General features: G+C 49.1%; 1 protein-coding gene across 1 annotated transcript; it reads right to left on the bottom strand.

Moving 5' to 3' along the window:
- Nucleotides 1–33,147: 33,147 nt before the first annotated feature.
- Nucleotides 33,148–48,773, bottom strand: LOC143768678 (C3a anaphylatoxin chemotactic receptor-like). The gene is made up of 3 exons (XM_077257320.1): nt 48,571–48,773; nt 46,282–46,357; nt 33,148–34,103 (listed from the first exon to the last, which is right to left on the bottom strand). Exons 2-3 carry the CDS (start codon nt 46,335–46,337, stop codon nt 33,155–33,157), a joined length of 1,005 nt encoding a protein of 334 aa, XP_077113435.1. The 5' UTR covers nt 46,338–46,357; nt 48,571–48,773; the 3' UTR covers nt 33,148–33,154.
- Between the last annotated feature and the right edge of the window lie 23,011 nt (nt 48,774–71,784).

Here is a 71,784-nt window from a genome sequence, read left to right as displayed (position 1 = left end):
TCTTGAGTATATCACTCAATGGTGCTCATAAACGTGTCAAATTTGATCTATAATATACTTTAATATACGTTACTTTAATCTTTATTATACTTAAGAACAGGGCCCCAGACATCACACAGGGGGTCTGAAACACCGCACAGTGGTCCAAAATATCGCTGTGCTCTGCCTGGGGCCCCATATGCTGCCTGGGGCCCCTGTGCTCTGCCTGGGGCCCCTGTGCTCTGCCTGGGGCCCCATGTTCTGCCTGGGGCCCCTGTGCTCTGCCTGGGGCCACTGTGCTCTGCCTGGGGCCCCATATGCTGCCTGGGGCCCCTGTGCTCTGCCTGGGGCCCCATATGCTGCCTGGGGCCCCTGTGCTCTGCCTGGGGCCCCATAGGCTGCCTGGGGCCCATGTGCTCTACCTGGGACCACTGTGCTCTGCCTGGGGCCCCATATGCTGCCTGGGGCCCCTGTGCTCTGCCTGGGGCCCCTGTGCTCTGCCTGGGGCCCCATATGCTGTCTGGGGCCTCTGTGCTCTGCCTGGGGCCCCTGTGCTCTGCCTGGGGCCCCATATGCTGCCTGGGGCCCCTGTGCTCTGCCTGGGACCACTGTGCTCTGCCTGGGGCCCCATAGGCTGCCTGGGGCCCCTGTGCTCTGCCTGGGACCACTGTGCTCTGCCTGGGGCCCCATATGCTGCCTGGGGCCCCTGTGCTCTGCCTGGGGCCACTGTGCTCTGCCTGGGGCCCCATATGCTGTCTGGGGCATCTGTGCTCTGCCTGGGGCCCCTGTGCTCTGCCTGGGGCCCCATATGCTGCCTGGGGCCCCTGTGCTCTGCCTGGGGCCACTGTGCTCTGCCTGGGGCCCCATAGGCTGCCTGGGGCCCCTGTGCTCTGCCTGGCACCACTGTGCTCTGCCTGGGGCCCCATATGCTGCCTGGGGCCCCTGTGCTCTGCCTGGGGCCACTGTGCTCTGCCTGGGGCCCCATATGCTGCCTGGGGCCCCTGTGCTCTGCCTGGGGCCCCATATGCTGCCTGGGGCCCCTGTGCTCTGCCTGGGGCCACTGTGCTCTGCCTGGGGCCCCATATGCTGCCTGGGGCCCCTGTGCTCTGCCTGGGGCCCCATATGCAGCCTGGGGCCCCTGTGCTCTGCCTGGGGCCCCTGTGCTCTGCCTGGGGCCCCATGTTCTGCCTGGGGCCCCTGTGCTCTGCCTGGGGCCCCATATGCTGCCTGGGGCCCCTGTGCTCTGCCTGGGGCCCCATATGCTGCCTGGGGCCCCTGTGCTCTGCCTGGGGCCCCTGTGCTCTGCCTGGGGCCCCATGTTCTGCCTGGGGCCACTGTGCTCTGCCTGGGGCCCCATAGGCTGCCTGGGGCCCCTGTGCTCTGCCTGGGACCACTGTGCTCTGCCTGGGGCCCCATATGCTGCCTGGGGCCCCTGTGCTCTGCCTGGGGCCCCATATGCTGCCTGGGGCCCCTGTGCTCTGCCTGGGGCCACTGTGCTCTGCCTGGGGCCCCATATGCTGCCTGGGGCCCCTGTGCTCTGCCTGGGGCCACTGTGCTCTGCCTGGGGCCCCATATGCTGCCTGGGGCCCCTGTGCTCTGCCTGGGGCCCCTGTGCTCTGCCTGGGGCCTCATGTTCTGCCTGGGGCCACTGTGCTCTGCCTGGGGCCCCATAGGCTGCCTGGGGCCCCTGTGCTCTGCCTGGGACCACTGTGCTCTGCCTGGAGCCCCATATGCTGCCTGGGGCCCCTATGCTCTGCCTGGGGCCCCTGTGCTCTGCCTGGGGCCCCGTATGCTGCCTGGGGCCCCTGTGCTCTGCCTGGGGCCCCATATGCTGCCTGGGGCCCCTGTGCTCTGCCTGGGGCCCCATGTTCTGCATGGGGCCCCTGTGCTCTGCCTGGGGCCACTGTGCTCTGCCTGGGGCCCCATATGCTGCCTGGGGCCCCTGTGCTCTGCCTGGGGCCCCATATGCTGCCTGGGGCCCCTGTGCTCTGCCTGGTGCCCCTGTGCTCTGCCTGGGGCCCCATGTTCTGCCTGGGGCCACTGTGCTCTGCCTGGGGCCCCATAGGCTGCCTGGGGCCCCTGTGCTCTGCCTGGGACCATTGTGCTCTGCCTGGGGCCCCATATGCTGCCTGGGGCCCCTGTGCTCTGCCTGGGGCCACTGTGCTCTGCCTGGGGCCCCATATGCTGCCTGGGGCCCCTGTGCTCTGCCTGGGGCCACTGTGCTCTGCCTGGGGCCCCTGTGCTCTGCCTGGGGCCACTGTGCTCTGCCTGGGGCCTATAGGCTGCCTGGGGCCCCTGTGCTCTGCCTGGGACCACTGTGCTCTGCCTGGGGCCCCATATGCTGCCTGGGGCCCCTGTGCTCTGCCTGGGGCCACTGTGCTCTGCCTGGGGCCCCATATGCTGCCTGGGGCCCCTGTGCTCTGCCTGGGGCCCCATATGCTGCCTGGGGCCCCTGTGCTCTGCCTGGGGCCCCATAGGCTGCCTGGGGCCCCTGTGCTCTACCTGGAACCACTGTGCTCTGCCTGGGGCCCCATATGCTGCCTGGGGCCCCTGTGCTCTGCCTGGGGCCACTGTGCTCTGCCTGGGGCCCCATATGCTGCCTGGGGCCCCTGTGCTCTGCCTGGGTGTAGGACACTGGTGACGTCACTTATCTCCGGACATTAGCTCCGGACATTAGCTCCGGACATTAGCTCCGGACATTATCTCCGGACATTAGCTCCGGACAAAGCCACGGAAGTTGGCACAAATTGCAGGAAGTAGTATTCTAGGCAATTAATCTTCGGACATTAGCTCCGGACATTAGCTCCGAACATTATCTCCGGACATTAGCTCCGAACATTGTCTCCGGACATTAGCTCCGGACAAAGCCACGGAAGTTGGCACAAATTGCAGGAAGTAGTATTCTAGGCAATTATATATTAGATCTATCTATCTATCTATCTATCTATCTATCTATCTATCTATCTATCTATCCATCTATCTATCTACTTAACTATTATCTATCTATTATCTACCTATTATCTATCTATAATCTATCTATTATCTATTTTCTGTGCTCTGCCTGGGGCCACTGTGCTCTGCCTGGGGCCCCATAGGCTGCCTGGGGCCCCTGTGCTCTGTCTGGGACCACTGTGCTCTGCCTGGGGCCCCATATGCTACCTGGGGCCCCTGCCTGGGGCCCCATATGCTGCCTGGGGCCCCTGTGCTCTGCCTGGGGCCCCATATGCTGCCTGGGGCCCCTGTGCTCTGCCTGGGGCCCCTGTGCTCTGCATGGGGCCCCATGTTCTGCCTGGGGCCCCTGTGCTCTGCCTGGGGCCACTGTGCTCTGCCTGGGGCCCCATATGCTGCCTGGGGCCCCTGTGCACTGCCTGGGGCCCCATATGCTGCCTGGGGCCCCTGTGCTCTGCCTGGGGCCCCTGTGCTCTGCCTGGGGCCCCATGTTCTGCATGGGGCCACTGTGCTCTGCCTGGGGCCCCATAGGCTGCCTGGGGCCCCTGTGCTCTTCCTGGGACCACTGTGCTCTGCCTGGGGCCCCATATGCTGCCTGGGGCTTCTGTGCTCTGCCTGGGGCCACTGTGCTCTGCCTGGGGCCCCATATGCTGCCTGGGGCCTCTGTTCTCTGCCTGGGGCCCCATATGCTGCCTGGGGCCCCTGTGCTCTGCCTGGGACCACTGTGCTCTGCCTGGGGCCCCATATGCTGCCTGGGGCCCCTGTGCTCCGCCTGGGGCCACTGTGCTCTGCCTGGGGCCCCATATGCTGCCTGGGGCCCCTGTGCTCCGCCTGGGGCCCCTGTGCTCTGCCTGGGGCCCCATGTTCTGCCTGGGGCCCCTGTGCTTTGCCTGGGGCCACTGTGCTCTGCCTGGGGCCCCATATGCTGCCTGGGGCCCCTGTGCTCTGCCTGGGGCCCCATAGGCTGCCTGGGGCCCCTGTGCTCTGCCTGGGACCACTGTGCTCTGCCTGGGGCCCCATATGCTGCCTGGGGCCCCTGTGCTCTGCCTGGGGCCACTGTGCTCTGCCTGGGGCCCCATATGCTGCCTGGGGCCCCTGTGCTCTGCCTGGGGCCCCTGTGCTCTGCCTGGGGCCCCATGTTCTGCCTGGGGCCACTGTGCTCTGCCTGGGGCCCCCATATGCTGCCTGGGGCCCCTGTGCTCTGCCTGGGGCCCCATGTTCTGCCTGGGGCCACTGTGCTCTGCCTGGGGCCCCATAGGCTGCCTGGGGCCCCTGTGCTCTGCCTGGGACCACTGTGCTCTGCCTGGGGCCCCATATGCTGCCTGGGGCTCCTGTGCTCTGCCTGGGGCCGCTGTGCTCTGCCTGGGGCCCCATATGCTGCCTGGGGCCCCTGTGCTCTGCCTGGGGCCCCTGTGCTCTGCCTGGGGCCCCATGTTCTGCCTGGGGCCACTGTGCTCTGCCTGGGGCCCAATAGGCTGCCTTGGGCCCCTGTGCTCTGCCTGGGACCACTGTGCTCTGCCTGGGGCCCCATATGCTGCCTGGGGTCCCTGTGCTCTGCCTGGGGCCCCTGTGCTCTGCCTGGGGCCCCTGTGCTCTGCCTGGGGCCCCGTATGCTGCCTGGGGCCTCTGTGCTCTGCCTGGGGCCCCATATGCTGCCTGGGGCCCCTGTGCTCTGCCTGGGGCCCCTGTGCTCTGCCTGGGGCCCCATGTTCTGCCTGGGGCCCCTGTGCTCTGCCTGGGGCCACTGTGCTCTGCCTGGGGCCCCATATGCTGCCTGGGGCCCCTGTGCTCTGCCTGGGGCCCCTGTGCTCTGCCTGGGGCCCCATGTTCTGCCTGGGGCCACTGTGCTCTGCCTGGGGCCCCATAGGCTGCCTGGGGCCCCTGTGCTCTGCCTGGGACCACTGTGCTCTGCCTGGGGCCCCATATGCTGCCTGGGGCCCCTGTGCTCTGCCTGGGGCCACTGTGCTCTGCTTGGGGCCCCATATGCTGCCTGGGGCCCCTGTGCTCTGCCTGGGGCCCCTGTGGTCTGCCTGGGGCCCCTGTGCTCTGCCTGGGGCCACTGTGCTCTGCCTGGGGCCCCATAGGCTGCCTGGGGCCCCTGTGCTCTGCCTGGGACCACTGTGCTCTTCCTGGGGCCCCATATGCTACCTGGGGCCCCTGTGCTCTGCCTGGGGCCACTGTGCTCTGCCTGGGGCCCCATATGCTGCCTGGGGCCCCTGTGCTCTGCCTGGGGCCCCATATGCTGCCTGGGGCCCCTGTGCTCTGCCTGGGGCCCCATAGGCTGCCTGGGGCCCCTGTGCTCTACCTGGGACCACTGTGCTCTGCCTGGGGCCCCATATGCTGCCTGGGGCCCCTGTGCTCTGCCTGGGGCCACTGTGCTCTGCCTGGGGCCCCATATGCTGCCTGGGGCCCCTGTGCTCTGCCTGGGTGTAGGACACTGGTGACGTCACTTATCTCCGGACATTAGCTCCGGACATTAGCTCCGGACATTAGCTCCGGACATTAGCTCCGGACATTAGCTCCGGACATTAGCTCCGGACAAAGCCACGGAAGTTGGCACAAATTGCAGGAAGTAGTATTCTAGGCAATTAATCTCCGGACATTAGCTCCGGACATTAGCTCCGGACATTAGCTCCGAACATTATCTCCGGACATTAGCTCCGGACAAAGCCACGGAAGTTGGCACAAATTGCAGGAAGTAGTATTCTAGGCAATTATATATTAGATCTATCTATCTATCTATCTATCTATCTATCTATCTATCTATCTATCTATCTATCTATCTATCCATCTATCTATCTACTTAACTATTATCTATCTATTATCTACCTATTATCTATCTATAATCTATCTATTATCTATTTTCTATTTATTTTATGTTCATATATTACCTATTATCTATTTATCTATTTTCTATATACTATCTGTATATTATCCATTTATCTATTGTCTATCTTTCGATTATTTATTATCTTATTATCTATTATCTATTTTCTGTTATCTATTATTTTTTAACTATTATCTATCATCTATCTTATATCTAACTGCCTATTAGCTATATATATATACTAGCTATTGAACCCGTTCTACGCCCGGGTGGCGAGCATTTATATTGGTATACGGTCTACATCCTGGTATGTGCTGCTCCCATCTTGCTCTCCCATCCTGTCATGTGCTGCTCCATCCTGCGCCCCCATCCTGTCATGTGCTGCTCCATCCCGCGTCCCCATCCTGTCATGTGCTCCCATCCTGCGCCCCCATCCTGTCATGTGCTGCTCCATCCTACACCCCCATCATGTCATGTGTGTGCCCCCATTCTGTCATGTGCTGCTCCCATCCTGTCATGTGCTCCCATCCTGCGCCCCATCCTGTCATGTGCTCCCATCCTGCACCCCCATCCTGCCATGTGTGCGCCCCCATTCTGTCATGTGCTGCTCCCATCGTGCGCAATCATTCTGTCATGTGCTGCTCCCATCCCGCGCCCCCATTCTGTCATGTGCTGCTCCCATCCCGTGCCCCCATTCTATCATGTGCTGCTCCCATCCTGCGCCCCCATTCTGTTGTAATGTGCTGCACCCATTCTGCCTGTTCCTGTTTCCATTCTGCCATATGTTGCTCCCATCTTTCTCTCTCCGGCTCTACTGCCCGAGTGTGGCTGTGCTGACTGCGGGTGGCTGTGCTGAGTGTGGGCGGCTGTGCTGAGTGCGGGTGGCTCTGCTGAGTGCGGGCGGCTGTGCTGAGTGCGGGAGGCTGTGCGGAGTGTGGGCAGCTGTGCGTGGCTTTGCTGAGTGCGGGTGGCTGTGCGTGGCGGTGCTGACTGCGGGCGGCTGTGCGTGTCGGTGCTGAGTGGGGGCGGCTGTGTGTGGCGGTGCTGAGTGCGGGCGGCTGTGGTGAGAGCGGGCGGCTGTGCGTGGCGGTGCTGAGTGCGGGAGGCTGTGCTGAGTGCGGGCGGCTGTGCGTGGCGGTGCTGAGTGTGGGTGGCTGTGCATGGTGGTGCTGAGTGCGGGCGGCTGTGGTGAGAGCGGGCGGCTGTGCGTGGCGGTGCTGAGTGTGGGCGGCTGTGGTGAGTGCGGGCGGCTGTGCGTGGCGGTGCTGAGTGCGGGCGGCTGTGCTGAGTGCGGGTGGCAGTGCGTGGCTAAGCTGAGTGCGGGCGGCTGTGCGTGGCTAAGCTGAGTGCGGGCGGCTGTGCTGAGTGGTGGCGGCTGTGCGTGGCTGTGGTGAGTGCGGGCAGCTGTGCGTGGCGGTGCTGAGTGCCGGCGGCTGTGCGTGGCTGTGCTGAGTGCCGGCGGCTGTGCGTAGCTGTGCTGAGTGCCGGAGGCTGTGTGTGGCTGTGCTGAGTGCGGGCGGCTGTGCGTGGTTGTGCTGAGTGCGGGCGGCTGTGCGTGGCTGTGCTGAGTGCGGGCGGCTGTGCGTGGCTGTGCTGAGTGCGGGTGGCTGTGTGCGTGGCTGTGCTGAGTGCGGGTGGCTGTGTGCGTGGCTGTGCTGAGTGCGGGCGGCTGTGTGCGTGGCTGTGCTGAGTGCGGGCGGCTGTGTGCGTGGCTGTGCTGAGTGCCGGCGGCTGTGCGTGGCTGTGCTGAGTGCGGGCGGCTGTGCGTGGCGGTGCTGAGTGCGGGCGGCTGTGCGTGGCGGTGCTGAGTGTGGGCGGCTGTGCTGAGTGCGGGTGGCAGTGCGTGGCTAAGCTGAGTGCGGGCGGCTGTGCGTGGCTAAGCTGAGTGCGGGCGGCTGTGCTGAGTGCCGGCGGCTGTGCGTGGCTGTGGTGAGTGCGGGCACCTGTGCGTGGCGGTGCTGAGTGCCGGCGGCTGTGCGTGGCTGTGCTGAGTGCCGGCGGCTGTGCGTGGCTGTGCTGATTGCGGGCGGCTGTGCATGGCTGTGCTGAGTGCGGGTGGCTGTGCGTGGCTGTGCTGAGTGCGGGCGGCTGTGCATGGCTGTGCTGAGTGCGGGCGGCTGTGCGTGGCTGTGCTGAGTGCGGGTGGCTGTGTGCGTGGCTGTGCTGAGTGCGGGTGGCTGTGTGCATGGCTGTGCTGAGTGCGGGCGGCTGTGTGCGTGGCTGTGCTGAGTGCCGGCGGCTGTGCGTGGCTGTGCTGAGTGCGGGCGGCTGTGCGTGGCTGTGCTGAGTGCCGGCAGATGTGCTTGGCTGTTCTGAGTGCTGGTGGCTGTGAGTGGCTGTGCTGAGTGCGGGAGGCTGTGCTGAGTGCGGGCGGCTGTGCTGTTGTGAATTTGCTTTTTGCTCCCTCTAGTGGTTACTAGTTTTTTGACTCTGGTTTTTCTGTCATTCCTTTTATCCGCACCTGGGTCGTTAGTTAGGGGTGTTGCTATATAAGCTCCCTGGACCTTCAGTTCAATGCCTGGCAACGTAGTTATCAGAGCTAGTCTGCTGTGCTCTTGTCTACTGATCCTGGTTCCAGTTATATCAGCTAAGTCTGCCTTTTGCTTTTTGCTATTTGTTTTGGTTTTGTATTTTTGTCCAGCTTGTTCCAAATCTATATCCTGACCTTTGCTGGAAGCTCTAGGGGGCTGGTGTTCTCCCCCCGGACCGTTAGACGGTTCGGGGGTTCTTGAATTTCCAGTGTGGATTTTGATAGGGTTTTTGTTGACCATATAAGTTACCTTTCTTTATTCTGCTATTAGTAAGCGGGCCTCTCTGTGCTAAACCTGGTTCATTTCTGTGTTTGTCATTTCCTCTTACCTCACCGTCATTATTTGTGGGGGGCTTCTATCCAGCTTTGGGGTCCCCTTCTCTGGAGGCAAGAAAGGTCTTTGTTTTCCTCTACTAGGGGTAGCTAGATTCTCCGGCTGGCGCGTGTCATCTAGAATCAACGTAGGAATGATCCCCGGCTACTTCTAGTGTTGGCGTTAGGAGTAGATATATGGTCAACCCAGTTACCACTGCCCTATGAGCTGGATTTTTGTATTCTGCAGACTTCCACGTTCCTCTGAGACCCTCGCCATTGGGGTCACAACAGTTTGCCAGGCCAGTATTAAATGTTTAATGCATTGCAGAAGAGGGATTATAAGAAAGAAGATTCTGAGTTTTTTTTTTTTTTTTTTTCTTCTTCCCCTTTACCTCAGAGTGGCTATGCTTGCTGCAGACATGAATGTCCAGACCTTGATTACAAGTGTGGACCAGCTGGCTACTCGTGTGCAGGGCATACAAGACTATGTTATCAGAAATCCTAGGTCAGAACCTAAAATACCGATTCCTGAACTGTTTTCCGGAGACAGGTTTAAGTTTAGGAATTTCGTGAATAATTGTAAATTGTTTTTGTCCCTGAGACCCTGTTCATCTGGAGATTCTGCTCAGCAAGTAAAAATTGTTATTTCGTTCTTACGGGGCGACCCTCAGGATTGGGCTTTTTCGCTGGCGCCAGGAGATCCGGCATTGGCTGATCTTGATGCGTTTTTTCTGGCGCTCGGTTTACTTTATGAGGAACCCAATCTTGAGATTCAGGCAGAAAAGGCCTTGCTGGCTATGTCTCAGGGGCAGGACGAGGCTGAAGTGTATTGCCAAAAATTTCGGAAATGGTCCGTGCTGACACATTGGAACGAGTGTGCACTGGCCGCTAATTTTAGAAATGGCCTTTCTGAAGCCATTAAGAATGTTATGGTGGGTTTTCCCATTCCCACAGGTCTGAATGATACTATGGCACTGGCTATTCAAATTGACCGGCGGTTGCGGGAGCGCAAAACCGCAAATTCCCTCATGGTGTTGTCTGAACAGACACCTAATTCGGTGCAATGTGATAGAAAAACCGCAAATTCCCTCATGGTGTTGTCTGAACAGACACCTGATTTAATGCAATGTGATAGAATCCTGACTAGAAATGAGCGGAAAATTCATAGACGCCGGAATGGCTTGTGCTACTACTGTGGTGATTCTACACATGTTATCTCAGCATGCTCTAAACGTATAGCTAAGGTTGTTAGTCCTGTCACCGTTGGTAATTTGCAACCTAAATTTATTCTGTCTGTAACTTTGATTTGCTCACTGTCATCTTATCCTGTCATGGCGTTTGTAGATTCAGGTGCTGCCCTGAGTCTCATGGATCTCTCATTTGCTAAGCGCTGTGGTTTTACTCTTGAACCATTAGCAAATCCTATTCCTCTTAGGGGTATTGATGCTACACCATTGGCAGCAAATAAACCGCAGTATTGGACACAGGTTACCATGTGCATGACTCCTGAACACCGCGAGGTGATACGTTTCCTGGTTTTACATAAAATGCATGATTTGGTTGTTTTAGGGCTGCCATGGTTACAGACCCATAATCCAGTCCTGGACTGGAAGGCTATGTCAGTCTCAAGTTGGGGCTGTCGTGGTATTCATGGGGATTCCCTGCCTGTGTCTATTGCTTCTTCTACGCCTTCGGAAGTTCCGGAGTATTTGTCTGATTATCAGGATGTCTTCAGTGAGTCTGAGTCCAGTGCACTGCCTCCTCATAGGGACTGTGACTGTGCTATAGATTTGATCCCAGGCAGTAAATTTCCTAAGGGAAGACTGTTTAATCTGTCGGTACCTGAACATACCGCTATGCGTTCATATATCAAGGAGTCTCTGGAGAAAGGACATATTCGTCCGTCTTCTTCCCCTCTTGGTGCGGGATTCTTTTTTGTGGCAAAAAAGGACGGATCTTTGAGACCTTGTATTGATTATCGGCTTTTAAATAAGATCACTGTCAAATTTCAGTATCCTTTACCGCTGTTGTCTGACTTGTTTGCCCGGATTAAGGGTGCCAAGTGGTTTACCAAGATAGACCTTCGTGGTGCGTACAACCTTGTGCGCATTAAGCAAGGTGATGAATGGAAAACCGCATTCAATACGCCCGAAGGTCATTTTGAGTACTTGGTGATGCCTTTTGGGCTCTCCAATGCGCCTTCAGTTTTTCAGTCCTTTATGCATGACATTTTCCGGAAGTATCTGGATAAATTTTTGATTGTTTATCTGGATGATATTTTGGTTTTTTCTGATAATTGGGATTCGCATGTGGAGCAGGTCAGGTTGGTCTTTAAAATTTTGCGTGAAAATTCTTTGTTTGTCAAGGGCTCAAAGTGTCTCTTTGGTGTACAGAAGGTTCCCTTTTTGGGGTTCAGTTTTTCCCCTTCTGCTGTGGAGATGGACCCAGTCAAGGTCCGAGCTATTCTTGATTGGACTCAGCCCTCGTCAGTTAAGAGTCTTCAGAAGTTCTTGGGCTTCGCTAACTTCTACCGTCGTTTTATCGCTAATTTTTCTAGCATTGTGAAACCTTTGACGGATATGACCAAGAAGGGCTCCGATGTAGCTAACTGGGCTCCTGCTGCCGTGGAGGCTTTCCAGGAGTTGAAACGCCGGTTTACTTCGGCGCCTGTTTTGTGCCAGCCTGACGTCTCACTTCCCTTTCAGGTTGAGGTGGATGCTTCGGAGATTGGGGCAGGGGCCGTTTTGTCGCAGAGAGGCTCTGGTTGCTCTGTTATGAAACCTTGTGCCTTTTTCTCTAGGAAGTTTTCGCCTGCCGAGCGAAATTATGATGTGGGCAATCGGGAGTTGTTGGCCATGAAATGGGCATTTGAGGAGTGTCGTCATTGGCTCGAGGGTGCTAAGCATCGTGTGGTGGTCTTGACTGATCACAAAAATCTGATGTATCTCGAGTCTGCTAAACGCCTTAATCCGAGACAGGCCCGCTGGTCATTGTTTTTCTCCCGCTTTGATTTTGTTGTCTCGTATTTACCAGGTTCAAAGAATGTGAAGGCCGATGCTCTTTCTAGGAGCTTTGTGCCTGATGCTCCTGGAGTCGCTGATCCTGTTGGTATTCTTAAAGATGGAGTTATCTTGTCAGCTATTTCTCCGGATCTGCGACGTGTGTTGCAGAGATTTCAGGCTGATAGGCCTGAGTCTTGTCCACCTGACAGACTGTTTGTCCCGGATAAGTGGACCAGCAGAGTCATTTCCGAGGTTCATTCCTCGGTGTTGGCAGGTCACCCGGGAATTTTTGGCACCAGAGATCTGGTGGCCAGGTCCTTTTGGTGGCCTTCCTTGTCAAGGGATGTGCGGTCATTTGTGCAGTCCTGTGGGACTTGTGCTCGAGCTAAGCCTTGCTGTTCTCGTGCCAGCGGTTTGCTCTTGCCCTTGCCTGTCCCGAAGAGACCTTGGACACATATCTCCATGGATTTCATTTCTGATCTTCCGCTATCTCAGGGCATGTCCGTTATCTGGGTGATATGTGATCGCTTCTCCAAGATGGTCCATTTGGTTCCTTTGCCTAAGCTGCCTTCCTCTTCCGATCTGGTTCCTGTGTTTTTCCAGAACGTGGTTCGTTTGCACGGCATCCCTGAGAATATTGTGTCAGACAGAGGATCCCAGTTCGTTTCCAGGTTCTGGCGATCCTTTTGTAGTAGGATGGGCATTGATTTGTCGTTTTCGTCTGCTTTCCATCCTCAGACTAATGGACAGACGGAGCGAACCAATCAGACTTTGGAGGCTTATTTGAGGTGTTTTGTCTCTGCTGATCAGGACGATTGGGTGACATTCTTGCCGTTGGCTGAGTTTGCCCTTAATAATCGGGCTAGTTCCGCCACCTTGGTTTCGCCTTTTTTCTGCAACTCTGGTTTCCATCCTCGCTTTTCTTCGGGTCATGTGGAGCCTTCTGACTGTCCTGGGGTGGATTCTGTGGTGGATAGGTTGCAGCAGATCTGGAATCATGTGGTGGACAACTTGAAGTTGTCACAGGAGAAGGCTCAGCGCTTTGCCAACCGCCGCCGCGGTGTGGGTCCCCGACTACGCGTTGGGGATTTGGTATGGCTTTCTTCCCGCTTTGTTCCTATGAAGGTCTCCTCTCCCAAATTTAAACCTCGTTTTATTGGGCCTTACAAGATATTGGAAATCCTTAATCCTGTATCTTTTCGTCTGGATCTTCCTGTGTCGTTTGCTATTCACAATGTATTTCATAGGTCCTTGTTGCGGCGGTACATTGTGCCTGTAGTTCCTTCTGCTGAGCCTCCTGCTCCGGTGTTGGTTGAGGGCGAGTTGGAGTACGTGGTGGAGAAGATCTTGGATTCTCGCCTCTCCAGGCGGAGGCTTCAGTACCTGGTCAAGTGGAAGGGCTATGGTCAGGAGGATAATTCCTGGGTGGTCGCCTCTGATGTTCATGCGGCCGATTTAGTTCGTGCCTTTCATGCCGCTCATCCTGATCGTCCTGGTGGTCGTGGTGAGGGTTCGGTGACCCCTCACTAAGGGGGGGGTACTGTTGTGAATTTGCTTTTTGCTCCCTCTAGTGGTTACTAGTTTTTTGACTCTGGTTTTTCTGTCATTCCTTTTATCCGCACCTGGGTCGTTAGTTAGGGGTGTTGCTATATAAGCTCCCTGGACCTTCAGTTCAATGCCTGGCACCGTAGTTATCAGAGCTAGTCTGCTGTGCTCTTGTCTACTGATCCTGGTTCCAGTTATATCAGCTAAGTCTGCCTTTTGCTTTTTGCTATTTGTTTTGGTTTTGTATTTTTGTCCAGCTTGTTCCAAATCTATATCCTGACCTTTGCTGGAAGCTCTAGGGGGCTGGTGTTCTCCCCCCGGACCGTTAGACGGTTCGGGGGTTCTTGAATTTCCAGTGTGGATTTTGATAGGGTTTTTGTTGACCATATAAGTTACCTTTCTTTATTCTGCTATTAGTAAGCGGGCCTCTCTGTGCTAAACCTGGTTCATTTCTGTGTTTGTCATTTTCTCTTACCTCACCGTCATTATTTGTGGGGGGCTTCTATCCAGCTTTGGGGTCCCCTTCTCTGGAGGCAAGAAAGGTCTTTGTTTTCCTCTACTAGGGGTAGCTAGATTCTCCGGCTGGCGCGTGTCATCTAGAATCAACGTAGGAATGATCCCCGGCTACTTCTAGTGTTGGCGTTAGGAGTAGATATATGGTCAACCCAGTTACCACTGCCCTAGGAGCTGGATTTTTGTATTCTGCAGACTTCCACGTTCCTCTGAGACCCTCGCCATTGGGGTCATAACACTGTGCATGGCGGGCGGCTGTGCTGAGTGGCGGCGGCTGTGCGTGGCTGTGGTGAGTGCGGGCAGCTGTGCGTGGCGGTGCTGAGTGCCGGCGGCTGTGTGTGGCTGTGCTGAGTGCCGGCGGCTGTGCGCAGCTGTGCTGAGTGCCGGAGGCTGTGTGTGGCTGTGCTGAGTTCGGGCGGCTGTGCGTGGCTGTGCTGAGTGCGGGCGGCTGTGCGTGGCTGTGCTGAGTGCGGGCGGCTGTGCGTGGCTGTGCTGAGTGCGGGTGGCTGTGTGCGTGGCTGTGCTGAGCGCGGGTGGCTGTGTGCGTGGCTGTGCTGAGTGCGGGCGGCTGTGTGCGTGGCTGTGCTGAGTGCGGGCGGTTGTGTGCGTGGCTGTGCTGAGTGCCGGCGGCTGTGCGTGGCTGTGCTGAGTGCGGGAGGCTGTGCTGAGTGCCGGCGGCTGTGCGTGGCGGTGCTGAGTGTGCGTGGCTGTGCATGGTGGTGCTGAGTGCGGGCGGCTGTGGTGAGAGCGGGCGGCTGTGCGTGGCGGTGCTGAGTGTGGGCGGCTGTGGTGAGTGCGGGCGGCTGTGCGTGGCGGTGCTGAGTGCGGGTGGCTGTGCTGAGTGCGGGTGGCAGTGCGTGGCTAAGCTGAGTGCGGGCGGCTGTGCGTGGCTAAGCTGAGTGCGGGCGGCTGTGCTGAGTGGCGGCGGCTGTGCGTGGCTGTGGTGAGTGCGGGCAGCTGTGCGTGGCGGTGCTGAGTGCCGGCGGCTGTGCGTGGCTGTGCTGAGTGCTGGAGGCTGTGTGTGGCTGTGCTGAGTGCGGGCGGCTGTGCGTGGCTGTGCTGAGTGCGGGCGGTTGTGTGCGTGGCTGTGCTGAGTGCCGGCGGCTGTGCGTGGCTGTGCTGAGTGCGGGAGGCTGTGCTGAGTGCCGGCGGCTGTGCGTGGCGGTGCTGAGTGTGCGTGGCTGTGCATGGTGGTGCTGAGTGCGGGCGGCTGTGGTGAGAGCGGGCGGCTGTGCGTGGCGGTGCTGAGTGTGGGCGGCTGTGGTGAGTGCGGGCGGCTGTGCGTGGCGGTGCTGAGTGCGGGTGGCTGTGCTGAGTGCGGGTGGCAGTGCGTGGCTAAGCTGAGTGCGGGCGGCTGTGCGTGGCTAAGCTGAGTGCGGGCGGCTGTGCTGAGTGGCGGCGGCTGTGCGTGGCTGTGGTGAGTGCGGGCAGCTGTGCGTGGCGGTGCTGAGTGCCGGCGGCTGTGCGTGGCTGTGCTGAGTGCCGGCGGCTGTGCGTAGCTGTGCTGAGTGCTGGAGGCTGTGTGTGGCTGTGCTGAGTGCGGGCGGCTGTGCGTGGCTGTGCTGAGTGCGGGCGGCTGTGCGTGGCTGTGCTGAGTGCGGGCGGCTGTGCGTGGCTGTGCTGAGTGCGGGTGGCTGTGTGCGTGGCTGTGCTGAGTGCGGGTGGCTGTGTGCGTGGCTGTGCTGAGTGCGGGCGGCTGTGTGCGTGGCTGTGCTGAGTGCGGGCGGCTGTGTGCGTGGCTGTGCTGAGTGCCGGCGGCTGTGCGTGGCTGTGCTGAGTGTGGGCGGCTGTGCTGAGTGCGGGTGGCAGTGCGTGGCTAAGCTGAGTGCGGGCAGCTGTGCGTGGCTAAGCTGAGTGCGGGCGGCTGTGCTGAGTGCCGGCGGCTGTGCGTGGCTGTGGTGAGTGCGGGCACCTGTGCGTGGCGGTGCTGAGTGCCGGCGGCTGTGCGTGGCTGTGCTGAGTGCCGGCGGCTGTGCGTGGCTGTGCTGATTGCGGGCGGCTGTGCATGGCTGTGCTGAGTGCGGGTGGCTGTGCGTGGCTGTGCTGAGTGCGGTCGGCTGTGCATGGCTGTGCTGAGTGCGGGCGGCTGTGCGTGGCTGTGCTGAGTGCGGGTGGCTGTGTGCATGGCTGTGCTGAGTGCGGGCGGCTGTGTGCGTGGCTGTGCTGAGTGCCGGCGGCTGTGCGTGGCTGTGCTGAGTGCGGGCGGCTGTGCGTGGCTGTGCTGAGTGCCGGCAGATGTGCTTGGCTGTTCTGAGTGCTGGTGGCTGTGAGTGGCTGTGCTGAGTGCCGGAGGCTGTGCTGTGTGGCAGCGGCTGTGCTGAGTGCCGGCGGCTGTGGTGAGTGCCGGCGGCTGTGCGTGGCTCTTGGTGAGTGCCGGCGGCTGTGCATGGCTGTGCTGACTGCCGGCGGCTGTGCGTGGCTGTGCTGAGTGCTGGTGGCTGTGCATGTGTAGCGCCCCCACTGCCGCAGGGCCGAGGGGTACCCGGTACCGGGCCTCTGAGTCTCTGCTCTGGGGTTGTCACGGTGGCTAGGCCCCGGTCCGTGACCCTGCCGAGGGGCGCACAGTGAATGATATATGTAGATGATGGTAGTGGTGGAGGCCTGGTTGCGGTGCCCCTCCGGGTGGCTGGGGGAGTCCTCTGCTCCGACCTCACGCTCCGGCTCCGGGCGGCTCGCCATGGCGTCCTCCATGTCGCTCACTCCTTCTTCCTGGTCCTTTTCCCGCTCTCTCCTTCGTGGGCGGTTTCGTTTTCTCTGTCTCTGCCCACCATTGAGGATCAGGAGGCGGATCTCGGCTGCTGACGGACACGTCCTCAAGGGGCCGAGATATTTAGACTGGGCGGCCATTGTCTTTCGCGCTCTTCAGCTTGTTCACGCCCACTTCCACGCCCTTCTTCTTCTCCTGCGCTCTCCTCAGCGCTGTAATGGCGGCGGTTTTGGCGCGAACTTTTGGTGGCAAGTGACAATCCACAGTCTTTGCAATAAAGTACAGTCCAAGCACAGTAAATCACAGTTCCAAGGCACACATGACCTGATTCTTCAGGCTTAAGTAGATCCTGTTCGTGACGCCAAGTTTGTAGCGCCCCCACCGCCGCAGGGCCGAGGGGTACCCGGTACCGGGCCTCTGAGTCTCTGCTCTGGGGTTGTCACGGTGGCTAGGCCCAGTCCGTGACCCTGCCGAGGGGCGCACAGTGAAAGATATGACAGATGATGGTGATGAGGCTGTAGTGGTGCGGTGCAGTAAATAACGAGGACACCAGGTTGCAGTCTCTTTACCTCTTTACTGAAGATCTCTGGGTCCTCAGTCCGGAATACGGTTCACCAGGCGGCGCAAGTCCGGCCGGTCCAATGGCACCTCCAGAGTTCCCTTTGCAGGTGGAAATCTGTGCCTTCCTGCTAGCGCTATGTGTTGTGGTCCTCCCCTGCTGTGCTTACGGGATAGTACCCCACAACTGTTGTGTCTGTTTCTGATGTTCCCTCACAACTCGTTCGGATGATGTTCTTCTCCTCCGTCCCTCCCTGATGTTCTGGTTAGGACGGCACCCGTATGACGAGTAGGCTCGGAGCTCTTCCGGGACCCTAGAGTCGCCCCTCTCCTAGTGCGCCCCCCATGTCTTCATAGGTGATGTATGTGAGACAGCCCGCCTGAGACTGACTGTCCTGCCGTTGGTTTGAAGTATTGCTTGGAGCTAGATATATAAATACTTCCTCGGCGTTCCGGCCGCCGGTTGTGCGCCTCAGTAGGATGTTGCCTCGGTCATACAGCACGACTCCTACTGGTATTTCTCCTCTTGCTTTGATCTCGTTTCTCACTCAGCACAATATATCTCGCTTCTAATCCTTTCTTAGGGCACCGCCGCTATGCTGAGCAGGCACGGTCCCGTGACGTTCTTCCTTGTTGCCAGGCCTCTGTCAGGGTCCCAAACCTGACAGGGACCCTACCGAATCTTCCCCCACAACACCCTCTGCCACAAGGTGTTGCCTGGTCCAACCCAGTCAGCTTTCTGAACTAACTTCCTGCCTGACCCCCAGTTTTACCCACAGTGGTGAGGAGTGGCCTAATAAATAGCACCCTTAGCTCCCCCTGGAGGCCCGACTGTGAAATGTATTGGTGTATGTGATACCTGGTCAGATGAACTCCTTCAGTGCCATCAGATGTACCATAGCCCCCCTTAGCGGCTGTTATGACCCCAATGGCGAGGGTCTCAGAGGAACAAGTAAGTCTGCGAAGTACAAAAATCCAGCTCATAGGGCAGTGGTAACTGGGTTGACCATATATCTACTCCTAACGCCAACACTAGAAGTAGCCGGGGAACATGCCTACGTTGGTCGCTAGATGTCTCGCGCTAGCCGGAGGACTAACTACCCCTAGAAGAGGAAAACAAAGACCTCTCTTGCCTCCAGAGAATAGACCCCAAAAGTTGGATACAAGCCCCCCACAAATAATAACGGTGAGGTAAGAGGAAATGACAAACACAGAGATGAACTAGGTTTAGCAAAGAGAGGCCCACTTACTAATAGCAGAATGTAGTAAGATAACTTATATGGTCAACAAAAACCCTATCAAAAATCCACACTGGAAATTCAAGAACCCCCGAACCGTCTAACGGCCCGGGGGGAGAACTCCAGCCTCCCTAGAGCTTCCAGCAAGGTTAGGATACAGATTATGTACAAGCTGGACAAAAATGCAAACAAAAACAAATAGCAAAAAGCAAGAAAGCAGACTTAGCTTAATCTAGCAGGAACCAGGATCAGTAGACAAGAGCACAACAGATTAGCTCTGATTACAACTTTGCCAGGCATAGAACTGAAGGTCCAGGGAGCTTATATAGCAACACCCCTGACCTAACGACCCAGGTGAGCATACAAGGGATGGCAGACATTCCCAGAGTCAAATCACTAGTAACCACTAGAGGGAGCCAAAAAGGTAAATTCACAACAGTACCCCCCCCCTTAGTGAGGGGTCACCGAACCCTCACCAAGACCACCAGGGCGATCAGGATGAGCGGTGTGAAAGGCACGAACCAAATCGGCCGCATGCACATCAGAGGCGACCACCCAGGAATTATCCTCCTGACCATAGCCCTTCCACTTGACCAGGTACTGAAGCCTCCGCCTGGAGAGACGAGAATCTAAGATCTTCTCCACCACGTACTCCAACTCGCCCTCAACCAACACCGGAGCAGGAGGCTCAGCAGAAGGGACCACAGGCACAACGTACCGCCGCAACAAGGACCTATGAAATACGTTGTGAATGGCAAACGACACCGGAAGATCCAGGCGAAAGGATACAGGATTAAGGATTTCCAATATCTTGTAAGGACCAATGAAGCGAGGCTTAAATTTGGGAGAGGAGACCTTCATAGGAACAAATCGAGAAGACAGCCATACCAAATCCCCAACGCGAAGTCGGGGACCCACACCGCGGCGGCGGTTGGCAAAACGCTGAGCCTTCTCCTGTGACAACTTCAAGTTGTCCACCACATGACTCCAGATCCGCTGCAACCTATCCACCACAGAATCCACCCCAGGACAGTCAGAAGGCTCCACATGTCCCGAGGAAAAACGAGGATGGAAACCAGAGTTGCAGAAAAATGGCGAAACCAAGGTGGCGGAACTAGCCCGATTATTAAGGGCAAATTCAGCCAACGGCAAGAAGTTCACCCAATCATCCTGATCAGAAGAGACAAAACACCTCAAATAAGCCTCCAGAGTCTGATTAGTTCGCTCCGTTTGTCCGTTAGTCTGGGGATGAAAAGCGGACGAAAATGACAAATCAATGCCCATCCTACCACAAAAGGATCGCCAGAACCTGGAAACAAACTGGGATCCTCTGTCCGACACAATATTCTCAGGAATGCCGTGCAAACGAACCACGTTCTGGAAGAAAACAGGAACCAGATCAGAAGAGGAGGGCAGCTTAGGCAAAGGAACCAAATGGACCATCTTGGAGAAACGATCACATATCACCCAGATGACAGACATGCCCTGAGACACCGGAAGATCAGAAATGAAATCCATAGAGATGTGTGTCCAAGGTCTCTTCGGGACAGGCAAGGGCAAGAGCAACCCGCTGGCACGAGAACAGCAAGGCTTAGCTCGAGCACAAGTTCCACAGGACTGCACAAATGACCGCACATCCCTTGACAAGGAAGGCCACCAAAAGGACCTGGCCACCAGATCTCTGGTGCCAAAAATTCCCGGGTGCCCTGCCAACACTGAGGAATGAACCTCGGAAATGACTCTGCTGGTCCATTTAGCAGGCACAAACAATCTGTCAGATGGACAAGAGTCAGGCCTACCAGCCTGAAATCTCTGCAACACACGCCGCAGATCAGGAGAAATAGCTGACAAGATAACTCCTTCCTTAAGAATACCCACAGGTTCAGCGACTCCAGGAGCATCAGGCACAAAGCTCCTAGACAGAGCATCGGCCTTCACATTCTTAGAACCTGGTAAATACGAGACCACAAAGTCAAAACGGGAGAAAAACAATGACCAGCGGGCCTGTCTAGGATTCAGGCATTTAGCAGACTCGAGATACATCAGATTTTTGTGATCAGTCAAGACCACCACACGATGCTTAGCACCCTCGAGCCAATGCCCACTTCATGGCCAACAACTCCCGATTGCCCACATCATAATTTCGCTCTGCCGGCGAAAACTTCCTGGAGAAAAAGGCACAAGGTCTCATAGTAGAGCAACCAGGGCCTCTCTGCGACAAAACGGCCCCTGCCCCAATCTCCGAAGCATCCACCTCCACCTGAAAGGGAAGTGAGGTGTCAGGTTGGCACAAAACAGGCGCCGAAGTAAACCGGCGTTTCAACTCCTGGAAAGCCTCCACGGCAGCAGGAGCCCAGTTAGCTACAGCAGAGCCTTTCTTGGTCATATCCGTCAATGGTTTAACAACGCTAGAAAAATTTGCGATAAAACGACGGTAGAAGTTGGCAAAACCCAAGAACTTCTGAAGACTCTTAACTGACGAGGGTTGAGTCCAATCATGAATAGCTCGGACCTTGACTGGGTCCATCTCCACAGCAGAAGGGGAAAAAATGAACCCCAAAAAGGGAACCCTCTGTACACCAAAGAGACACTTTGAGCCTTTAACAAACAAAGAATTTTCACGCAAAATCTTAAAAACCATCCTGACCTGCTCCACATGTGAGTCCCAATCATCAGAAAAAACCAGAATATCATCCAGATAAACAATCAAAAATTTATCCAGATACTTCCGGAAAATGTCATGCATGAAGGACTGAAAAACTGAAGGTGCATTAGAGAGCCCAAATGGCATCACCAAGTACTCAAAATGACCTTCGGGCGTATTGAATGCGGTTTTCCATTCATCGCCTTGCTTAATGCGCACAAGGTTGTACGCACCACGAAGGTCTATCTTGGTGAACCACTTGGCACCTTTAATCCGGGCAAACAAATCTGACAACAGCGGCAAAGGATACTGAAATTTGACAGTGATCTTGTTTAAAAGCCGATAGTCAATACAAGGCCTCAAAGATCCGTCCTTTTTGGCCACAAAAAAGAATCCCGCACCAAGAGGGGAAGAAGAAGGACGGATATGCCCCTTCTCAAGAGACTCCTTGATATATGAACGCATCGCGGTATGTTCAGGTACCGACAAATTAAACAGTCTCCCCTTAGGAAACTTACTGCCAGGAATCAAATCTATTGCACAGTCACATTCCCTATGAGGAGGCAGTGCACTGGACTTAGACTCGCTGAAGACATCCTGATAATCAGACAAATACGCCGGAACTTCCGAAGGCGTAGAAGAAGCAATAGACAAGGGCAGGGAATCTCCATGAATTCCATGGCAGCCCCAACTTGACACCGACATTGCCTTCCAGTCCAAGACTGGATTATGGGTCTGTAACCATGGCAAACCCAAAACAACCAAATCATGCATCTTATGCAGAACAAGAAAACGTATCACCTCCCGATGTTCGGGAGTCATGCACATGGTAACCTGTGTCCAAAACTGCGGTTTATTTTTTGCCAAAGGCGTAGCATCAATACCCCTAAGAGGGATAGGATTTTCTAATGGCTCCAGAACAAAACCGCAGCGCTTGGCAAATGACAGATCCATCAGACTCAGGGCAGCACCTGAGTCTACAAACGCCATGACAGGATACGATGACAGTGAGCAAATCAAAGTTACAGATAGAATAAATTTAGGTTGCAAATTACCAATGGCGACAGGACTAACAACCCTAGTAAGACGTTTAGAGCATGCTGAGATAACATGTGTAGAATCACCACAGTAGTAACACAAGCCATTCTGGCGTCTATGAATTTTCCGCTCATTTCTAGTCAGGATTCTATCACATTGCATTAAATCAGGTGCCTGTTCAGACAACACCATGAGGGAATTTGCGGTTTTGCGCTCCCGCAACCGCCGGTCGATTTGAATTGCCAGGGCCATGGAATCATTCAGACCTGTGGGAATGGGAACACCCACCATCACATTCTTAATGGCTTCAGAAAGGCCATTTCTGAAATTTGCAGCCAATGCACACTCGTTCCACTGGGTCAGCACGGACCATTTCCGAAATTTTTGGCAATACACTTCAGCCTCGTCCTGGCCCTGAGACATAGCCAGCAAGGCTTTTTCTGCCTGAATCTCAAGATTGGGTTCCTCATAAAGCAAACCGAGCGCCAGAAAAAACGCATCAATATCAGCCAATGCCGGATCTCCTGGCGCCAGCGAGAAGGCCCAATCCTGAGGGTCGCCCCGTAAAAAAGAAATAACAATTTTCACTTGCTGAGCGGAGTCTCCAGATGAACAGGGTCTCAGGGACAAAAACAATTTACAATTATTCCTGAAATTTCTAAATTTAAATCGGTCTCCGGAAAACAGTTCAGGAATCGGTATCTTAGGTTCTGACATAGGATTTCTGATAACATAATCTTGTATGCCCTGCACACGAGCAGTAAGCTGGTCCACACCTGTAATCAAGGTCTGGACATTCATGTCTGCAGCAAACACAAGCCACTCAGAGGTAAAGGGGAAAAGAAAAAAAAAATGAGAAAGAGAAAAAAAAAAACTCAGAATTTTCTTTCTTATAATCCCGCTTCTGCAATGCATTTAACATTTAATACTGGCCTGGCAAACTGTTATGACCCCAATGGCGAGGGTCTCAGAGGAACAAGTAAGTCTGCGAAGTACAAAAATCCAGCTCATAGGGCAGTGGTAACTGGGTTGACCATATATCTACTCCTAACGCCAACACTAGAAGTAGCCGGGGAACATGCCTACGTTGGTCGCTAGATGTCTCGCGCCAGCCGGAGGACTAACTACCCCTAGAAGAGGAAAACAAAGACCTCTCTTGCCTCCAGAGAATAGACCCCAAAAGTTGGATACAAGCCCCCCACAAATAATAACGGTGAGGTAAGAGGAAATGACAAACACAGAGATGAACTAGGTTTAGCAAAGAGAGGCCCACTTACTAATAGCAGAATGTAGTAAGATAACTTATATGGTCAACAAAAACCCTATCAAAAATCCACACTGGAAATTCAAGAACCCCCGAACCGTCTAACGGCCCGGGGGGAGAACTCCAGCCTCCCTAGAGCTTCCAGCAAGGTTAGGATACAGATTATGTACAAGCTGGACAAAAATGCAAACAAAAACAAATAGCAAAAAGCAAGAAAGCAGACTTAGCTTAATCTAGCAGGAACCAGGATCAGTAGACAAGAGCACAACAGATTAGCTCTGATTACAACGTTGCCAGGCATAGAACTGAAGGTCCAGGGAGCTTATATAGCAACACCCCTGACCTAACGACCCAGGTGAGCATACAAGGGATGGCAGACATTCCCAGAGTCAAATCACTAGTAACCACTAGAGGGAGCCAAAAAGGTAAATTCACAACAGCGGTGGAGCCACAGTACTGCAACGACCAGGACTCTGGGGCGCTGCACTCCCCCCCGGTTAAATCCAGTACTCCGGGACTGGGAAGAAAACAACAATACAGGTTAGCAAAAAGACATACAATTTTTGTGAGTGCAATAACAGTAAGCATATTAAAACAGGCTTCCCTTTATGGGAGGTAAGGACACTTGAACGTTACAAAACATGGTTAAATATTATAGCAACATGCTATAAATAACTTTCTTTTACCCAACCGGGTATTCTACTTAGTGCAAAATTGTTGAACAATAATTTTACATTGCCTTTAAGGATGTACACTCTAAATCCACTAAAGACCTTCTTATAACACATTATAAGGCAATTAACTTCATACTCCTTCTTTAAATCTGCAGGACCGCCTGTCCTAGATGCTCCAGACCTACTGCCTCTCCTTTCTTTACAGGACCGCCCCTTTCAGCCCGAGCCTACTGCCTTTTCAACTACTATACACAGTATAGAACATAACATTTACTTTCAGTTTGAAATCACTGAGCCATCCCTACATGGCTCCTAAGAGGACTCACTGATTAACCCCGTACGGGTTCACTTTCTGTCCTCATTTTTCTTTCAATGTTATTAAACATTTCTTACAATCAACTAGGTAGGTACACATAACTTTTACATGTCAACATTATCACTTTCTTTCTTCTAAGACATTATTGCCCTCTAGCTGTCTTAAGGCAATACCATTCCTAAGTGCAATGTGTGAACATCCCCTTTAAGAGGGGACCAAGTCTTTATGAGGTAGCGCAGCTTCTTCAGCTACCAGTCCGTACACAGTAAGGACTCCGGTGCGGTATCTTCGCAAAGAGTCCTTTTTCCATGTAAAACCAGTAAGGAGCACCTTTAAGAAGGTGCAACTATATACAAAGAGTTTGTATCATGCACTGTTCATGATTCCAGCAGTTCTTTTCAACAGGAAACAAAAAGTAGAAAAATAACCAAAAAGCAATAGGGATCCCTTTAAGAGTTAACCCTGGTCGGGTATTAGTAGCAAAAAGCAGGGAAACAAACAGTTAACTATGTACAGTTTCAGGTTTCCGAGGTTTAGTTGAACGGCTTCCAGGGCTGCACCTGGCACTTAACCCTTCTTGGCCTGGGAAAAGTGAGGTCCAGGGTTACACCCAGTGCTGGACAAACACCGTTAATCCGTCTTGCATGTACGGTTAAATCATGCGCAGCAATGAAGGTCTGCGCAGCTTGAGTGTGAGCATCTGCTGCAGCAGAGTGAGTGGCTGCTGCAAGATCAGTCACTGGAACGGAGTCAGCAGTTTTGGCACTAGCAGTCACTGGAGTGGTGTCGGTCGTCAGGGCAGGGTCGTCCTTCATACCTGCTTCAGATGCGGTCCCTCCGGTGCCGGTCTGCTCTGCCTCTGCTGGGATCTGGAACGCTGGTTGCAGGGCCTTGCGCTGCGGCGTTGTCATCTCCGTTTGCAGCATCTCGCTTTCCGGCAGGGCCTTGCTTTCTGGCTTCGGAGCGCTGGAATTTCTTTCTTGCTCCGGACCAGGCGAGGCTGCTGACAGATGTCTGGTGAGGCTCCCGATGATGGTCTTCTTCCACCCGGCCTCAGTGCTCAGCTGCGTCTGCAGGAGTTGGTGGATCAGCCCGTCCGCTCCGGTCTGCAGGAGGTCAGCGTCAACTGTGGAGGTCTGGCTGCGGTGCCTCTCCGGGTAGCTGGGGGAGTCCTCGGCTAGGACCCCACGCTCCCGCTCTGGGTGGCTCGCCATGGCGTTCTCCATGTCTCTAACTTCTTCTTCCTGGTCCTTTTCCCGCTCTCTCCTTCGTGGGCGGTTTCGTTTTCGTTGTCTCTGCCCTCCATTGAGGATGAGGAGGCGGATCTCGGCTGCTGACAGACACGTCCTCAAGGGGCAGAAATACTTAGACTGGGCGGCCATTGTCTTTCGCGCTCTTCAGCTTGTTTACGCCCACTTCCACGCCCTTCTTCTTCTCCTGCGCTCTCCTCAGCGCTGTAATGGCCGCGGTTTTGGCAGGAATCGGCAATGCACAGTCTTTGCAATAAGTCACAGTCCAAGCACAATAAATCACAGTTCCAAGGCACACATGACCTGATTCTTCAGGCTTAAGTAGATCCTGTTCGTGACGCCAAATTTGTAGCGCCCCCACTGCCGCAGGGCCGAGGGGTACCCGGTACCGGGCCTCTGTGTCTCTGCTCTGGGGTTGTCACGGTGGCTAGGCCCCGGTCCGTGACCCTGCCGAGGGGCGCACAGTGAATGATAGATGTAGATGATGGTAGTGGTGGTTGTGGTGCGGTGCAGTAAATAACGAGGACACCAGGTTGCAGTCTCTTTACCTCTTTACTGAAGATCTCTGGGTCCTCAGTCCGGAATACGGTTCACCAGGCGGCGCAAGTCCGTCCGGTCCAATGGCACCTCCAGAGTTCCCTTTGCAGGTGGAAATCTGTGCCTTCCTGCTAGCGCTATGTGTTGTGGTCCTCCCCTGCTGTGCTTACGGGATAGTACCCCACAACTGTTGTGTCTGTTTCTGATGTTCCCTCACAACTCGTTCGGATGATGTTCTTCTCCTCCGTCCCTCCCTGATGTTCTGGTTAGGACGGGACCCGTATGACGAGTAGGCTCGGAGCTCTTCCGGGACCCTAGAGTCGCCCCTCTCCTAGTGCGCCCCCCATGTCTTCATAGGTGATGTATGTGAGACAGCCCGCCTGAGACTGACTGTCCTGCCATTGGTTTGAAGTATTGCTTGGAGCTAGATATATAAATACTTCCTCGGCGTTCCGGCCGCCGGTTGTGCGCCTCAGTAGGATGTTGCCTCGGTCTTACAGCACGACTCCTACTGGTATTTCTCCTCTTGCTTTGATCTCGTTTCTCACTCAGCACAATATATCTCGCTTCTAATCCTTTCTTAGGGCACCGCCGCTATGCTGAGCAGGCACGGTCCCGTGACGTTCTTCCTTGTTGCCAGGCCTCTGTCAGGGTCCCAAACCTGACAGGGACCCTACCGAATCTTCCCCCACAACACCCTCTGCCACAAGGTGTTGCCTTGTCCAACCCAGTCAGCTTTCTGAACTAACTTCCTGCCTGACCCCCAGTATTACCCACAGTGGTAAGGAGTGGCCTAATAAATAGCACCCTTAGCTCCCCCTGGAGGCCCGACTGTGAAATGTATTGGTGTATGTGATACCTGGTCAGATGAACTCCTTCAGTGCCATCAGACGTACCATAGCCCCCCTTAGCGGCGGAGCCACAGTACTGCAACGACCAGGACTCTGGGGCGCTGCACATGGCTGTGCTGAGTGCCGGCGGCTGTGCATGGCTGTGCTGAGTGCCGGCGGCTGTGAGTGGCTGTGCTGAGTGCCGGCGGCTGTGCGTGGCTGTGCTGAGTGTAGGCGGCTGTGCTGAGTGCCGGTGGCTGTGCGTGGCTGTGCTGAGTGCGGGCGGCTGTGCGTGGCTGTGCTGAGTGCAAGCAGCTGTGTGCGTGGCTGTGCTGAGTGTGGGCGTCTGTGCGTGGCTGTGCTGAGTGCGGGCGGCTGTGCATGGCTGTGCTGAGTGCAGGCGGCTGTGCGTGGCTGTGCTGAGTGCCGGCAGCTGTGCGTGGCTGTGCGTGGCTGTGCTGAGTGCCGGCGGCTGTGAGTGGCTGTGCTGAGTGCCGGCGGCTGTGCTGAGTGCCGGCGGATGTGCTGAGTGCCGGCGGCTGTGCTGAGTGCCGGCGGCTGTGCGTGGCTGTGGTGAGTGCCGGCAGCTGTGCATGGCTGTGCTGAGTGCCGGCAGCTGTGCTGAGTGCCGGCGGCTGTGCTGAGTGCCGGTGGCTGTGCGTGGCTGTGCTGAGTGCCACCGGCTGTGCGTGGCTGTGCTGAGTGCCGGCAGCTGTGTGTGGCTGTGCTGAGTGCCAGCGGCTGTGCATGGCTGTGCTGAGTGCCGGCGGCTGTGCGTGGCTGTGCTGAGTGTGGGTGGCTGTGCGTGGCTGTGCTGAGTGCGGGCGGCTGTGCTGAGTGCCAGCGGCTGTGCGTGGCTGTGGTGAGTGCCGGTGGCTGTGCGTGGCTGTGCTGAATGACGGCAACTGTGCATGGCTGTGCTGAGTGCCGGCGGCTGTGCGTGGCTGTGCTGAATGCCGGAGGCTGTGCGTGGCTGTGCTGAGTGCCGGCGGCTGTGCTTGGCTGTGCTGAGTGCCGGCAGCTGTTCGTGGCTGTGCTGAGTGCCAGCGGCTGTGCGTGGCTGTGCTGATTGCGGGCGGCTGTGCTGAGTGCCGGCGGCTGTGCTGAGTGCCGGCGGCTGTGCTGAGTGCCGGCGGCTGTGCATGGCTGTGGTGAGTGCCGGCGGCTGTGTGTGGCTGTGCTGAGTGCCGGCGGCTGTGCGTGGCTGTGCTGAGTGCCGGGGGCTGTGCTGAGTGCAGGCGGCTGTGCGTGGCTGTGCTGAGTGCGGGTGGCTGTGCTGAGTGCCGGCGGCTGTGCGTGGCTGTGCTGAGTGCCGGTGGCTGTGCGTGGCTGTGCTGAGTGCCAGCGGCTGTGCTGAGTGCCGGCGGCTGTGTGTGGCTGTGCTGAGTGCGGGCGGCTGTGCGTGGCTGTGCTGAGTGCCGGCGGCTGTGCTGAGTGCGGGCGGCTGTGCGTGGCTGTGCTGAGTGCGGGTGGCTGTGCTGAGTGCCGGCGGCTGTGCGTGGCTGTGCTGAGTGCCGGCGGCTGTACGTGGCTGTGCTGAGTGCCGGCGGCTGTGCGTGGCTGTGCTGAGTGCTGGTGGCTGTGCGTGGCTGTGCTGAGGGCTGGCGGCTGTGCGTGGCTGTGCTGAGTGCCGGCGGCTGTGCGTGGCTGTGCTGAGTGCTGGCGGCTGTGCGGAGTGCCGGCGGCTGTGCGTGGCTGTGCTGAGTGCCGCGGCTGTGCGTGGCTGTGCTGAGTGCCGGCGGCTGTGCTGAGTGCCGGCGGCTGTGCGTGACTGTCCTGAGTGCCGGCGGCTGTGCGTGGCTGTGCTGAGTGCCGGCGGCTGTGCGTGGCGGTGCTGAGTGCCAGCGGCTGTGCGTGGCTGTGCTGAGTGCCGGTGGCTGGGCGTGGCTGTGCTGAGTTTGGGCGGCTGTGCGTGGCTGTGCTGAGTGCGGGCGGCTGTGTGCGTGGCTGTGCTGAGTGCGGGCGGCTGTGCGTGGCTGCTGAGTGCAGGCGGCTGTGCGTGGCTGTGCTGAGTGCGGGCGGCTGTGCGTGGCTGTGCTGAGTGCGGGTGGCTGTGCGTGGCTGTTGTGATTGCGGGCGGCTGTGCGTGGCGTTGGTGAGTGCGGGCGGCTGTGCGTGGCGTTGGTGAGTGCGGGCGGCTCTGTGTGGCGGTGGTGAGTGCGGGCGGCTGTGCGTGGCTGTGCTGAGTGCGGGCGGCTGTGCGTGGCTGTGCTGAGTGCGGGCAGCTGTGCATGGCGGTGCTGAGTGCGGGCGGCTGTGCGTGGCTGTGCTAAGTGCGGGCGGCTGTGCGTGGCGGTGGTGAGTGCGGGCAGCTGTGCGTGGCGGTGCTGAGTGCGTGCGGCTGTGCGTGGCGGTGGTGAGTGCGGGCAGCTGTGCGTGGCTGTGCTGAGTGCGGGCGGCTGTGCGTGGCTGTGCTGAGTGCGGGCAGCTGTGCGTGGCTGTGGTGAGTGCGGGCGGCTGTACGTGGCTGGTCTGGGCACCGCGTGCTGGGGGCCTGAGCAGGCGGGGACACCGGCGCGCTGTGGGGGACAGGTGCCGGAGTCGCAGCTAGCTCAGGCCCCCGGCACTTGCTATATTTACCTGTCCTCCGTTCCATCGATGCGCGCTACTCTGTCCTCCACATCCTGTGGCTGTGACTGTTCAGTCAGAGGGCGGCGTTCATTAAGCGCATCATCGTGCCCTCTGAACTGAACGTCACAGGCAGAGGATGTGGAGGACAGAGCAGTGCGCATCGATGGAACGGAGGACAGGTAAATATTGCATACTCACCCTCCTAGCTCGATCCTGCTTCTCCGTTGGAGATCGCGGTGTGCGTTCAGTGCTTACGCATACCGCGATCTCCTGGGAGCGTCACTCTGTGGGGTCCAGACTGCGCTGGCGCTTGCGCTTGCGCAGTCTATAAAGGCTTCGGACAGAGTGACGCTCCCAGCGTTATATTATAGATAATATATATGTTATATATATATATATATATACATTATCTATCTATTATATTTTATTTATCACGTATTTATCTATCTTTTATCTATCTGTTTATCTGCTTATATCAGGTAGTACAAAAAACTAAAATACTTTCTAATTTACACACAATAGACTCTGCTGAGGTCTCACCACTCCGGAGCCTTGTAATCCCATTACTTGCTGGTCCAGACTCATTATCATCTCTATAGGGGATGATGGCAGAGAATCTCCCACCACTGCCAGCAGCTCAGCATGAAAACATGGGGTCCACCATAGACCACTGTGCAGAGGGCTCTTCATATATATATGTAGATGGAATTCACCCCAAGAACAATCATATGGAAAGTGTGATAGATACAGAGATGTGTAAGGAGAATGGGGCAATATTTTCACCACTGCTCCTGCACAAAGATTTGTAAAGTGACAGTATACAGGGAGGAGTGCGACCGTCTAGGTATAAAGATGTGCTGGATATGGATGCAGAGTATAAAAAACACAAGATTATGGAATATAGTTTATGTATCAACAAGTAACAGACACATTTGCACATAAGAAATACAATGTCCAAAAGCAAAAATGCAACACCACAAAAATAGAGTTGTGGATTTTTGGAAATTACAAGATGGAGACAAGTTACTTATCTGTAAATGATGGAAAAAATAAAAAACAACATGTTCAAAAGTTCTCTATTTATTCTATATGGACTATCAGTTGTGAGTGCAGAAACCCGGCACTTACAGCCTCTTCTGCTCTGATTGAGGCCATTAATGAAATGAATGTTCTGCTTCTCCAAATACACTTGGGCGAATCTTTAAGATCTATTACTGACAGCTCTTGTGAAATTGCCAACGAATAACGTCCCAGATGTGCTCAGTGGGAGACAAGTCCGGAGACCCTGCAGCCATGGCAGCATGTTTAGGCCACGCATGATGCTCACAATAACACGAGTAACATGCGGCCTTGCATTATGGTCGATAACAGCTTCTGGAACACTTTGTAGAAATGGTCATACCACTTGATCCATCAATAACACAAGTTTGACCTGATAGTGTATATTGAATAACAACCAACCATACATTATCCTGCCCTGAACCATCATCCTGAGAGTAGGACTAGTGAGGAGAGATAAATTCCCATCAATAGTATATTGTCTGTAGGAGAATGTTCCACAAATGTTCCACGGCTGATTTTTTTAGTAATTATCTTCTGTGCAGATTTAGCAAATTGGCGGCACCAGGATGTAAATTTTCTTAACCGCCGTAAAGGTGAATATAAAAATAAAAAAATAAAAGAATATCCATGGAAAATACGCCCGTTTAGGAAAAAACAAATCTTGCCTGAGTCGGCCATCTCTAGACAAGAGTATTTTAGACATTTTGGTGAGGTTATACTTACTAAGAAAATTCATGCATGTAAGACTGTTTAATTCTATCTTGGTTCTTACATTAAAATAAGCATTTTATAATTCATGTGACACCGAGAATATTTCAGATGATCCAAATTCGTCACAAAATATGCAGTTAAAGTTGTTTTTTTCCTATTTTTTAATAAACTCTGTGATTATCATAAAATGTATATTCTCAGAGGAATTGTCTAATATTACTGCTCCAGAATTCCAGGCCAAAAGTTATCTTCTCTTTTTTTTGTTTCACATATGTGTATAGTGCGAGAATATAAAAAAGTTATAAAAGTCAAGAACGTTTCTAAATTGACAAATTTGAAAATGTTCAGAAAAGCTGGTCCAGTCTCCAAAGTGATTTTTAAAAGTAGTGAAAATATTGGTGTAAATTTCTGAGGACTTGATCTCCTTTATTTAAAGTATGGAAAAGAAAAACATGGAAAAAAGTAAAAAACCGAACGACTCACTTACAGATCAGATATAAAACAATAAGGGTCTGCGTTTCTTTGCCCTCTCGCCCATTCGTTTTATATGCCGTTTCCCGTTAATCAGGTCGGGCACCATTGTGCTGATCTGTTATGGTCCAAGTCCTAACCACCACTGTACAAGGTGTGATAATCGGTAAGTGCCGTAGCTGTAGGGCATTATCAGAAAGCCCATGTGGCTATATAAAAAAAAATAGCTTGTTCTTTGATGCTTCAACAGTGTGGAAAACGGTCCCAGGCAAGTTGGCTTTTTTCTACTTTGTTTTATTTTGTAAACTGCAAATTTGAGGACATTTGACTCAGACTTGATCCTCTCTACAGATCAATCCTTTCATCTCTAATCACCACAATTCTAAAGACTTGCAGAATCATACGCCAAGGCAGTTTTATTCCTCAATGAATGATGTACATACAAAGCCAAAAAAATAATGTCGGAATTGCAATTTTTGGGCATTTTTTTACCACTTTTAAAAAATCTGTCCCTTATTAGTTTGTGTGTAAAGGAACACAAAATGTTATTGCTCCAAGAATAAGGCAAGAAAGAAAAGAAAGTGGAAAAACATAAAAAATGGCCAAGTCTGCACGCTAAGAGCTTTCATATACAGTAGATAGCATGAATATATTTTACACATCAGTTGAGGAATAGTGTTGAGCATTCCGATACTGCAAGTATCGGGTATCGGCCGATATTTGCTGTATCGGAATTTCCGATACCGAGATCCGATACTTTTGTGGTATCGGGTATCGGGTATCGCAACAACATTAATGTAATAATGTGTAAAAGAGAGAATTAAAATGAAAAATATTGCTATACTCACCTCTCCGACGCAGCCTGGACCTCAGCGAGGGAACCGGCAGCGTTGTTTGTTTAAATTTCGCGCTTTTACTTGGTTACGTGAAGTCCCGGCTTGTGATTGGTCAGGGCGGCCATGTTGCTGGGACGCGGACCAATCACAGCAAGCCGTGACGAAATTACGTCACGGCTTGCTGTGATTGGTCCGCGTCCCGGCAACATGGCCGCCATTAACCAATCACAAGCCGTGACGTCACGGGAGGCTGGACATGCGCGTATTTTAAAAAGCGCGCGTGTCCAGCCTCCCGTGACGTCACGGCTTGTGATTGGTTAATGGCGGCCATGTTGCCGGGACGCGGACCAATCACAGCAAGCCGTGACGTAATTTCGTCACGGCTTGCTGTGATTGGTCCGCGTCCCGGCAACATGGCCGCCCTGACCAATCACAAGCCGGGACTTCACGTAACCAAGTAAAAGCGCGAATTTTAAACAAACAACGCTGCCGGTTCCCTCGCTGAGGTCCAGGCTGCGTCGGACAGGTGAGTATAGCAATATTTTTTATTTTAATTCTTTATTTTACACATTTATATGGATCCCAGGGTCTGAAGGAGAGTTTCCTCTCCTTCAGACCCTGGGAACCATCAGGAATACCGTCCGATACTTGAGTCCCATTGACTTGTATTGGTATCGGGTATCGGTATCGGATTGGATCCGATACTTTGCCGGTATCGGCCGATACTTTCCGATACCGATACTTTCAAGTATCGGACGGTATCGCTCAACACTATTGAGGAAGTATTTCATATATTATTTCGTTGCTTGTCTAGAACATTAGGATGGTCACCTAAGGCTCTTTCTAGCCTGGTGGGGATTGATCTGAAGAAACCTTGTTGGAAATCTCGTACCATGAATGTATAAATGATTGGATTGATGCAACTATTGAGGTAAGCCAGCATGGTAATAATAGTGTGTACAATAAGGACTAGAAGGCTAAATTCATAATATCCAGATATTAGTGGCCACATGTAATATGGAAACCAGCAGACGAAGAAACACAATATAACAGCGGTGATGGTCCTGGAGGTCCTCTGAGATCTTTGGGATCTCTTACTTTTTCTAAGTTTGTAGAAAATGGTGACATAAGTGGTGATGATGATCACAAAAGGGATGGAAAACATTATAACTAATCTGATCAGCTGAATGTTCCAATATATCTCAGGGTTGTAAGGATGTGCATAATAATAAGTTACACACCATTCATCTACATCACCTACATGGTATCTATATATGTTATATACTAAACCTGTTAATATTAAGCTCAAGACCCAAATGATCGCTGCAGTAATTTTCACCAGTTTAGAAGTTCTGTGAACTTTAGCCCATAATGGCCACATGACGGAGACCCAGCGTTCAATACTCATGGCCGTCAGGAGGAGTACACTGGCGCTCATGTTTACAGTAAACAGAAACATGTTCAATATGCAATATGCAAAATCTAAGTCATATGTGAAAGCTACAGTCCACTCAGCAATTCGTAGAGGAAGAGAGGCACAGCACAGGAAGTCCGCGATGGCCAGGTTCAGGAACCACACGGCACTGATTGTGTTCTTCATCCTGAATCCGGCAATCCAGATGACTAATCCATTACCGATAATCCCGAGAGCAAAAGCAATACTGTATAATGTAATTGCCATCGTCTGTAAAACGTACACATCATTATGAAGCTCCTTTTCGTATTCGTCCGATGACCTGAGAAGACAGGGTAAGGTAGACATATGGGAAATTAAGAATTTGTAGTTCCTTAAAGGGAATCTGTCACCCCAAAATTTGCCTATAAGCTAAGCCCACCGGCATCAAAGGTTTATCTACAGTATTCTTTAATGCTGTAGACAAGCCTACGATGTAACCTGAAAGAGCAGAAAAACAAGTTAGATTATACTCACCCAGGGGCAGTCCCGGAGCGGTCCGATGGGCGTCGTGGTCTGGGTCCAGCATCTCCCATCTTCATATGATGATGTCCTCTTTTCTTACTGCCACGGCTCCTGCGCAGGTGTACTTTATCTGCCCTGTTGAGGGCAGAGCAAAGAACTGCAGTGCGCAGGCGCCGGGAAAGGTCAGAGAGGCCCAGCGCCTGCGCACTGCAGTACTTTGCTCTGCCCTCAACAGGGCAGATAAAGTACACCTGCACAGGAGCCGTGGCAAGATGCAAAGAAGTGGACGTCATCCTATGAAGATTGGAGGTGCCAGACCCGGACCGTGATACCCATCGGACCGGACCGCATCGAGACCGCCCCTGGGTGAGTATAATCTAACTTGTTTTTCTTCTCTTTCAGGATACATTGGGGATTATCTACAGCATTACAGAATGCTGTAGATAAGCCCCTGATGCCGGTGGCCTTAGCTTATAGGCGAATTTTGGGGTGACAGATTTCCTTTAAATGTCTACCTAGTGGGGGCGTGGTTTGCCAGGGGAAAGGAGCAGACGTGTTCCTTAGGAGCTCCTGCCAATTCCCCTAAAAATGCTACTTAAAGCTTACTAAAAACCAGAATATCTGCCTTTAATCCCTGCCGGATCATAGCAGGAATGGGACCCTCTAAGAAAAACGCGGGCACAAGGAAGATATCTCCCTTAACGGGAGTGAAAAAGCAACAGCTGATGTCTAATGGAGGACAGCTTCCCTCGGGACAAAGGCAAAGTAGTCCTCCACCTAACCGACAGAATTTCACCCAGCACTTGGAGGAGCAGAGACCTAAGTCGCAACTTAAGAAGACCCACAAGAATATTCAGCCACCTACAAGCAAGAAAATCGCAAGTTTGGGGACAATCACAGGAATTACAGTGAGAGACAGGACGGCGGTGGAGCAGCACATAGTGAGGAATCGGCGGATGGATACTAAAGCTGACTCTTCATGCACACCTAGGAGAGGAGCGCTTCCCCCTACAGCAGCTGCGGCTCTGGAAGGAGTGAGTCGGGAGAGCCGGCGGAATGCAGAGGAGCCGCAGACCACCCAGATGCAGCAGTCAGGAGCTGGTGAGTGCCGACGGGACCGGAGCTTACAGAGGGGCGGAGGGATCTCTCCGGCGCCCGGAACTTCTTACAGCAGCCTCAGGCATGACGCGCCGGAGTTCGTCCCGGTGAAGGAAGAAAGGGGTGTGTCCTGGATGTCAGCTGATCGAGCTGACGAAGAAAGCTGTGAGGTACAACGGAGCGACAGGGGTGGAGGAGCTGGGACTCAGGGCAGGCAGCGGATTAATGTGACAGAGGCTCTCACAACGTCTGCCACAGCCCTGGAGTTTAATAAAATATATAATGAGCAGGAGTTTGGATCACCTATAACACTGCTACCCACCTTCAATAAAGCAGAGTCTATATCCACAGAGCTGGCAACACAGCCTGATACTACCAATGATATCCTCCCTTTAAATAAAGAATCCTCTTTGAGTGGGGGTAAACCCCTTCCAGCAGGTGATACGCCAAAGCTAATTGAAAAGTGGTCTGAGGCGTTGATTGACTCGTGCACCTCATACTTTGTGGAGAGGGTTAAACTGGATGTTAGAGAGAAATATGACCATTCACCTAAGGATTGCAGAGTCACGGATAGGAAATTAGAAACAAACGACAATATTGTTACATCTCAGTCGGTCTCTCTCTTGCCTGGTATGTCAAAAAGTGAGGAAAGCAATGAAGCTACAAAGTGTGCAGATTCTTCAGTTTACTCTGACCAAGAGGATATTAACTCCATCAGTGAATCTGACTTTGAGGATACCACCTAGTCAAATGTCTCTTCCGAGGAGTTTAGTTACACTGAGGACTCAAAATGTTCAACCAGATTATCAAAAGACTCAAATACCAGCGATTCAGAACAGGAGCAGTCGTGCTCTGAAGCTTCCGATTACTCATTAATAGATGACATTTTAGCCTCTGATGAACAACCTTCTGAGAGCTTTTTGGTCAATTTATCTAAAGCGCTCCTAACCTCTATGAGCTTAAAAGGAGCTCAAACCTCTGAGAAATTTATTAAAAATCTCTTCAAAGACACTTTCTCACAGATCAGCGCCACCCCACACCCTGATATGAAAAAAGCTCCTAATAAACCTCTACACACTCAAAAAAGACCGGTCCCTCAAAATACTCATCGGGATGCAACAAAAGATGTAGAGGGCGTCTCCGGGTGTTCAGATCCTCTGGATTATTTAGAAACTGAAGTGGCTGCATTTAGGACTGAACTAGCTAACTTCGAGAACTATAAAAGGAAAAACAACTTGAAAATTCGTGGGATTCCGGAATCAGTAAAAAAAGCGCAACTGGGAGGTTAAGTCTCCTCGATGATTCTCCATTTCTTTCCAGAAACTCAAGGGAGAAATCTGATTCACAAAATCTTCAGAATCCGCAGACCATCTACTCTACCGCCGAATATAGCAGCAGATGTGGTTAATTCTTTCTATCCCAACTGGCTGAGAGATTCACTGTTTAACGTGGCAAAAGAATCAAGGTTCGTCTCCTCCTCGTATGGTCATTTAGCCTTTTACAGAGATTTATGTAAAGTTACTTTACAAAAACGCAAGATGTTCCAACAATCAATCCAAAGACTGCAGCGTGCCGGAATCCAGTATAATTGGCATCAATATTCAAATCTGAGGTTCTACTACGCATCGAAATGGAACGTTTTCTCTTCCTCAGCAGAAGCAATGCTCTTCCTGAACTTTGCGGGCGTGGACTTCCCCGGATCTTCGCCTAGTCCCACTTCTTCAATTTAATATAAACCTTCGTCAAAAATTCCGGAAAACATATTTCTTTTTCTTTTCTATAGATGTTCTACATTTTGGCATTTAATAGAACCGTAATTTTTTTCACCCACTAGGTTGCAGGGTCATCTCTGATGACCCAGACGCAACAGGCCTTCTTATAAAATTATGTATCTTACTTACAAATCGATATAGCCTTAGATGTTGATTTAGATTATAGTATTATTTTCCTGAAAACATAAATTTTACTTTTACTTTTTTTTTTTTTTTTACTCGGCCCAATACTTGTCTATCTCTTTTTTATTAGGCCTACTTTGGAGTTGGATTTAATCGTCTTCTTCTATGTATTTTATTGCGTCTGTTACAGCTTGTTGTATTCATATACTACCCTTTGTGAATTATGCGTAGCATCACTTATGTCTTTACTTATTTTTTATTCAACTCCTTTTAGGTAATAACTCTAAGCTATAACCCTACGTTAAAATACCAGAGCTGAAATAATCTAATTTTTACAGAATTTTTTTATGAGAAGTCATACTATACTTTTTTCTTTTAGCTACTGAGTATAAGTTCCAGTTACTATATTTACACCAAGTATTGTATGTGTGCCGTTCCCCCTATTGCTATAGGGGTCCAATTTTTTCCCCTTCTTCAAATCCCATCCCTTCCCTTCCCTTCCCTCCTGGTCTATCCCTCCCTATAAGAAAATGTTAAAATTCCCCAATAAAAACATTTTGAAAAAAAAAATATATATGTCTACCTAGTTTACAGGGGCTAACATCCACGTGTGGTCACACTATGGAGCTGTAAGTTATACCACCATATACCTCACATTCTAGAAAAGAACACATTGATCATTTTGGCTTTATTTGCCCAGAAAGACCCTAGGAACCTTTTGCAAATCTAATGAAAAATTGTGGGAAGTATTATGAAGCTAATGTTCAGTACCTGAGTCCAGAATGATTTTTGAGAGCTCGTTCTGGCAGATGTCTCCATTCTGAACTTTCCACACATTTTTCATATATTTTACAATATGATAATTTTCTCTGTTTCAGTGATGACGTTCTGTACTACACATGACTGCGACAGCCAATCAGTGGTGATGAGGAAGGCCTTAGGCCTAATCCTGCTAAGCCGCCATGTTAGAGTCCTTGGATAAGACTTCATTTTGTGTTTGAATTTCTTTGTGTGCAATGAAGAAGAAACTTAGGGTGTTACCGCACCCTTCTAGTGTCCAAGCTACACCCTACCAATTCCAAGTAATGGCCGAGCACAAGCTGGTACCACCAGAACTGCAGTAATGTGAATAAATTCATAGAAAGGTATTGTACTTCTATATGTGGCTCGGCCCAGTAGTTTTTTTTTTTTTTATTATTTTATGATATCCTTTTCCTTTTGAAAACTTTAGTTTATTCCATGGACTTCAGGCTATGATAAGCAATTATGTTACGGGGGATTATTTATAAATTTTTATTTTTTCAAGGGGTTTTTTATTGGAAGAAATATAGGTCAAGCTCACCATAATAGACATCCTTAGGTGTTTGGAGCATAGGAAACGTTGCATCAAGGGGTAGAGCAATCACAAAACAGGAGAAAATCCAGCTCAACCAACTTGAGAACAAACTTCTTTCTTTATTCACTAAAAGTGCTCAGTGGAGGATACAACAGAATCAGCGATGCAAGTTGCATGAAATGCGACACCGACGCATTTCAGGTGACTGCGTACCATTAATCATGATGAAGAAAGAAAGAAGTTTGGTCTCAAGTTCGTTGAGCTCGTTTTTCTTCTGTTTTTTATTGGTGCCAAGGGCAGCATTACTATGAACACAACCCTGCTTATGGGGTGAAATTGCCATTCATATGACCTTATAACCAGATACACAAAACTTGTACTTAGAGATCTGTCCAACTTCCACCAAATTTAAAGTACTCTAACTTCTTTACGAGAACCTGTCAGTTGATTCATGCGACACAAACAGCGGGCAGCGTAAATCATAGCCTGGCTTTATGATGGAAGCAAAGTATAATAATTCTTTAAAACTCCCTGGCATTTCAGAGAAAGTGTAGTTACAAGATTAGAGGCAGAGACAAGACTAGTCCGGTGCTTACCCCGGTCGCATTTTCCCAGTGCAGCTCCAAGTCACTAACAGGACTTTCCCATTGGTTTTAGTTAGAGTTGAACAAATGTTTAAAAATTTGGTCCCGATTACAATAGGCAGCAAATATTGTTTTTGCTATATTTGTCGAACACAGCTGAACATCACTGGAGTCAATGGGAGTAGAAATGATCAAATATGTTCGGAATCGATCAAAGAAAAATTCGGTACAGATAGCGTACCAATATGGCACGAATGTGGCAAATTCAGATTTGGCGTCCGATTCCGAACATAATCACTCAACTCTAGTTTTAATCAGACAAATCCTGGAAAAGAGAACATCTCAAAGAGAACATTTCCTTAGTAAGGACTAGTGATGAGCAAGTGTGCTCATTACTCGAGTTTTCCGAGCATGCTTGGCTGTTCTCCGAGTATCTTGAGCGTGCACGTAGATTATGTTTGTGTCCCAAAGCTGCATGATTTGCGGCTGCTAGACAACCTGAACACATGCAGGGATTGCCTGTTTGTTAGGGAATCCCCACATGTATTCAGGCTGTCTAGCAGCAGCAAAACATGCAGCTGCGGGGACTCAAACATAATATACGAGCACACCCAAGATACTCGGAGGACACCCGAGCATACTCAGAAAACTCGAGTAACGAGCACACTCGATTATCACTAGTGTTATGGACTGGTGATTTAGAAGCGACATGCGACTAGCTCTGAGCAGGTGGTAACTATACAGACCGCAGTTCCTAATCTTAACACAAGCTGATCCACACGAGAAAACAAACCCTGAACATCCATGTCCGCGCCCAAATCCTGAACCACCCAGAGATTAAGAGGAAGGAAAAAGACAAAACAGACTAAAGAAAAAAAAAATGGCTCAGAACTCTTTTTCTTTTCCTTCTTTTGAGATGCATTCAACTCATTTTTGGCCAGTTGTACTGTTATGGACTGGTGATTTAGAAGCGACATGCGACTAGCTCTGAGCAGGTGGTAACTATACAGACCGCAGTTCCTGATCTTAACACAACACTAGCAGTAGCCGTGGGATGTTCCTGTCACTCCCTGGACATCTCGTCACAGCCGGAGAACTAGCTACCCCTAAAGGTAGAAACAGGAAAGCTATCTTGCCTCAGAGAAAATCCCCAAAGGATAGGACAGCCCCCCACAAATAATGACTGTGAGAGGAGAGGGAAATGACATACGTAGTATGGAACAAGATTTAGCAAAGGAGGCCACTTCTAGCTACATAGATAGTACAGGAAAGAACACTGTGCGGTCAGTAATAAAAACTAGAAAAAGTCCACCGCAGAGAAATGCAAAAATCTCCACACCTGACTAAAGGTGTGGAGGGCAAAATCTGCTGCCCAGAGCTTCCAGCTTAGCTGAATAGATCCATACTGATAAGCTGGACAAATGAGCAAAACATAGAATGTGCTGAACAATAAGTCCACAACAAGTGGACTGCAAAAGGACAAGCAAGGACTTACCTTTGCTGAAAGGGTCAGAGTGTCAGGGAAATCCAAAAGAGAAATGACTCCAAGCAGGAACAATTGACAACTGGCATTGATTGAGGCATAAGGCCAGACTAAAATAGCCGAGCCAGAAAGATGATCAGTGGAAGCAGCTGCTGATGCTAAATCCAAGAAGCAGCTATACCACTCAAAACCACAGGAGGGAGCCCAAGAGCAGGATTCACAAAAGTGCTACTTACAACCACCGGAGGGAGCCCAAGAGCGGAATTCACAACAGTACCCCCCCTTGAGGAGGGGTCACCGAACCCTCACCAGAGCCCCCAGGCCGATCAGGACGAGCCAAGTGAAAAGCACCAACCAAATCGGCAGCATGGACATCGGAGGCAACCACCCAAGAATTATCCTCCTGGCCATAACCCTTCCACTTGACAAGATACTGAAGCCTCCGCCTCGAAAAACGAGAATCCAAAATTTTCTCAACCACATATTCCAGCTCTCCCTCAACCAACACAGGGGCAGGAGGATCAACAGAGGGAACAACGGGTACCACATATCTCCGCAACAAAGATCTATGGAAAACATTGTGGATGGCAAAAGAGGCTGGAAGGGCCAAACGAAAAGACAGTGGATTGATAATCTCAGAAAGCTTATAAGGACCAATAAACCGAGTCTTGAACTTAGGGGAAGAAACCTTCATAGGAACATGACGAGAAGATAACCAGACTAAATCCCCCACACGAAGCCGAGGACCAACACACCGATGGCAGTTAGCAAAACGCTGAGCCTTTTCCTGAGACAACGTCAAATTGTCTACCACATGAGTCCAAATCTGCTGTAACCTGTCCATCACAGAATCTACACCAGGACAATCAGAAGGCTCAACCTGCCCTGAAGAAAAACGAGGATGGAAACTAAAATTACAAAAAAAAGGCGAAACCAAAGTAGCCGAACTGGCCCGATTATTAAGGGCAAACTCGGCCAACGGCAAGAAAGCCACCCAATCATCCTAATCAGCAGACACAAAGCATCTCAAATAGGTTTCCAAGGTTTGATTAGTTCGCTCAGTTTGGCCATTTGTCTGAGGATGGAACGCCGAAGAAAAAGACAAAATAATGCCCATCCTAGCACAAAAGGCCCGCCAAAACCTGGAAACAAACTGGGAACCTCTGTCAGACACAATATTCTCCGGAATGCCATGCAAACAAACCACATGCTGAAAAAACAATGGAACCAAATCAGAGGAGGAAGGCAATTTAGGCAAAGGTACCAAATGGACCATTTTAGAGAACCGGTCACAAACCACCCAGATAACAGACATCCTCTGGGACACAGGAAGATCCGAAATAAAATCCATGGAAATATGCATCCAGGGCCTTTCAGGGACAAGCAAAGGCAAAAGCAACCCACTAGCATGGGAACAGCAAGGCTTAGCCCGGGCACAAGTCCCACAGGACTGCACAAAAGAACGCACATCCCGCGACAAGGAAGGCCACCAAAAGGACCTAGCAACCAAATCTCTGGTACCAAAAATTCCAGGATGTCCAGCCAACACTGAACAATGGACCTCAGAAATTACCTTACTTGTCCATCTATCAGGAACAAACAGCTTCCCCACAGGACAGCGGTCAGGTTTATCAGCCTGAAATTCCTGAAGCACCCGCCGTAAATCAGGGGAGATGGCAGAAAGAATCACCCCTTCCCTAAGAATGCCAACCGGCTCAAGAACTCCAGGAGAATCAGGCAAAAAACTCCTAGAGAGGGCATCCGCTTTAACATTCTTAGATCCCGGAAAATATGAAACCACAAAATCGAAACGGGAGAAAAACAGGGACCATCGAGCCTGTCTAGGGTTCAGCCGCTTGGCCGACTCGAGGTAAATCAGATTCTTATGATCGGTCAAGACCACAACGCGGTGCTTGGCTCCCTCAAGCCAATGTCGCCACTCCTCAAATGCCCACTTCATGGCCAATAACTCCCAAATGCCGACATCATAATTGCATTCCGCAGGCGAAAACTTTCGGGAAAAGAAGGCACATGGTTTCATCAAGGAACCATCAGAATTCCTCTGTGACAAAACGGCCCCTGCCCCGATCTCAGAAGCGTCAACCTCAACCTGAAAAGGAAGAGACACATCCGGCAGACGCAAGACAGGGGCAGAAGTAAATCGGCGCTTAAGCTCCTGAAAGGCCTCAACAGCCTCAGAGGACCAATTTGTCACATCAGCGCCTTTCTTCGTCAAATCGGTCAGGGGCTTAACCACACTAGAGAAGTTGGCAATGAAACGGCGATAAAAATTAGCAAAGCCCAAAAATTTCTGAAGGCTCTTCACAGATGTGGGTTGAATCCAGTCATGAATGGCTTGGACCTTAACAGGATCCATTTCTATAAACGAAGGAGAAAAAATAAACCCCCAAAAAGAGACCTTCTGAACTCCAAATAGGCACTTAGACCCCTTCACAAATAGAGCATTATCACGAAGGATCTGGAATACCATCCTGACCTGCTTCACATGAGACTCCCAATCATTGGAAAAAATCAAAATATCATCCAAATACACAATCAAGAATTTATCAAGATAATTGCGGAAAATGTCAAGCATGAAGGACTGAAATACAGAAGGAGCATTAGAAAGCCCGAAAGGCATCACCAGGTATTCAAAATGGCCTTCGGGCATATTAAATGCAGTTTTCCATTCGTCACCCTGTTTAATACGAACAAGATTATATGCCCCTCGAAGGTCAATCTTGGTAAACCAACTAGCCCCCTTAATCCGAGCAAACAAATCAGAGAGCAAAGGTAAAGGGTATTGGAATTTGAACGTGATCTTATTAAGAAGGCGATAATCAATACAGGGTCTCAAGGAGCCATCCTTCTTGGCAACAAAAAAGAATCCCACTCCCAATGGTGATGAAGACGGCCGAATATGCCCCTTCTCCAAGGACTCCTTAACATAGCTCCGCATGGCGGTATGTTCTGGCACAGACAGGTTGAAAAGTCGGCCCTTAGGGAACTTAGAGCCTGGAATCAAGTCAATAGCACAATCACAGTTCCTATGTGGAGGAAGGGAACTGGACTTGGGCTCATCGAATACATCCTGGAAATCTGACAAAAATTCAGGAACATCAGAAGAGGGGGAAGAGGAAATTGACATTAAAGGAACGTCACTATGTACCCCTTGACAACCCCAACAGACATTGATTTCCAATCCAACACTGGATTGTGTACTTGTAACCATGGAAAACCCAGTACAACAACATCATGTAAATTATGCAACACCAGAAAGCGACAATCTTCCTGATGTGCTGGAGCCATGCACAAAGTCGGCTGAGTCCAATACTGAGGTTTATTCTTGGCCAACGGTGTAGCATCAATACCCCTCAAAGGAATAGGGCTCTGCAAAGGCTGCAAAGAAAAACCACAGCGCCTGGCGAATTCTAAGTCCATTAAGTTCAGGGCAGCGCCTGAATCCACAAATGCCATGACAGAAAAAGATGACAATGAGCAAATCAGGGTCACAGACAGCAGAAACTTAGGCTGTACAGTACTGATGGTAACAGATCTAGCGACCCTCTTTATACGCTTAGGGCAATCAGAAATAGTATGAGCAGAATCACCACAGTAAAAACACAGCCCATTCTGACATCTGTATCCCCTCTGTTCTGCTCTAGTCAGAATCCTATCACATTGCATAGGCTCAGGACTCTGTTCAGAGGATGCTGCCATATGGTGCACCACTTTGCGCTCGCGCAGGCGCCGATCAATCTGAATGGCTAGAGACATAGATTTGCTCAAACCAACAGGCGTGGGGAACCCCACCATAACATCTTTAAGGGCTTCAGAAAGACCCTTTCTGAAAATTGCTGCCAGAGCGTCTTCATTCCATTTAGTGAGCACAGACCATTTTCTAAATTTCTGGCAGTATAATTCTGCCGCTTCCTGACCCTGGCACAGGGCCAACAAGGTTTTTTCCGCATGATCCACAGAGTTAGGTTCGTCATACAATAATCCAAGCGATTGAAAAAATGCATCTACATTAAGCAATGCCGGATCCCCTGACTCAAGGGAGAATGCCTAGTCCTTAGGGTCACCACGCAGCAGAGAAATAACTATTTTAACTTGCTGAGTGGGGTCACCAGAGGAACGGGGTTTCAGAGCAAAAAACAATTTGCAGTTATTTTTAAAGTTCAAAAACTTAGATCTATCCCCGTAAAACAAATCTGGAGTAGGAATTCTAGGCTCTAAGGCTGGAGTCTGAACAACATAATCTTGGATAGTCTGTACTCTTGCAGCAAGCTGATCCACACGAGAAAACAAACCCTGAACATCCATGTCCGCGCCCAAATCCTGAACCACCCAGAGATCAAGAGGAAGGAAAAAGACAAAACAGACTAAAGAAAAAAAAATGGCTCAGAACTCTTTTTCTTTTCCTTCTTTTGAGATGCATTCAACTCATTTTTGGCCAGTTGTACTGTTATGGACTGGTGATTTAGAAGCGACATGTGACTAGCTCTGAGCAGGTGGTAACTATACAGACTGCAGTTCCTGATCTTAACACAACACTAGCAGTAGCCATGGGATGTTCCTGTCACTCCCTGGACACCTCGTCACAGCCGGAGAACTAGCTACCCCTAAAGGTAGAAACAGGAAAGCTATCTTGCCTCAGAGAAAATCCCCAAAGGATAGGACAGCCCCCCACAAATAATGACTGTGAGAGGAGAGGGAAATAACATACGTAGTATGGAACAAGATTTAGCAAAGGAGGCCACTTCTAGCTACATAGATAGTACAGGAAAGAACACTGTGCGGTCAGTAATAAAAACTAGAAAAAATCCACCGCAGAGAAATGCAAAAATCTCCACACCTGACTAAAGGTGTGGAGGGCAAAATCTGCTGCTCAGAGCTTCCAGCTTAGCTGAATAGATCCATACTGATAAGCTGGACAAATGAGCAAAACATAGAATGTGCTGAACAATAAGTCCACACCAAGTGGACTGCAAAAGGACAAGCAAGGACTTACCTTTGCTGAAAGGGTCAGAGTGTCAGGGAAATCCAAAAGAGCAATGACTCCAAGCAGGAACAATTGACAACTGGCATTGATTGAGGCATAAGGCCAGACTAAAATAGCCGAGCCAGAAAGACGATCAGTGGAAGAAGCTGCTGATGCTAAATCCAAGAAGCAGCTATACCACTCAAAACCACAGGAGGGAGCCCAAGAGCAGGATTCACAAAAGTGCTACTTACAACCACCGGAGGGAGCCCAAGAGCGGAATTCACAACACACTAGTAAGGACATATCCATATGTGACAGACTATTTGGCTGTGGATCTTGCAGATCTGGGCATATCTGCTGATCTCTATAGAATCTTTAACTAAAATAAATACCAATAAATATAAAATACCTTGTACTGTGGCTCTGTTTTTTTTTCTATAAATTAATGAATGCAGTGAGAAAGTCTCTGTCTGGCTCTGGTCAAATCTATGTTATTATACAGGAGCCACAATGAAGAGCCGAACGCTCTGCACCATGGACACCACTGACACCTGATGGACCACTGATATGTAGTGAGGTTTGATGGAATAAAGAATTAGGAATTTAAACTTACCAGTCGTATTTCAGAGTTTTATTAAATGTGGTCAGATTATCGTCCTCTAAGTCCATTGTGAGTATTTACCTACAAACTAAATAAATAATAATTAAATTAATAATATTTTATTGGTAACAACACACCAGACTTTTATGTAACTATAGTTTCTGTACAGAAGCCATTGCATTCTATTAAAAAAAATATCTCAACCATTTTTTATTTTCCTGTCTCCTTTCTTATAAACAATAATGTGTGTAGAGAGTGTATTATAAATCTTACCAGTCTCCGCCTTTTGCCGGTTCCATCTTTCCTAGTCTTGCTCTGAGTCTTAAGTAGTAGTTAACACCGAAAAAGTGGCCTCTAGATCACACAGGAGACGCCAAGTGAGTAGGCAGGTCAAAACTGATTACAGTAGACTGGAGCAGCGCTGGAAACGGCAGAAGATGGTGACTGGTAACTATTGTAATACAGTCTCTACATACATCACTGATCACTCGCAGAGGGAACAAAAAAGATGAGCTGCGCACTATATAGTTCTTGGTAACTTATTGTATCCAGAAAAATTGGTGCTGGCTAGTGTTGAGCGAGTATGTTCGTAACTCAAGATTTCCGAGCTTGCTCGGGTTTTCTCTGAGTATTTTGGGCATGCTTGGAGATTTAGTTTGTGTCGCCGCAGCTGCATGATTTATGGCTGCTAGACAGCCTGAATACATGTGGGGGATTTCCTAGCAAGCAGACAATTCCCACATGTATTCAGGCTATCTAGCAGCTGCAAATCAGGCAGCTGTGTCGACACAAACTAAATCTCTGAGCACGCTGAAATACTTGGAGAACACCCGAGCATGCTCGAAAAACCCAAGTGACGAGCATACTCGCTCATCACTATTGCTGGCCAAAGTATGTAAAATGTATAAAATAGTTATATTTTATTATTTCATGCGGCAGTGTAGGAACAATTTGCCACAAATATATCTCCAAGGACAGTTGGATCTCACCGCTGATAAGAACATCATTTTCTGTTTTGAATGACTTATTACAGTTATATCATCATTATCACTCATCATAAAAGACATAACACCCAAACCCATCAGGTCAATAACTTTTTGGAAATGCCTTAAGTAAAATCTGTCAGCACAATCCTTTCCCCAAACTATTTATATGGTCAGGATCCTCTCCGAAAATAATGAAAAGATTATATACCCCGTGAGTGAGGGTATGGGGGGGGGTAATTCTTACAGATACCTTATAAAGAAAATCCCATAAGGAGGAAATTACTGGCATAATATGTTGCTGCTCTGTAAAAAAAATAGTAAAATAATAAACAGTGATGAGCGCAAGTGCTCGTTATTTGAGTTTGCCTATGGTGCTCGGGTACTGACCGAGTATCACGTGTGCCCGAGTGACATGTTCGCGTCCTCATGGCCTCATATGGCTGCTTTACAGCCACAAAACATGCTGGGATTGCCTGATGCATACGGACAATCCCTCATTTTTGGTGGATTTCTATCATGTGATACATTGGAAAGCAGGAAAAAATTTCAAGCGTCGCGTTTCGATCACATCAGCTTTGATAAAGATCACTGATGTTATCGAAATACACCGTTTATTGATGCCTGCTGTTCTACTTTTCCCGGAGCACTTTAGATGCTTTTTTTTAACAAGATTCCAATAAAGAATATATAGAATTTTTTATCAAAGGAGATGGAACATTATCCCTTTTTTCCCATTGATTATGTCTAACCAGGACCTGGTTCCGTGCACCTTCTTTCAATTTTGGTGAGTTGGCTTTTTCTATTTGTTTTCACCACTGAAGGATGCACAAGAATTATAACTGGCGCATGAGAGCTGTTGGGATATTGGTTTTGATTTGCACTTGAACCCAAGGGGAAGTTGAGCAAAACTCCCAAAATTTGTATCCAGTTGAATTGGCTCAATCCAGGGGGGAAGGGATTCCATTTGAATTGAATACATTTGATGTGAATCAAATTTGCTTGTAAGTGGGTTAAGAAAAATTGATAAAATATTCTCACTTCTCCTATTTCCTTCTAATATCTGTAATTCCTGAAATTCTAATACTTAAAGAGGTTGCTCACGATAAGAAAAAAAAAACACTATCTACTCTCTTTCTAATACAATGCTCCATCTGTCCACAGGTTGTTTGCAGTATTGCACCTCTGCCCTGTCAACATTGATAACGCTGTGCTACATGGACAACCCATGGACAGATGTGCTCTATCGGGAAGGAAACAGCCATGTTTATGGACAATCCCTTTCATAATCCAAATTTTAAGAAGAGTGATATCTTACCTGTTACTTCTGAAGAGATGGTGTAGAACGTTCTCCGACTCCTCCACGGCTGAAGTTGTCACAGAGTTACTGAGAATATTTGCAGTATAATATTGGTTGCTCGGTTAGAAGTCTCTGATCGGAGTGTGTCACATGGCAGTACATCGTTATCTGAATTTGCATGACATTGTGTGATTAGATTATCAGATACTGAAGTGGTTTTAGCCCTTGATATAATAAAATAAAGACAAAACTTAAAGGGAATGGAGACAAAGTAAAACAGGAGAAAACAAGAACAAGGAACGCCATCCTTCCATTGATAGTCAGTTTGTCCATGACCTCTGTCAACCACCAACCATTGGTTACAGAGGGATCTAATGTTACCTCCAGAGCAGCACAATACAAAACACACAGGTTTTGGAAACAAGTGCAGAATCGGTTGTGCAAAGTATTTTAGAGACTTTTTGGGAATTCAATATTAGAAAAGGAAGGAGCATATTGCACTTTCCGACCTGCTCCTATTCATTGACACACACACTTTGTAGGGAAGATGAATGAAGTCACATGTCTGCTTTTTATAAAATAAAAATAAATAGAAATATTGTGGCTCACATTTTTGTTAGGAATAACCATTACATCATCGATGTCGTCGTCGTTATAGTCAAAAAAATTCTCAAAAAGATGCAACATTGGATGGAATAATAGCAACGTACAAACTTATCCTGCTACTTTTCTTTTGGTCTGTTGGTTCCAATAGCTTTTTTATGGGCCATGATGTATGGCCTACTCCTGCTGTTTCACATCAGAAGACTTCATCCACCACAAATTTATGTTAAGGACCTATAAATCTGCCCTTCACCTTCCAAACAGACCTACTACACTAACCTGATCTCCTCCCTGTCTAACAACCAAAAAAACTTTGACACCTTTCACTCCTTCCTCAGTCCAAAAGCATAGGCTCCAATCACAGTCATTTGTGCTGATGACCTGGCCTCCCACTTTATAGAGAAAATAGATAGTATCCGCCGCTCCCAGCCACCAAGTGCTGTGACTCCCATCCCTCCCTGCATCTCCCCTGGCTCACTCTCCATATTTAATCCCACCACAGAAGAAGTCTCCTCTCTAGTGTTGAGCATTCCGATACCGCAAGTATCAGGTATCGGCCGATACTTGCGGGTATCGGAATTCCGATACCGAGATCCGATACTTTTGTGATATCGGGAATCGGTATCGGGATTAATATCAATGTGTAAAATAAAGAATTAAAATAAAAAATAGGGATATACTCACCTCTCCGGCGGCTCCTGGACTTTACCGCCGTAACCGGGAGCCGTTGTACCTAAGAATGCGCGCTTGAAGGGCCTTAGATGAGGTCACTGCACTCTGATTGGTCCGTAGCTGTCGCGTGACCGCTACGCGACCAATCACAAAGCAGTGATGTCACCTAAGGTCTTTCAAGCGCTTGAAATACCTTAGAAGACGTCACTGCTTTGTGATTGGTCGCGTAGTGGTCACGCGACCGCTACGCGACCAATCAGAAGCTGCGGACGTCTTCTAAGGTATTTCAAGCTCTTGAAAGACCTTAGGTGACGTCACTGCTTTGTGATTGGTCGCGTAGCGGTCACGCGACCGCTACGGACCAATCAGAGCGCAGTGACCTCATCTAAGGCCCTTCAAGCGCACATTCTTAGGTACAACGGCTCCCGGTTATGGCGGTAAAGTCCAGGCTGCGTCGGAGGGTGAGTATATCCCTATTTTTTATTTTAATTCTTTCTTTTACACATTGATATGGATCCCAGGGCCTGAAGGAGAGTTTCCTCTCCTTCAGACCCTGGGAACCATCAGGGATACCGTCCGATACTTGGTGTCCCATTGACTTGTATTGGTATCGGGTATCGGTATCGGATTAGATCCGATACTTTGCCGGTATCGGCCGATACTTTCCGATACCGATACTTTCAAGTATCGGACGGTATCGCTCAACACTACTCCTCTCTTCTTCTCATCTGACTACATTCACTACTGACCCTATTCCCTCACAACTCCTCCAGTCATCACTACTCACCTAACTACAAGCTTCAATCTCTCTCTCTCCTCTGGTATTTTCCTTCAAACACTCTATCATTACTCCATTATTTAAAAAAACCCTCTCTTGATCCATCCTGCACAAATAACTACAGACCATTCTCCAATCTCCCATTCATCTCTAAACTCTTGGAGTGCCTGGTCTACTCCCGCCTTACCCATTACCTCTCCACTCACTCCCTCCTAGATCCTTCACACTCTGGCTTCCGCCACCTACATTCGACAGAAACTGCACTCATCAAAGTGACGAATGACCTTCTGACAGCAAAATGTAACAGTGACCACTCTGCTCATTCTTCTCGACCTCTCTGCAGCTTTCGACACTGTTGACTACTCTCTCCTACTATCTATGCTCCAGTCAATAGGCATAAAGGACACTGCCCTCTCCTGGTTCTCTTCCTATCTTTCTGACCGCTCCTTCAGTGAATTGTTCGCATGCTCCACTTTGTCCCCTCTTCCTCTCACTGTCGCGGTACCTCAGGGCTCAGTCCTTGGCCCCTTCTCCTCTCTCTCTACATGGCCCCAGTTGGATGGATCATTAACAGATTTGGCTTTCAGTACCACCTTTATGCTGATGACACACCTAAACACGTCATCCTCTGACCTTACCCCCGCTGTACTACAGAACACCAGTGACTGTCCTCAGTCTCCAACATCATATCTACTCTCTATCTAAAACTCAACCTCTCCAAAACTGAACTACTTCTGCTCCTGCCGTCTGCTAACCTCCCTAAATCTAACATCTTCCTCTCCATGGGTGGCACCATAGTAACGCCCCGGCTGGGTGTTATGTTTGACACCAATTTTTCCTTCACTTCCCATATACAATCTCTTGCCCACTCGTGTCGCTTACACCTATAGAACATCTCTAGATTCTGCCCCTTTGCCACCATGTTAACAACAAAAACCATCACTTTCCCCCCTCATCCACTCCCGCCTGTACAACTACAATGCTTTATTAATTGGCGTCCCCCTCACTCGACTTTCCCTTCTCCAGTTCATCCTTAATGCAGCAGCCATGGTTGTCTATCTAGCTAATTGGTACTCAGACGTGTCCGCTCTGTGCCAATCATTGCACTGGTTGCCCATTCATTATAGAATCCAATTCACACTGCTTTTCCTCACCCACAAAGCTCTCCACAGTGCGGCACCCCTTACATCTCCTCCCTCATTTCTGTTTATCAGACTACTCGCTTGTTATGCTATGCAAACAACTTTCGACTAACCTCTGCACTAATCCATGCCTCCCACTCCTGGCTCCAAGACTTCACTCCCGCTGCGCCAATCCTCTGGAATGCTCTACCCCAATAAACTAGGACTATCCACAACTTGCACAGTTTTAGGTGCTCCCTCAAAACACATCTGTTCAGAGCGGCTTATCACGTTCCCTAATCAAAGTCATTTTATGTGCAAGTGTGTGTAGCCCATTCACTGTTATGATTGAACTGGTGGTTAGGAGCAGTAGAAATGACCAGATGAGCAAACTAGTAATACAGGACGAGCTCTGGGAAGTGGGAGCTCTGCTGACCGCGAGCCCTAATCCTATCACAACAACTAGAAATAGCCGTGGAGCGTTCCTGACTCTGCCTAGACGCCTCTTCACAGCCTAAGAGCTAACTACCCCTAAAGATAGAAAATACAGCCTACCTTGCCTCAGAGAAATTCCCCAAAGAAATAGGCAGCCCCCACATATATTGACTGTGAGTTAAGATGGAAGTCACAAACACAGAAGTGAAACAGGTTTCAGCATAGGAGGCCAGACTTAACTAAACAGACTAAGGATAGAAAAGGTATCTTTGCGGTCAGCATGAAACACTAACAAAAAAAAACGCAGAGTGTGCAAAAGAAACCACCGCACCGACTCACGGCGCGGTGGTGCCACTCTGCATCCCAGAGCTTCCAGCTAACAGAACAAAATCATGATAGAAAGCTGGACAAAAACAATGATAACAAATAAGCTAGCAGAGACTTAGCTTTTGCTGAAGTAGACAGATCATCTGAAAGATCCAAGAGAACTGAACCAGTACTAGGACATTGACAGCTGGCATCAAGTAAAGATCTGAGTGGAGTTAAATAGAGCAGCCAGCCAAGGCCTAAACGAGATCAGCTGGAAAAGGAACGTCAGACCCAGCAGCTCCACTCTCAGCCACCAGAGGGAGTTCATGAACAGAACTCGCTGAAGTACCATTCATAACCACAGGAGGGAGTTCGAGAACAGAATTCACAACAATTCACTATCTGAGAATAACCCTCCATCAAACTCTACCGCACCCAACAGCACCACAAATATTGGCTGGTGAGCAGCTCATGCAGCCTTTATGTATCCACCGCTCCCTCAAGATGACTGGATCATCATTGTAAATACACACCTCTACTTTGTGTTTCCATGCAACTCATTGTAGATTGTAAGCTCTCACGAGCAGGGTCGTCTTATTGTGCTTTAATTATTGTATTATTATTGTATTGTATGACTGTTATGCATGAACAGTTAAGCTGTAAAGCGCTGTGGAATATGTTAGCGCTATATAAATAAAGATTATTATTATTATTATTATTATTATTATTATTAATAAATGTCATTAATATTTTCTAGGTGGTTTTTATTGGATGTGGCAAGAAATGGCAGCTGACCACCATTTTTCTGAATTGTAAAAAGCCATTAAATTTTTATTTATTTTTTTAAAGTAAAATAAAATCTGTAGATTACATTACCGCTAAATTCCCAATGCGTCACATGATGAGGTGGGACTTCTGGCATTGATTAGGACTGGGAGAGTTTTAAGCATGCACGTGCAAGGGTCATACTATGATGTGAAGAGGACATCACTTTTCAAGCATTTTAGCATCTGACAGTACTATAAGGACAGGGCAGATAACAGAGCAGTGAGGAGGAGCCAGACACTTAAGTGATGATGGGAAGAGGAGCTGGAGAGGCAAGCAGTGAGGTAAGGAGGAGCCGGAACGGTTAGCAGTGAGGTGTTGAGGAGACAGAGATGTGAGCAGTAAGATGTGACAGAGCCAGAGAGGTTAGGTTAGGTTAGATGTGGAGGAGTGGTAAGGTGCTGAGGAGATGGACAGATGAGCGATGAGGAGCTGGATAGGCAAGTGGATAGGTGCATGGCAAGGTGCAGAAGAGCCAAAGAGGTGAGCAGGGTGGTGCTGAGGAGCCAAAGAGGTGAGCTGTGAGATGTGAAGGAGCCAGAGAGGTGGCAGTGAGATTCAGAGGAACCAGAAAGGTGACAGTGATGTGCAGAGGAGCCAGAGAGGTGGAGCTGCATATTCATCACTGTAATGAGCGGTACCATGTGACCGCTCATACAGGACAAGCTGCGGCGCTGAGAGGAAGCATCGAGGGAGCTGGGTGAGTATTTTAATGCCAGCGGGCGGGCGCACAGGGGGTGGGAGGCGGCAGGTGACAAGCATCTTTATTTTAAAAACAAAAATAATAAAAAAACATTGATTTTTCATTCCTTCTCTCCAGCGAACACTGCTGGAGAGAAGGAATGAATGGCGGCTTCAGCACCACACGCTGGGGGGACAGCGCTTACTGTAGCGCTGTCTCCTGCACAGTCAGTGTGGTACTCAGTCGGCACACGGACAGCATCCGTGTGCGGTACGTGTTTACACGGACCCATTGACTTTAATGGGTCCGTGTGATACGTGCGCTCCCACGAACACTGACATGTCTCGGTGCTTTTCAAACGGACACACGGTCCGTGAAAACACACTGACATGTGCAGAGACACATTTATTTTAATGTGTCTATGTGAGTCAGTGTCTCCGGTACATGAGGAAACTGTCACCACACGTACCGGAGCCACTGACATGTGAAACAGGCCTAAGTGAAAGCTTGTAATTGCTTGCAAAATACTTGTGGGGGAGAGAGAGAAATAGAAACCCGCTGACCATAAAATCTTACATTCTATGAGAGAGAGACGAACTTGAGAGTGCAGTGCGAGAATCTTGCACAAGTCTCTCGCCTCAATACCCGGCACTCGGGACCGGAGCGTTCGGCTGCATGTATTTCTATGCAACTGAACGCTCCGGTCCCGAGTGCAGGCGGCAGTGCCAGGTATTGAGGAGAGTTTCTCGCATTGCTCTTGCAAGTGTGACCCCGGCTTTAGCCAGTGATTCTGGAGACGGAAAACTTGGCCATACAAACTGTGCTCCACTGGGAACCACTGATCTGTGATGGTCCAAGTACCGACCACCACTGTACAAAGTGTGATAATCCGTAAGATGCCATAGCTGAAGGACATTATGAGAAAGCCCACAGAAAAAAAACAAAAACAAAATTAGCTTGCTCTTGGATGCTTCAACAGCGTGCAAAATTTTGCCGACAAGTTGGCTCTCTTTTTCCTTTATTTTATTTTGTAAACTGCGAATTAAATCTTAAAGTGTTTGAAAAACTGCGAATTTCAGGAACTTTGACTCAAACTTGATCCTCTATAGATCGATCCGTTCATCTCTAATCACCATAATTGCAAAGATCTGGGGACTTATGAGGCCAGGGCAATTTTATTCCTCAATGAATGCTGTACAAACTAGGCCAAAAAAATGTGACGGAGTTGCAATTTTTTGGTGTTTTTTTTACAATACAAAAAAAAAAAATCAGTCCCTTATTAGTTTATGTAACTCCTTAGCGACCAGAGGTATTTCAGTTTTTGAACTTTTGGGTTTTTTTGCTCCCCTTCTTCCCAGAGCGATTACTTTTTTTATTTTTCAGTTAATATGGTCACTTGAGGGCTTATTTTTGCAGGACAGGTTTTACTTGTAGTGGAAAAGATGAAAAAAACAATCCAAGTTCAGTGAAATTGCAAATTGCAAATTGTTATTTATTTATTTTTTTTTTTTACCATGTTCACTAAATGCTAAAACTGACCTGCCATTCTTATTCTCCAGGTCATTACAAGTTCATACACACCAAACATGTCTAGGTTCTTTTTTAAGTGGTGAATTTTTTTTTTTTTTAAATTGTTAAAAAAAGCGCCATATTCCGATACCCGTAGCGTCTCCATTTTTCGTGATCTTAGGTTGAGTGAGGGCTTATTTTTTAAGTGCGGAGCTGTCGTTTCTATGGATACCATCTTGGTGTAGATATGATCTTTTGATCGCCCGTTATAGCATTTTATTGCAATGTAGCATAGACAAAAAAAAAAGAAAATTGGTGTTTTGAATTTTTCTTCTTGTTATGCCGTTTAGCAATCAAATTAATTATTTTTTTAATATTGATAGATTGGGCAATTCTGAATGCAGTGATACCAGATATGTGTATGTTTGATTTTTTTATTATTTTATTTTGAATGGGGTGAAAGGGTGGTGATTGAACTTTTATATTTAAACATTTTTTTTATTACTTTTTGCATGCTTCAATAGTTTCCATGGGAGACTATAAGCTGCGGTACTTTGATCTGCTATACACAGGTGATGATCAGATCGTTTGTGTGTAGCAGAAATGCTCACTTGCTATGAGCTCCAACCACAGTGTGGTGCTCATTTGACAACCTTAGAGTTCTGCTTCAGACCTCTAAGGCCGGCGTCACACTGGCGAGTTTTACGGATGTATGAGCGCAGAAAATAAACCCGTAAAATACGCATAACACACGGCCCAATGATTCTCTATGGCCCAGCTCCTATCAGCTGTATTTTACGGATCCGTATTATACGGTCTTCTACGGCCGTACAACATCGCAGCATGCTGCATTTGTCACCATAATGCGCAAACAAATCACCAATGAAAGTCTATGGGGGCGTGAAAAATACGGATTACACACGGACCAGCAGTGTGACTTGCGAGAAATATGCAGCAGTGTTCTATAGAGAAGCCGGTAATTCAATTGCCGGCTTTTCATTTCTCCTTCACAAACCCGACATGATATGAGACATGGTTTACATACAGTAAACCATCTCATATCCCTTTTTTTTGCATATTCCACACTACTAATGTTAGTAGTGTGTATGTGCAAAATTTGGGCGCTGTAGCTTGTAAAATAAAGGGTTAAATGGCAGAAAAAATTGGCGTGGGCCATGGTTATTGGCCCCCCCTTGCTAAAAACATCTGCCCCCAGCCACCCCAGAAAAGGCACATCTGGAAGATGCGCCTATTCTGGCACTTGGCCTCTCTCTTCCCACTCCCGTGTAGCGGTGGGATAAGGGGTAATGAAGGGTTAATGTCACCTTGCTATTGTAAGGTGACATTAAGCCAGATTAATAATGGAGAGGCGTCAATTATGACACCTATCCATTATTAATCCAATAGTACGAAATGGTTAATAAAACACACACACATTATTACAAAGTGCTTTAATGAAATAAAGACACAGGTTGTTGTAATATTTTATTATTCTATTAATCCAGCTGAAGATCATCGTTCTGTAACAAAGTAAAAATAAAAAATAAACAATATCCCATACCTTCCGTCGTTCCGTCAGTCCCACGAAGTAAATCCATCTGAAGGGGTTAAATCATTTTACACCCAGGAGCTTTGCTAATGCAATTGTGCTCCTGTGCGTAAAAACCCTGGCGAATGAATGAAATGCAGGGTGACCTGGAGTTACCTTGAGTTGCGGTGATGCGCCCTCTGCTGGATGTCCTCATGAACTGCATAAAAAGTAAAAGTAAGAAGAAACACAATTGTTATGGTTCTCAATGGCAAGAGAACATAGCCCAGCAAACATAAGAACTAGCTCTTGGAAGGATGGAAACTAAACTGACCATGAACTAAACCTGTCGCACAACTAACAGTAGCCGGGTAGCGTTGCCTGCGTTTTATCCCTAGACGCCCAGCGCCGGCCGGAGGACTAACTAATCCTGGCAGAGGAAAATATAGTCCTGGCTCACCTCTAGAGAAATTTCCCCGAAAGGCAGACAGAGGCCCCCACATATATTGGCGGTGATTATAGATGAAAATGACAAACGTAGTATGAAAATAGGTTTAGCAAAATTGAGGTCCGCTTACTAGATAGCAGGAAGACAGAAAGGACACTTTCATGGTCAGCTGAAAACCCTATCAAAACATCATCCTGAAATTACTTTAAGACTCTAGTATTAACTCATAACATCAGAGTGGCAATTTCAGATCACAAGAGCTTTCCAGACACAGAAACGAAACTACAGCTGTGAACTGGAACAAAATGCAAAAACAAACGAGGACTAAAGTCCAACTTAGCTGGAAGTTGTCTAGCAGCAGGAACATGCACAGAAAGGCTTCTGATTACAATGTTGACCGGCATGGAAGTGACAGAGGAGCAAGGCTAAATAGCGACTCCCACATCCTGATGGGAACAGGTGAACAGAGGGGATGATGCACACCAGTTCAATTCCACCAGTGGCCACCGGGGGAGCCCAAAATCCAATTTCACAACAGTACCCCCCCTCAAGGAGGGGGCACCGAACCCTCACCAGAACCACCAGGGCGATCAGGATGAGCCCTATGAAAGGCACGGACCAGATCGGAGGCATGAACATCAGAGGCAGTCACCCAAGAATTATCCTCCTGACCGTATCCCTTCCATTTGACCAGATACTGGAGTTTCCGTCTGGAAACACGGGAGTCCAAGATTTTTTCCACAACGTACTCCAACTCGCCCTCAACCAACACCGGAGCAGGAGGCTCAACGGAAGGCACAACCGGTACCTCATACCTGTGCAATAATGACCGATGAAAAACATTATGAATAGAAAAAGATGCAGGGAGGTCCAAACGGAAGGACACAGGGTTAAGAATCTCCAATATCTTGTACGGACCGATGAACCGAGGCTTAAACTTGGGAGAAGAAACCCTCATAGGGACAAAACGAGAAGACAAACACACCAAGTCCCCAACACAAAGCCGAGGACCAACCCGACGCCGGCGGTTGGCAAAAAGCTGAGTCTTCTCCTGGGACAACTTCAAATTGTCCACTACCTGCCCCCAAATCTGATGCAACCTCTCCACCACAGCATCTACTCCAGGACAATCCGAAGATTCCACCTGACCAGAAGAAAATCGAGGATGAAACCCCGAATTACAGAAAAAAGGAGACACCAAGGTGGCAGAGCTGGCCCGATTATTGAGGGCAAACTCCGCCAAAGGCAAAAAAGCAACCCAATCATCCTGATCTGCAGACACGAAACACCTCAAATATGTCTCCAAGGTCTGATTCGTCCGCTCGGTCTGGCCATTAGTCTGAGGATGGAAAGCAGACGAGAAAGACAAATCTATGCCCATCCTAGCACAGAATGCTCGCCAAAATCTAGACACGAATTGGGTTCCTCTGTCAGAAACGATATTCTCCGGAATACCATGCAAACGGACCACATTTTGAAAAAACAGAGGAACCAACTCGGAAGAAGAAGGCAACTTAGGCAGGGGAACCAAATGGACCATCTTAGAGAAACGGTCACACACCACCCAGATGACAGACATCTTCTGAGAAACAGGAAGATCCGAAATAAAATCCATCGAGATGTGCGTCCAGGGCCTCTTCGGGATAGGCAAGGGCAACAACAATCCACTAGCCCGAGAACAACAAGGCTTGGCCCGAGCACAAACGTCACAAGACTGCACGAAGCCTCGCACATCTCGAGACAGGGAAGGCCACCAGAAGGACCTTGCCACCAAATCCCTGGTACCAAAGATTCCAGGATGACCTGCCAACGCAGAAGAATGAACCTCAGAAATGACTTTACTGGTCCAATCATCAGGAACAAACAGTCTACCAGGTGGGCAACGATCAGGTCTATCCGCCTGAAACTCCTGCAAGGCCCGCCGCAGGTCTGGAGAAACGGCAGACAATATCACTCCATCCTTAAGGATACCTGTAGTGTTGTGAATTCTGTTTGTGGGCTCCCCCGGTGGTGTTTTATGGTATTGCCACTTATTTGCCTTCTTCTATCCTTGATCACCTGTTGACACCCATTAGGGGAGTTTCCTATTTAAGGCTGCTTGGCTGCTGGTCCGATGCCGGCCAACAATGTATCAGTAGCATTCTGTTGCATTCTCCTGCCTCAAGTTCCAGTTCAGCTAAGTTGAATTTTGTTCCTAGTTAATGTTATTTTTTGTCCAGCTATCTGCAATGTGACTCTCTGCAGCTGGAAGCTCTCGTGGACTGAAATTGCCACTCCAGTGGCATGAGTTGTCACTGGAGTTTTAAAGTAATTTCAGGATGGTGTTTTTGCGTAGTGTTTTGAAGTTGACCGTGAAGTAACTCTTTCCTGTACTTCTGCTATCTAGTAAGCGGACCTCACTGTGCTAAATCTGCTGTTCATCCTACGTATGTCTTTTCCTCTTGACTCACCGTCAATATTTGTGGGGGCCTGCTATCTCCTTTTGGGGTTCATCTCTGGAGGTAAGGCAGGCCTGTATATTCCTCTGATAGGGGTAGTTAGATCTCCGGCTGGCGCGTGGTGTCTAGGGCATCGTAGGAAACACTCCCCGGCTACTTCCAGTGTTGTGTCAGGTTCAGGTCACGGTCACTTTAGTTTCCATCACCCGAGAGCTAGTCCGTTTGTTATTTTTGATTTCCCTGCCATTGGGAAAATCATAACAGTTTGGCCGGCCCACATGTGTTAAAACTATGCACTAAAGCAGGAAAGGATATGAAAAGGTTTTTTTTCCTTCTGTGTTTGGAAAGTGCACCTTAGTGCTTATTTGTACTCCTTGCTTAAACTGCAGTCTTCAGCCTTTTTTTTTTCCTCTCCTCTTAATCTTTGAATGGCTTTGGTTACACCTGTTTGAATCATGGATCCACAGAGTTTGGTTGCAGGTCTGAATAACCTGGCTTCAAAGGTCCAGAACTTACAAGATTTTGTTATACGTGCTCCAATGTCTGAACCTAAGATCCCTATGCCTGAATTTTTTACCGGAGACAGATCCCGTTTTTTGAATTTCAGAGAGAATTGTAAATTGTTTTTGTCTCTGAAATCTCACTCTGCTGGTGATCCTGCGCAACAGGTTAAAATTGTTATTTCTCTATTGCGGGGTGACCCACAAAGTTGGGCATTTGCATTGTCGCCAGGGGATCCTGCGTTATTAAATGTAGATGCGTTTTTTCTGGCTTTGGGGTTGCTTTATGAAGAACCTAATTTAGAGATTTTGGCTGAGAAAGCCTTGATAGCTCTTTCCCAAGGGCAAGATGAAGCTGAGATATACTGCCAGAAATTTCGTAAATGGTCGGTACTTACTAAATGGAATGAGTGCGCTCTAGCAGCTAATTTCAGAGAAGGTCTCTCTGATGCCGTGAAGGATGTCATGGTGGGGTTCCCTGTGCCTACAGGTCTGAATGATGCCATGAAATTGGCTATCCAGATTGATCGGCGTTTACGGGAGCGCAAATCTGTGCACCATATGGCGGTATCTTCTGAGCAAAAATCTGTGCACCATATGGCGGTATCTTTTGAGCAAAAACCTGTGCACCATATGGCGGTATCTTCTGAGCAAAAACCTGTGCATCATTTGGCGGTGACCACTGAAAAGGCACCAGAGCATATGCAATGCGATAGTGTATTGTCTAGAGGCGAACGACAGAATTACAGGCGCAAAAATGGGTTGTGCTTCTATTGTGGAGATCCAGCTCATGTTATATCAGCATGCTTTAAACGCATAAAGAAGGTTGATAAAAAGGTTGAGAAATCTTTTTCTATGGGTACCTTGCAGTCTAAATTTCTTTTGTCCGTGACATTGATTTGTACTTTATCATCTGTTACTGTGGATGCTTATGTGGATTCTGGCGCCGCTCTGAGTCTCATGGATTGGTCCTTTGCCAAGCGTTGTGGGTTTGATTTAGAGCCTCTGGAGGTTTCTATTCCCTTAAAGGGTATTGACTCTACACCTTTGGCTAGCAATAAACCACAATATTGGACACAAGTGACTATGCATCTTTCCCCAGACCATCAGGAGATTATTCGTTTCCTTGTGTTATATAATCTACATGACGTATTAGTACTTGGATTACCATGGTTACAAATTCATAATCCAGTCTTGGACTGGAGATCAATGTCTGTGCTGAGTTGGGGATGTCGGGGGATTCATGGGGATGCACCTTTGGTTCCCATTTCTTCATCTACTCCCTCTGAGATCCCAGCATTTCTGTCAGATTTTTATGATGTCTTTCAGGAGCCTAAAACTGATTCTCTCCCCCCTCACAGAGAGTGTGACTGCGCTATTGAGTTGATTCCCGGTAGTAAATTTCCTAAGGGTCGCTTGTTTAATTTGTCTGTACCTGAACATACTGCTATGCGGGAGTATATCAGAGAATCTTTGGAAAAGGGTCATATTCGCCCCTCTTTGTCTCCATTGGGGGCAGGGTTTTTCTTTGTGGGTAAAAAGGATGGTTCATTGAGACCTTGTATCGACTATCGACTTCTGAATAAGATTACTGTTAAATACCAGTACCCGTTACCTTTACTGACTGATCTTTTTGCTCGCATAAAGGGGGCGAAGTGGTTCACTAAGATCGATCTACGTGGTGCGTATAATTTGGTGCGGATTAAGCAGGGGGATGAGTGGAAGACCGCATTTAATACGCCTGAAGGCCATTTTGAGTATTTGGTAATGCCTTTCGGTCTCGCGAATGCCCCTTCCGTTTTTCAGTCCTTTATGCACGATATTTTCCGTGAATATCTGGATAAATTTATGATTGTGTATTTGGATGATATTTTGATTTTTTCGGAGGACTGGGAATCTCATGTTCAACAGGTCAGGAGGATAATTCTTGGGTGACAGCATCTGATGTTCATGCTCCTGATTTGGTTCGTGCATTCCATAGTGCTCATCCAGATCGCCCTGATGGTTCTGGTGAGGGTTCGGTGCCCCCTCCTTAAGGGGGGGGTACTGTTGTGAATTCTGTTTGTGGGCTCCCCCGGTGGTGTTTTATGGTATTGCCACTTATTTGCCTTCTTCTATCCTTGATCACCTGTTGACACCCATTAGGGGAGTTTCCTATTTAAGGCTGCTTGGCTGCTGGTCCGATGCCAGCCAACAATGTATCAGTAGCATTCTGTTGCATTCTCCTGCCTCAAGTTCCAGTTCAGCTAAGTTGAATTTTGTTCCTAGTTAATGTTATTTTTTGTCCAGCTATCTGCAATGTGACTCTCTGCAGCTGGAAGCTCTCGTGGACTGAAATTGCCACTCCAGTGGCATGAGTTGTCACTGGAGTTTTAAAGTAATTTCAGGATGGTGTTTTTGCGTAGTGTTTTGAAGTTGACCGTGAAGTAACTCTTTCCTGTACTTCTGCTATCTAGTAAGCGGACCTCACTGTGCTAAATCTGCTGTTCATCCTACGTATGTCTTTTCCTCTTGACTCACCGTCAATATTTGTGGGGGCCTGCTATCTCCTTTTGGGGTTCATCTCTGGAGGTAAGGCAGGCCTGTATATTCCTCTGATAGGGGTAGTTAGATCTCCGGCTGGCGCGTGGTGTCTAGGGCATCGTAGGAAACACTCCCCGGCTACTTCCAGTGTTGTGTCAGGTTCAGGTCACGGTCACTTTAGTTTCCATCACCCGAGAGCTAGTCCGTTTGTTATTTTTGATTTCCCTGCCATTGGGAAAATCATAACACTGTAGGTTCAGAATTACCAGGGGAGTCAGGCTCAAAACTCCTAGAAAGGGCATCCGCCTTAACATTCTTAGAACCCGGCAGGTAGGACACCACAAAATTAAACCGAGAGAAAAACAACGACCAGCGCGCCTGTCTAGGATTCAGGCGTCTGGCGGACTCAAGATAAATTAGATTTTTGTGGTCAGTCAATACCACCACCTGATGTCTAGCCCTCTCAAGCCAATGACGCCACTCCTCAAAAGCCCACTTCATGGCCAAAAGCTCCCGATTCCCAACATCATAATTCCGCTCGGCGGGCGAAAATTTACGCGAGAAAAAAGCACAAGGTCTCATCACGGAGCAATCGGAACTTCTCTGCGACAAAACCGCCCCAGCTCCGATTTCAGAAGCGTCGACCTCAACCTGAAAAGGAAGAGCAACATCAGGCTGACGCAACACAGGGGCGGAAGAAAAGCGGCGCTTAAGCTCCCGAAAGGCCCCCACAGCAGCAGGGGACCAATCAGCAACATCAGCACCCTTCTTAGTCAAATCAGTCAATGGTTTAACAACATCAGAAAAACCAGCAATAAATCAACGATAAAAGTTAGCAAAGCCCAAAAATTTCTGAAGACTCTTAAGAGAAGAGGGTTGCGTCCAATCACAAATAGCCTGAACCTTAACAGGATCCATCTCGATGGAAGAGGGGGAAAAAATATATCCCAAAAAGGAAATCTTTTGAACCCCAAAAACGCACTTAGAACCCTTCACACACAAGGAATTAGACCGCAAAACCTGAAAAACCCTCCTGACCTGCTGGACATGAGAGTCCCAGTCATCCGAAAAAATCAAAATATCATCCAGATACACAATCATAAATTTATCCAAATAATCACGGAAAATGTCATGCATAAAGGACTGAAAGACTGAAGGGGCATTTGAAAGACCAAAAGGCATCACCAAATACTCAAAGTGGCCCTCGGGCGTATTAAATGCGGTTTTCCACTCATCCCCCTGCTTAATTCGCACCAAATTATACGCCCCACGGAGATCTATCTTAGAGAACCACTTGGCCCCCTTTATGCGAGCAAACAAATCAGTCAGCAGTGGCAACGGATATTGATATTTAACCGTGATTTTATTCAAAAGCCGATAATCAATACACGGCCTCAAAGAGCCATCTTTCTTAGCCACAAAGAAAAAACCGGCTCCTAAGGGAGATGACGAAGGACGAATATGTCCCTTTTCCAAGGACTCCTTTATATATTCTCGCATAGCAGCATGTTCCGGCACAGACAGATTAAATAAACGACCCTTAGGGTATTTACTACCCGGAATCAAATCTATAGCACAATCGCACTCCCGGTGCGGAGGTAATGAACCAAGCTTAGGTTCTTCAAAAACGTCACGATATTCAGTCAAGAATTCAGGAATCTCAGAGGGAATAGATGATGAAATGGAAACCACAGGTACGTCCCCATGCGTCCCCTTACATCCCCAGCTTAACACAGACATAGCTTTCCAGTCAAGGACTGGGTTATGAGATTGCAGCCATGGCAATCCAAGCACCAACACATCATGTAGGTTATACAGCACAAGAAAGCGAATAATCTCCTGGTGATCCGGATTAATCCGCATAGTTACTTGTGTCCAGTATTGTGGTTTATTGCTAGCCAATGGGGTGGAGTCAATCCCCTTCAGGGGTATAGGAGTTTCAAGAGGCTCCAAATCATACCCACAGCGTTTGGCAAAGGACCAATCCATAAGACTCAAAGCGGCGCCAGAGTCGACATAGGCATCCGCGGTAATAGATGATAAAGAACAAATCAGGGTCACAGATAGAATAAACTTAGACTGTAAAGTGCCAATTGAAACAGACTTATCAAGCTTCTTAGTACGCTTAGAGCATGCTGATATAACATGAGTTGAATCACCGCAATAGAAGCACAACCCATTTTTTCGTCTGAAATTCTGCCGTTCACTTCTGGACAGAATTCTATCACATTGCATATTCTCTGGCGTCTTCTCAGTAGACACCGCCAAATGGTGCACAGGTTTGCGCTCCAGCAGACGCCTATCGATCTGGATAGCCATTGTCATGGACTCATTCAGACCCGCAGGCACAGGGAACCCCACCATAACATCCTTAATGGCATCAGAGAGACCCTCTCTGAAATTCGCCGCCAGGGCGCACTCATTCCACTGAGTAAGCACAGCCCATTTACGGAATTTCTGGCAGTATATTTCAGCTTCGTCTTGCCCCTGAGATAGGGACATCAAGGCCTTTTCCGCCTGAAGCTCTAACTGAGGTTCCTCATAAAGCAACCCCAAGGCCAGAAAAAACGCATCCACATTGAGCAACGCAGGATCCCCTGGAGCCAATGCAAAAGCCCAATCCTGAGGGTCGCCCCGGAGCAAGGAAATCACAATCCTGACCTGCTCAGCAGGATCTCCAGCAGAGCGAGATTTCAGGGACAAAAACAACTTGCAATCATTTTTGAAATTTTGAAAGCAAGATCTATTCCCCGAGAAAAATTCAGGCAAAGGAATTCTAGGTTCAGATATAGGAACATGAACAACAAAATCTTGTAAATTTTGAACTTTCGTGGTGAGATTATTCAAACCTGCAGCTAAACTCTGAATATCCATTTTAAACAGGTGAACACAGAGCCATTCCAGGATTAGAAGGAGAGAGAGAGAGAAAGGCTGCAATATAGGCAGACTTGCAAGAGATTCAATTACAAGCACACTCAGAACTGAAGGGAAAAAAAAAAAAAAAAAATCTTCAGCAGACTTCTCTTTTCTCTCCTTTCTCTGTCAATTAATTTAACCCTTTTCTGGCCGGTCAAACTGTTATGGTTCTCAATGGCAAGAGAACATAGCCCAGCAAACATAAGAACTAGCTCTTGGAAGGATGGAAACTAAACTGACCATGAACTAAACCTGTCGCACAACTAACAGTAGCCGGGTAGCGTTGCCTGCATTTTATCCCTAGACGCCCAGCGCCGGCCGGAGGACTAACTAATCCTGGCAGAGGAAAATATAGTCCTGGCTCACCTCTAGAGAAATTTCCCCGAAAGGCAGACAGAGGCCCCCACATATATTGGCGGTGATTATAGATGAAAATGACAAACGTAGTATGAAAATAGGTTTAGCAAAATTGAGGTCCGCTTACTAGATAGCAGGAAGACAGAAAGGACACTTTCATGGTCAGCTGAAAACCCTATCAAAACATCATCCTGAAATTACTTTAAGACTCTAGTATTAACTCATAACATCAGAGTGGCAATTTCAGATCACAAGAGCTTTCCAGACACAGAAACGAAACTACAGCTGTGAACTGGAACAAAATGCAAAAACAAACGAGGACTAAAGTCCAACTTAGCTGGAAGTTGTCTAGCAGCAGGAACATGCACAGAAAGGCTTCTGATTACAATGTTGACCGGCATGGAAGTGACAGAGGAGCAAGGCTAAATAGCGACTCCCACATCCTGATGGGAACAGGTGAACAGAGGGGATGATGCACACCAGTTCAATTCCACCAGTGGCCACCGGGGGAGCCCAAAATCCAATTTCACAACACACAATATAACAGCGGTGATGATCCTGGAGGTCCTCGGAGATCTTTGGGATCTCTTGCTTTTTCTAATTTTGCAGAAAATGGTGACATAACTGGTGACTATGATCAGAAAAGGGATGGAAAACATTAGAACAAATCTGATCAGCTGTAAAAAGTAAAAGTTCCCACGCTCGAGTTCATATGAGGACATCCAGCAGAGGGCACCTCACCGCGACTGAAGATAACTATAGGTCATTGACCTACATTACCTTCATTCCCCGGGGTTTACAGGCACGAGCACAGCTGTTGTGAACTCTGTTTTCAGGCTCCCTCTTGTGGTCACAGGTGGTATTGTGTGACTTTTGTTTTGGGCTCCCCCTGGTGGCTTTGTTTGTTATCCTGCGGGTCTGTGGCTGATCAGCTGCCTCGTTATTCACTTGGGAGTTTCCTATTTAGCTCTGTTTCACTTCCACTTGTTGCCGGCTGTCAATGTACTCAGTGCTATTCTGATTACTCCTGATTATCTTCGGTTTCAGTCTCTTCAGGAGAAGCTAAGTTCTGTTTAATTATTTTTTGCTCATCAGTCTGCAATATGATTTCTGTGTATGATGAGTTTAGTCCAGCTTGCTAATATGTGATTTCTTCTGCTGGTTTGCTCTGGGGTACAGAGTTGCTTCCCCCGCACTGTTAGTTGGTGCGGGGGCTCGAGCGATCTCTGCGTGGATATTTTGAATAGGGTTTTTAATTGACCGCACAGTTCCCTTTCTATTTTCTGCTTTCTAGTGTTAGTGGGCCTCATTTGCTAAATCTAATTTCATCTCTGCGTTTGTGCTTTCCCCTTAACTCACCGTTAATATTTGTGGGGGGCTATTCTATATCTTTGGGGTCATTTCACTGAGGCAAGTGAGGACTTTTGTTCCCTCTAGGAATAGTCAGTTTCTCAGGCCGTGAAGAGACGTCTAGGATTTTCAGGTAACGTTCCACGGCTGCCTATAGTTGTTTGCGGATAGGATCAGGTTGCGGTCAATTCAGTTACCACTTCCCCAGAGTTTGTAGTCGGTTTAGTTACTTAGCTAGTCCTACTTGCGATCCTTGCCACCAGGATCATAACAGTACAGCCGGCCGGTAAAGTGTTAATTGCATGGCAGAATCAGGAGAAAAGAAGCCTTGAGAATTTTTTTTTTTTTTGCCGTGTGTCTAGCTGCTGTGTGTCTAGCTTCTCTCCTCCTCTTAATCTTGGTGTGGCTCTGAACTCAGCTGCTGATATGGATATTCAGAGTTTGGCCTCCAGTGTAGATCATCTTGCTGCAAGGGTACAAAGTATTCAGGATTTTGTTGTTCACAGTCCTATGTCAGAGCCTAGAATACCTATTCCGGAGTTGTTTTCTGGAGATAGATCTAGGTTCCTGAATTTTAAGAACAATTGTAAATTGTTTCTTTCTTTGAAACCTCGTTCCTCTGGTGATTCCGTTCAGCAAGTTAAAATTATAATTTCTTTCTTGCGTGGTGAGCCTCAAGATTGGGCCTTCGCATTGGCGCCAGGGGATCCGGCATTGCTCAGTGTTGATGCGTTTTTTCTGGCCCTTGGATTGCTCTATGAGGAACCTAATCTTGAGAACCAGGCTGAAAAAGCACTGTTGGCCCTCTCTCAGGGGCAAGATGAAGCAGAGGTGTACTGCCAGAAATTTCGGAAATGGTCGGTGCTTACTCAGTGGAATGAGTGTGCCCTGGCTGCAAATTTCAGAAAAAGGTCTTTCTGAGGCCATTAAGAATGTCATGGTGGGGTTCCCTACGCCTGCAGGTCTGAATGAGTCAATGACTCTGGCCATTCAGATTGATCGGCATTTGCGGGAGCGCAAACCTGCGCACTATTTGGCGGTGTCTTCTGAACAGACACCTGAGTCTATGCAATGTGATAGAATTCTGACCAGAAGTGAACGGCAAAATTATAGACGGCAAAATGGGTTGTGCTTTTACTGTGGTGACTCAGCTCATGTTATCTCAGCATGCTCTAAGTGCAAAAAAAAGGTTGATAAATCTGTCACCATTGGTACTTTACAGCCTAAGTTCATTTTGTCTGTTACCCTGATTTGTTCCTTGTCATCTTACCCGGTTATGGCTTTTGTAGATTCAGTTGCTGCCCTGAGTCTGATGGACTTGTCATTTGCCAGGCGCTGTGGTTTTGTTTTGGAGCCTTTAAAATTCCCTATTCCACTAAGGGGAATTGATGCTATGCCATTGGCTACGAATAAACCTCAGTACTGGACACAAGTGACCATGTGCATGACTCCTGTTCATCAGGAGGTGATTCGCTTTTTTGTGCTGCATAATTTGCATGATGTTGTCATGTTGGGTCTACCATGGTTGCAGACTCATAATCCAGTCCTGGATTGGAAAGCAATGTCTGTGTCAAGTTGGGGTTGTCAGGGAATTCATGGCGACGCTCCTGTGGTGTCAATTGCTTCATCCACTCCTTCTGAAGTCCCTGTGTTTTTGTCAGACTACCAGGATGTATTTGATGAGCCCAAACTCAGTTCTCTACCTCCTCATAGGGATTGTGATTGTGCTATAAATTTGATTCCTGGTAGTAAGTTTCCTAAGGGACGACTTTTCAATTTGTCAGTGCCGGAGCATGCTGCCATGCGGAGTTATATAAAGGAGTCTTTGGAGAAAGGACTTATTCACCCCTCCTCCTCCCCTCTTGGTGCGGGGTTCTTTTTTGTGGCTAAGAAGGATGGTTCTCTGAGACCTTGTATTGATTATCGCCTTCTAAATAAAATCACGGTCAAATTTCAGTATCCTTTGCCATTGTTATCTGATCTGTTTGCTCGCATTAAGGAGTCTAGTTGGTTCACCAGGATAGATCTTCGTGGTGCGTATAACCTTGTGCGTATTAAGCAGGGTGATGAATGGAAAACTGCATTTAATACGCCCAAAGGCCATTTTGAGTACTTGGTGATGCCTTTTGGACTTTCTAACGCTCCTTCTGTCTTTCAGTCTTTTATGCACGACATCTTCCGCGAATATCTGGATAAATTTATGATTGTGTATCTGGATGATATTCTGTTTTTTTCTGATGATTGGGAGTCCCATGTTAAGCAGGTCAGGATGGTGTTTCAGGTCCTGCGTGCCAATGCTTTATTTGTGAAGGGCTCAAAATGTCTTTTTGGAGTCCAGAAGGTTTCTTTTTTGGGTTTCATTTTTTCTCTTTCTACTATTGAGATGGACCCAGTCAAGGTTCAGGCTATTCATGACTGGACGCAGCCTGTCATGAATCCCAATGGCTAGGGATAGCAAGGGACAAGCAAAGTAATACAAAATATCGGACGAGCTCTAGGGTGATGGAACCTGGGCTGACCGCTGCCCTACGCCTGACAAACGCAACTAGAGATAGCCAGGGAGCGTGCCTACGTTGGTTCTAGACGCCACGCACCAGCCTAAGAGCTAACTAGTACTGCAGAGAAAATAAAGACCTCACTTGCCTCCAGAGGAATGAACCCCAAAAGGTATAGTTGCCCTCCACATGTATTGACGGTGAAAATGAGAGGAAGGCACACACATAGAGATGATATATAGGTTCAGCAAATTGAGGCCCGCTGTAAACTAGAAAGCAGAACGATACAAAAGGGGTCTGAGCGGTCAGCAAAAAACCCTAATCAAAAAACCATCCTGAGATTACAAGAACCCATGTGCCAACTCATGGCACATGGGGAGAACCTCAGTCCACTAGAGCTACCAGCTAGCATAGAGACATAATAAGCAAGCTGGACAAAAAAACCAAACAACTGAAAATCAGCACTTAGCTTATCCTGAAAGATCTGGGAGCAGGTAGGCAGGAACCAAACAGAGCACATCTGAATACATTGATAGCCGGCAAGGGAATGACAGAAAGGCCAGGTAAAATAGGAAACACCCAGCCTCTGATGGACAGGTGGAAACCAAAGGCCGCAACCCACCAACGTCACCCAGTACCAGCAGTAACCACCAGAGGGAGCCCATAAACAGAATCCACAACAGTACCCCCCCCTTGAGGAGGGGTCACCGAACCCTCACGAGAACCCCCAGGGCGATCAGGATGAGCTCTATGGAAGGCGCGGACCAAATCAGTCGCATGAACATCGGAGGCGACCACCCAGGAATTATCCTCCTGACCATAACCCTTCCACTTAACCAAATACTGGAGTTTGCGTCTGGAAGCACGAGAATCCAAGATCTTCTCAACAACATACTCCAATTCTCCCTCCACCAGCACCGGAGCAGGAGGCTCAACCGAAGGAACAACGGGCACCTCATACCTCCGCAACAACGACCGATGGAACACATTATGAATAGCAAACGATGCTGGGAGATCCAAACGAAAAGATACAGGGTTAAGAATCTCCGAGATCCTATAAGGACCGATGAACCGAGGCTTGAATTTAGGAGAAGAGACCTTCATAGGGACAAAACGAGAAGACAACCACACCAAATCCCCAACAAGAAGTCGGGGACCCACACGGCGACGGCGATTAGCAAACTGCTGAGTCTTCTCCTGAGATAACTTCAAATTGTCCACCACCTGATTCCAAATCTGATGTAGCCTGTCCACCACCACGTCCACTCCAGGACAATCCGAAGACTCCACCTGACCAGAGGAAAAACGAGGATGAAACCCCGAATTACAAAAAAAAGGAGAGACCAACGTGGCAGAACTAGCCCGATTATTAAGAGCAAATTCGGCCAGTGGCAAAAAAGCAACCCAGTCATCTTGATCAGCAGAAACAAAACACCTCAAATAAGTTTCCAAGGTCTGATTAGTTCGCTCCGTCTGGCCATTCGTTTGAGGATGGAATGCAGACGAGAAAGACAAATCAATGCCCATCTTGGCACAAAACGTCCGCCAAAATCTAGACACAAACTGGGATCCCCTGTCAGAAACGATATTCTCCGGAATCCCATGCAAACGAACCACGTTCTGAAAAAACAAAGGGACCAACTCAGAGGAGGAAGGCAACTTAGGCAAGGGCACCAAATGAACCATCTTAGAAAAGCAGTCACACACAACCCAGATAACGGACATTTTCTGTGAAACCGGGAG

The sequence above is a fragment of the Ranitomeya variabilis genome, chromosome 4, assembly GCF_051348905.1.
Source record: "Ranitomeya variabilis isolate aRanVar5 chromosome 4, aRanVar5.hap1, whole genome shotgun sequence".
Taxonomy (NCBI): domain Eukaryota; kingdom Metazoa; phylum Chordata; class Amphibia; order Anura; family Dendrobatidae; genus Ranitomeya; species Ranitomeya variabilis.
The sequence above is the reverse complement of the archived record's forward strand: the minus strand, read 5'-3'. Positions and strand labels throughout refer to the sequence as shown.

Excerpts from the sequence above, each read along its gene's own strand:
- LOC143768678 (XM_077257320.1), bottom strand. The coding sequence starts at position 46,337 with ATGGACTTAGAGGACGATAATCTGACCACATTTAATAAAACTCTGAAA. Across the intron at positions 34,104-46,281 it reads AAAACTCTGAAATACGACTG|GTCATCGGACGAATACGAAA; the intron begins GTAAGTTTAAAT and ends CTGTCTTCTCAG.